Here is a 70,477-nt window from a genome sequence, read left to right as displayed (position 1 = left end):
TCGAGCGAGAGAGGCAGCGGTTAAACCAATTGGATTCTCCAATCAGTACAGATGGATAAGAATGGGTAAATGTAAATCAAAAATGAAAAATAAAATCGAGAAATTAAGGAAAGGAGAAGAAATCTTCCGAATCGAAAGGCGTTAGCTCTCTGTCGGTCTCGCGGAATGAATAGATGATGCAATTCGTCAGCCAGTCAACCCTGGACACAGCCAAGTCACCCGAGTCAGTCAAGAAAGCTACTGCTTGAACTTTGACTGACAATGATATGTTGTCTATTCAGTTAGGTAAAATAAAAGTTGCATGGGTAGATTTTTCATCAAAGGCATTTTGAGAATAACGCATATCTAAATCCACTGTGCCATGTTATAAAAAAAAAGAGCTAGTATAAGAATTGGTAGCCATAGCGCCCACTCACTGAATAACAAAACCCAATGAAGCCATAGCCGTGGACACCAACTGATAAAGTACCCCAAATCCTGGAGAGAAAAAAGTATCAATTTTTTTCCCTTGCTCGAGCTGGTGAAGATCAGCAGGAGGCAGGGGGAGGGAAAGAGGCCGAGATACAAGAAGGTTCGATCAGATGGCCATGGTGTACAGGAGGTACTGTCCCCATGCCCTCAACTGCTTCTTGCTGCTAGTACCACTCCTCTTGTCCTGCTTGTTACACGATGAGTTGGTGGCTGCCGTGGATGTGCCGCCTTCTCTACCACTTGACGAGGCGCAGGAGGCCATCATGATGGATCTCTCAAGCGTTGTGGGTGGCGGGTGGAGCTCCAACACAAATTTCTGCACCTGGACTGGAGTTGCCTGCTCGCGCTCTGGGTCTAGTTCTTCCTTGGTGGTGACCAACATCACCCTCTCCAACTACGGGATATCCGACCCAGCCGTCTTCTCCTCCTTATGCCGTCTTGACACCTTGTTGTCCCTTGATCTCTCAAGAAATAACTTCACCAATTTGGGGGACAAATTCTCCACCACTTCTTGCCGCATGAAGGAAGGATTGCTGTCACTTAATCTGAGTAGCAACCAGTTATCTGTCAAGCTCAGTGATTTTTTAGGTCTCCCACAGTTGGAGGTTCTTGATTTGTCCTTAAATCTTTTTACTGATGGAAATTTAAGACCAGACTTGGTGGGTTCTTGTCCCAAATTGAGGAGCTGGAATCTCACTGGGAATCCTGATCTAATAGATCATACAGGAAATAAGAATCACCCTCATAAGAGAAGGGCAGATGGTGTCGTTGTAGTCATCATCTTTGGTGCCGCCGCCGGTGCTCTTGTTGGATTATGCTTCCTTCTTGTTTTTGCTACGGCCTGTTTTCCAAAGAGAACATATCGTGCAGAAACAGAAAGTGGAAGGATGCCAACTGGGGAGGATGATTCCCAAATCACTAATGGTCGATGCCTCATGACAATGAACTGCCTCCGCGCCTCTGCAATCATGTCCATGGAAGAGAAGCCGCAGGATGAGTGGCGAATCACAGCTTTCCAAGCTCTGAACTTTGATGCTGCGGACCTGCGGCGGGGGCTAACTGAATTGAACCTCGTCGGCAGCGGCGGCTCAGGGCACGTTTACCGCGTCACCTACAGCAACCGGCACGACAGCAGCACAGGGGTGGTGGCCGTGAAGGTGATACGGAGCGATGGATCGTCGCCGGACGAGAGGCTGGAGCTCGAGTTCGAGTCCGAAGCTAGCATCCTGTGCAACGTCCGGCACAGCAACATCGTCAGGCTGCTGTGCTGCCTCTCCGGCTCGGAGTGCAAGCTCCTCGTCTACGACTACATGGACAACGGCAGCCTGGACAGGTGGCTCCACGGCGACTACGTCCTCCGCACGGCGCACCCGGCGGCGACGGCGCGGCCCGTGCTGCGGCGCGTGCCGCTGGACTGGCCGACGAGGCTCATCGCGGCCGTCGGGGCCGCGCAGGGGCTGTGCCACATGCACCACGGCTGCTCGCCGCCCATCATCCACCGGGACGTCAAGACCAGCAACATCCTGCTGGACTCGGAGTTCCGGGCCAAGGTCGCCGACTTCGGGCTGGCCAGGATGCTGGAGAAGGCAGGGGAGCCCAACACCATGTCCTGGGTAGTCGGCTCATTCGGCTACATGGCTCCGGGTAAGGATCCCCTCTTGGTTCTTGTTCCAGTGGATTTCACTCTCATCTTGTCGGATTATGTACAGTAAAGGCTTGTTCGATTAATCCCCTTCGTAAGGCTTTGTTTGGCAATTGTGGTTTACAAACCTAGGGAGAATCAAACCACAAGGGGATTGGGTGATCCCCTCCCCTCCACCCAATCCCCACTCACCCAGATCTGCTATTGTTTTTAGAATTTGGCAACAAGGGAGTTTTGAGCTGCTAGGGTCCATTGAACGCACGCACCAAGTCGCGTGCTGTTAATGAATCACGGCGTTCTGCAGGTGATTCGTGTGGTTTTGGGGGACCGTACATGAATAACTTTGTGCATAGATGATAGGATCGTAGATAGGGAAAAGAGACATAGAGTTTAACGTGGAAAAAAACTCCCCCAATGTGGAGGAGAAAAAAAACCACGGGAAAACAGATCTATTATACGGTGTGTTGTACAGGGTAAAGGGGGTCTATTTATATAGGCAAAGAAGATAGAGATAGGGTCATATCCTCATATCCAACAAATCTCCCCTTGATGCTAAATCTATAAATCTGTTTCCCCAAACACCACTAGGGTGCTAAGCTCCACGAACACCTACCAAGTCAAGACAATGCTTGAACTTGGTATTAGATAATGGCTTTGTAAGCATGTCTGCAGGATTTTCATTTGTATGTATCTTGTTCATTTTAATCTTGCCTTCAGCAACAGTATCACGAATGAAGTGGCACTTGATATCAATATGCTTGGTCTTGAATTGATACATGTCATTCTTGGTCAGACAAATAGCACTATGACTATCACAATAAACCTTAATGACATCCTGAGGAACACCAAGTTCAGAAATAAGAGCCTCGCATCCAAATAGCTTCTTTAACCCCTTCAGTAGCTGAGACATATTCTGCTTCAGTAGTGGAAAGAACAGTAACAGACTGAAGTGAAGCCCTCCAACTCACTGCAGAACTGCATAATGAAAAAACATAACCAGATATGGAGCGTCTCTTATCAAGATCACCAGCAAAGTCAGAATCAACAAATCACTCAACAAATCCCATAACATCAATTTTCTTCACTCAATTCTTATCAAACAATAATCCAAAATGAGAAGTACCTTTCAAGTAGCGAAGAATCCACTTTACTGCATTCCAATGTTCTTTACCAGGATTGTGCATAAATCTGCTAACCACACTAACAGCATGAGCCAAATCGGGTCTTGTACAGATCATAGCATACATGAGATTCCCAACAGCATTAGAATACGGTATGTGAGCCATGTACTCTTTCTCATCTTCAGTAACAGGACATTGCCTTGATGACAATTTAAAATGTGAAGCAAATGGTGTAGCAACAGATTTGCAATTACTGAGATTATACTTTTCAAGAACTTTCTCAATATAACTTTTCTGAGATAGAAAAAGAGTACCAGCATGACGATCACGCTGAATTTCCATCCCAAGAATCTTCTTTGCTGATCCAAGATCTTTCATATCAACTTCATGACTAAGTTGAGCCTTCAATTTGTCAATCAATGACTTGTCATGAGAAGCAATCAACGTATCATCAACATAAAGCAGTAGATACATAAAAGATCCATTAGGGAACTACTTCAAATAAATACAATGATCATAATTGCTTTGAGAATAACCATGTGCAAGCATGAACGAGTCAAACCTCTTATACCACTGCCTAGGAGCTTGTTTCAAACCATAAAGAGATTTTTGCAAATGACAAACTAAATGCTCTTGACCAGGAGCAGAAAAACCCTCAGGTTGTGTCATATAAATCTCCTCATCTAAATCTCCATGAAGAAATGCAGTTTTAACATCAAGTTGCTGTAACTCCAAATCAAATAAAGCAACAATAGCAAGCATAAATCGAATAGAAGTGTGACGAACAACAGGAGAGAACACCTCATTGAAATCAATACCTTCCATTTGTTCAAAACCTTTCACAACTAAATGGGCTTTAAATCTTGCAGGTTCAACTCCAGATATACCTTCCTTCTTCTTATAAATCCACTTGCACTTTAAAGGCTTTTTACCTGCAAGAAGCTCAACCAATTTCCATGTAGAATTCTTTTGAAGACTCTCAAATTCATCATTCATAGCAACTAACCACTTGGATGAATTGTCACATGAGATAGCTTCCGAATAAGAAGAAGGTTCAAATGCAACATTAGTTTCTTGAGCAGCAATGAGAGCATAATGAGCCATACTATCAGTGTCACGGTATCGATGTGGCAAAACAATATTCCTTCTAGGTCTATCTTGAGCAATAGAGTAATTGTTGCTAACAGGAGGTATAGAAACTAAAACTGACTGTGTAATAGGAGTAACAGAATCAATATTAACAGGTACATCTACCTCAAGATTCTCATCAGTAGTTTTAGGCATAGATGTGGATGAGGAACCACTATCAGAAACACCTCCAGAGGAAGAAAATATGCTTTCATCAAAAGTAACATCACGACTGACAATCACCTTCTTAGAATCAGCACACAATAAACGATATCGTTTGACACCAGAACCATAGCCAATAAAAATGCATTTTTGAGCTCTAGGCACTAGCTTCCCATTGTTAACATGAGCATAAGTAGGACAACCAAAGATTCTAAGATTAGAATAATCAACTGGTTTACCTGTCCATACCTCTTCTGGAATCTTGAAATCAATAGCTGAATTGGGAGAGCGATTAATCAAATAGCAGGCGGCAGAAGCAGCTTCCGCCCACAAACCATGCTTATCCCATAAACCAGCATTAGAAAGCATACAACGAACATGCTCAGAATAGTGCGGTTCATCCTTTCAGCAACACCATTCTGCTGGGGAGTAACTGGAACAGTCTTGTGTCTAGCAATACCATGATCAGCACAAAGAGAATTAAACTCACTATTGCAAAATTCTAATCCATTGTCGGTTCTCAATTTCTTAATTTTTCTGCCAGTTTGATTTTCCAATAAAGCCTTCCATTGCTTGAATGCAGTAAGAGCATCATTTTTATGCTTCAGAAAATAAACCCAAACTTTGCGTGAGAAATCATCAATAAAAGTGATCATATAATCACAACCTCCAATGGAAGAATGAGGAGCCCGACCCCAAAGATCAGAATGAATATAATCAAGAATACATTTAGTGCAGTGAGTAGATAAGAGAAACTGACTCTCTTCTGTTTGCCAAATACACAATGTTCATAAAATTCTAATTTACTAATATCATTTAAATAACCTCTCTTGTGCAAGAGATGCATACCTTTTTCACTCATATGTCCCAAGCGCATATGCCAAAGCTTGGTATTTGAAGTGTTGGATGCAATAGAAACAGCTGCATTACCTGTAACTGTGAAACCTTGCAAGTAATAGAGATTATTAAAACGTTCGGCCTTTAAAACAACATGGTTGCCTTGAGAAACCTTAAGAACACCATTATCAGCAGAAAATTTGAATCCTATTGCTTCTAAGGTGCCCAAAGAAATAAGATTCCTCTTCATCTTAGGAACATAGCGAACATTAGTAAGGGTCTTGAATGTGCCATCATGAACTTTAATCTGAATAGAACCGATTCTAGAAATTTCAAGTGGAGATTCATCACCAATAATAACATCACCATTATGAACATGAGAATAATCAGAAAACCACTCTCGATGTGAGCAAATGTGAAAAGGAGCAAGCTGAATCAAGAACCCAAGACATACGCTTTTCATCATTAGAAGTGATCATAAGAGCTTCTCCACCATCACTATTTTCAACAATACTAGCCTCAGCAGATGATTTATCAGCTTCCTTTTTCTTCTATCTTTCTTCCTTATTTTTTCAACTTAGGACACTGGGAGATCACATGATTATCAGCTTTGCAATTGACTTAGACCTTGATTTAGGTTTATTAGAACTGCCCGCTTGTTGAGTTCTACCTCGAACAATAAAACCTTCACCCTTAGACTCAGAATGAGAATCAACATCAAATTTTTCCTTGGACAACAAATTTGACTTAACATTCTCAAAAGTCAGTGAAGTATGATTTCCATAAAGCATAATTTCCTTAAAATGCTTAAAAGAAGTGGGCAACGAGACTACCAACAAAATTGCCTTATCTTCATCATCTATCTTCGCATCCAGACTCTCAAGGTCGACACAAATAGAATTAAATTTATTGAGATGCGATTGAATAGATATACCTTCTGCCATACGAATAGTATAAAGACGCTCTTTGAGACGGAGCTTATTAGCAAGACTCTTGGTCATATATAGCTCCTCCTCCAATTTCTTCCACAATTCTGCTGCAGATTTTGTATTCGTTACTTCACGCAAAGGCGGACAAAGCTTTTTCATCAAGATCCTCCCATTTATCATCAGCCATATCAGCAGGTCGTGGTCGCAACGCCTTTCGCACACATAACTGAGTAAGAACAGCCTTCATCTAAATCTGCCAAATAGCAAAACTGATTTTGCCATCAAACTTCGGAATATCAATTTTAGTCGACATTAATAATCTGAAATAAAAATCCCAAGTGAAATAGAAATCCGCGTGTAATCTGATGAGTGCAACCAGCAAAAGGAATAAATCTATTTTAACTCCAAGAAACACACCAAAGCTGCTCCTTGATCCCCGTGCAGCAACACGCGCTTTCTGGACTCTTGAGGACGAACGGACAGGAGCAACACGCGTGGCGCAGCAGATCGTTGGAGAGGAGACAGGTCGATGCACACGAAGATTCGCTGGAAACAGACCGCGGCGCGATCGTCGAACGAAAAACCGGCGGCGGCGGCTTCCACAGTGATGAAGCGTCAGCCAAGATGGAGACGGATGAAGCGACGCCGAGCAGATGAACTGGCGGCCAGTGGAGATCTGTTGGGATGAATAACCGGCGGCGGCACCGGGAATAGAAAACTTTGTGTCTAACCCTAGCTCTGATACTAATTGTTAGGATCGTAGATGGGAAAAAGAGACATAGAGTTTAACGTGAAAAAAACACCCCCAATGTGGAGGAGAAAAAAACCCATGGGAAAACAGATCTATTATATGGTGTGTTGTACAGGGTACAAGGAGGCCTATTTATATAGGCAAAGAAGATAGAGATAGGGTCGTATCCTCGTATTCAACAATAGAAATATGATAATCACGGCTGCTAGAGCGGACTGTACATGAATAACAAACAGCAGTAGTAGCAATTCAGTTGATGATAACTTGGTTCCCAAACTGGACAACAATCTCTACAGAAAATAATAATAGCAGTTGTAATCTCTCCAAAGCACATGAATACAGAAAACCAAGTTCTTCATAGCACATGTTGTGCATTGAAATATGAATAAAAAAACAAGTTCCCCAAAGCATTTTGCAATACTATGATAATTAGTGCCAAATTTCTGACATCTCCAGCCAAGATAACACCATCCCCATGAGGAACAAGTGTCAAACAACTTGACTGCTCCTCCTCTGCAAAGTCCAAGATCACAACGAATTAAAAGAAATATGTCAGTGCTTTTTTAAGTAGTATCTGACTCCCATCATAAATGAAAATAGGTTACACTGTAATAGGTTACACTGTAGTTTCAGTCTGGATTTAATTATATAGCCAATGGTGAAACTATCCTTGTTAATCAAACTGTAATCAGGTACCCTACACGCTACAGAAAAGAGAATAAAAAAATGGGCAGGTACGTCAAGACTAGCAAATGAGGATCTCAGAATGTTTGAAGAGACAGGCATCACACTGCCGGGATAAGCTCCCCCGCTCGGCCCAATTCCCCGTTCCCAAACGAGGCCTAGGGGGATTGAGGAGAATTTCAACTTGTTGGAGATTTTAACTTGGATGGTAGTATTGTAGCGTGGTAAAGTTGTAAGTATTGGCAGACCTAATATTTATGGTTTTACTGTTTAATATCTGCAGAGTATGCTTACACGAGGAAGGTGAATGAGAAGGTGGATGTCTTTGGCTTCGGTGTCGTGCTGTTGGAGCTCACGACCGGCAAGAAGGCCAACGATGGTGGCGAGCACGGTTCCCTGGCAGAATGGGCAGGGTACCACTACCGATCGGGGAGCATCCTTGATGCTACAGACATCTGCATCAGATACGCAGGGTACACTGATGAGATCGAGACCGTGTTCAGGCTAGGCGTGAGATGCACGGGCAGCTCGCCGCTGTCACGGCCTACCATGAAAGACGTGCTGCACATTCTGCTCAGATGCAGCGAGCAGACGCTCCGGAAAAGCAGACTGGAGTGTAGCATGGAGTACGAGGCAGCTCCACATTCTTGCTGCCATAGCGACTAGCGAGGCAGTTATGCGAAACATTCAAGCAGAAGAGTGGCTTTTATTACATTGTCTGAACTCTCAAGAACTAATAACATTACATCGCCAATAGGACAGCAATGAAGGAACGGTTCATGCTTACACACACACACACGACGAGACTAAAATGCAACCAGATGCATTCTCTGTACAAAATGCATCCACCCTACAGTTGCAACCGAGATACTACACTGATTGCAACCGGGAGAATAGACTAATTACAACTAGATGAATTGATTGCAACTGAGCACGAACCAGTTGCAACTCAAACCGACCTAGTTGCAACTGGACGCAAACCAGTTGCAACTCAGACCGATCTGGTTGCAACTGGACGCGAACCGGTTGCAACTCAGACCAATCCGGTTGCAACCGGACACGAACCGGTTGCAACTCAAACCGACCCGGTTGCAACTGGACACAATCCAGTTACAACTAGAACTGTCACAGTTGCAACTAAGAGGATGAGTGCATTCTCTAAAAAAATGCACCTAGGTGTATTATAACAAAGCAATATATATATATAGAGGATGAGTTTTATCTACACTCGCTTGTAGCTACTCTCACTATCAGTATACCACCGTGCGTATACTATATACTTATTTATCACTTTGAATATGTTCATATACTAATTCTAAGATACTTCAAAAGAATATGTACAAAAAATTTTCAAAAGCATCCCTATTTTTTAAATATATTATGATTATACATTAGTACTAGTATATAAAAATAAGTGTATCCATATACTCCATGTATGGTCACATACTTAAAGTATATACCACCACAGATGGTCTAGTATGACCACATGCAACTCGTACATACCGTTCGTTGGATCAGATACGCCCTTGTAGTCGGTCGAAACCCACCGGCGAGCAGCGATAGGAAACACGAGGAGCCGGGAGGCTCCCGGGACTGCTGGTGGGCCCCGGTCCCTCGGTCAACGGCCCGAGATCCGGCACACGTCCTGGCGTCTGGGTTGCTAGGCGTGCCACTTGACCTTATACCTGATCAGAAAGGTGTTATATGTTAGTTTCCTGCATGCACATACACGTATAAATATTAATCCGAGCCGTGATCGGCTCATCGGGTGATTCCCTATATCGGCTATAAAGAGCCGATTGTATTCAGTACCAGATCGGATCTATAAACAAGGCAAATATATCCGATGGTAACATAAATTTTGCTCTATAACCATTAAGCTAATTCAATCTATGATGGTTAAAGCTTTCACTGTATAACCGGAACATCCTACACGTAATTGAGCCTAATAGATATGGAAGGTAATGAAACAACAACCTAAACAGAGGCCTAAAAACCAACTGAAAGCCGATTCTCAGAACAATCCCTTTTTAAGCTGTCATAAAGCGCCAAACATACTGCCGGAACATTCAACCCGTTTGAAGGGCCTAATCACGCAGATATTAAACTAAATCTTTGATAAACAAAGACTAACCATAACAGATTGGATCTACTAAAGAAAAATAGGGCAAGATGCTACCCTCACACCCGAGATCGGGCACAATGACAACTGAACGTCTACAGGTAACAAACAATGCATGATTAAAGTATGGAAAAGCCGAGGCTGCTCTATAAACGTTAAGATAACTAGTGCTACTCGCTATCAACAATGCTTCAGAACGAGAAACATAGAAAGGTGGATAAGTAGGGACGATGCTGCCCCGATCACGCGGGGCATGATCGGGGCTGCACGGCACTTACCCGAGAAACCCTAGAATAGGGATGGTGATGCGCCGAGAATTGTTGGTGAATGATTGATTGATTCCCTTATTCATAATCCAGGGTATATATTTATAGTCCGGAGACTTGCCTTCCCTAACCAATCCTAACTAAACACGACACGAATCTTGGCTATCTCTATATGAACTATTTAAACACACATGCCTATCTAGATACATGGCCAACCTTGGCCTCAAACACCCGCACAGGGGCCGATTCGTAAGCCCATTGTGATTACCTTTCGAGCCCATCTTGCTTCTCGGCCCACCTTTCTGGCCCGCCTGAGTTATGGCGATAACAGCCCTACATCATGAAATGCACACGTAGGAGTAGCTGCAAACGCGTGTAGAATGGATTTTTCATATATATATATATGTGTGTGTATATATATGTATATATATATGTATATATATATGTATATATATATATATATGCCTATTTTTTCGCTTTGCCCCGGGCCACCGAGATATCAGGGCCAGCTCTGTTAAGTAGACCATATTGTTCATCTCCAGCCACTTAACCACTGGCCAGGTAAAGATAAGGCTTCATTATGTGACAATTCTAGTTTTTTCTTTTCAGACTTTTAAGTTATGGCTGTTTTTGTATTTTCTGTTGCTACTCATTTCATTTTGTTGTGTATCTCCACAACAGGGAAAGCAACGAACACTGGTCTACACTTATGAGGAACAAATAAGTCATATTTAGTCAGAGGATTGCAGGAGCAATTTCCATATATGCCTAATGATTCATTTTTTACAAAGAATAAAGAGTCCATGGCAATTAAGAGTGGTCAAGATTCATCTGCGAATATTCATGTTTCACCGGATTTTGGTTTATTGATTGTTTGGCAGCCTCATTGAAGGCATCTTGCAAACCTGCATTTGCATTCTCTTGATGTACTTTCACTTAAGCCAACTAGACAACCGCTTGAGGCAAAATTTTACTTTGGACGTCATGACGGTTCTAGATACAAAGCATGCAACTTCACGCTTTCCAGGACACTGAATTGCTTCACAAAGAACTGGTCTCCATGGAATACTTAAACGTCCAGCACATAATTTGTGTTGTTTTACTACATGTTCAAGCAAACCCCTAAATATTTAAAATTACTTTGGTCAAACAACGAAATTACTAAATACAATCTTTGTTGTTTGGCTTCTAATCCTTCTTTACTGGAAAATTGACTCCACGATCAGCAACCATATTATGCCATGACACCTCTAGAATTATAGACATTAGATGAAGCTTCCAAAATTCAATAGAAATATTAACCCATAGATCTTAAACTCCTAAGAGACGCCTTGATTGACACTGTTACAGCTTTCTATAGCACCATTTATTTATTAAAACGTGTATGTGCCTTTTCCTGAGAGCACGTTCGTTTTTAATTGAAAGAAGCCGTTTCAGGTACTCTTCAGAATCCTTAAATAAATCATCTAGTATTTTCATCCAAATAACCATAGCAAAGCAGCAGCAGTAATGCTAGTTTGGTTCTATTTTCAGAGGTAATATGTTGAAATACAAATCGACAAACAATTGCTAATTAACTTTGTTATGCTCCCATTGCCTTTTTGTGGCCTACTTTTTTGCTTTGGCCCGGACCATCATCGAAATAACAAAGTCAGCCCTGTTATCTAGTCCACAATGTTAATCTCCGGTCATTTAACCACTACGGCTTCATTAGTTTTCTCTTTTCAGACTTTCAAGTTATGACTATTTTTTCTGTCGCCATTCATTTGTCTTTATAAAAAATCAGTGCACTTTTAAACACTTTATCTATGTTGCAAATGGTTATCTTGTCTACCGCCAGAACTGGGGAAGCAATTAAGAATCACTGGCCTAGTCTTATGAGGAAGCAAATGAAGTCAGATTCAGTTAGAGGGTTGAGAGAGTAATTTCCATATACGCCTAATGATCTATTGATGTTACAAAGAATAAAGGCTCCATGCCGTTAAGAGTGGTCAAGATTTATCCACAAGTATTCAAGTTTCATCAGATTTGCCGGTAACGGTAAGTCCCAAACCGGAACGAGGACTTGCAAAAGTGGTAGAAATGAAAATTCTCCGAAAGGAAAATTTTACGGTTCTACACATGGTAGAGTGTCTGTTTCCCATGCAGTCAATGTCTGTGAAAAGGTGGATGGGCAAATAGATAGATCTAATTCTTGGAGGTCTTGTGCCACGGCAAGTTTTACAGGGTCCCTGCCAAAAGAGGAGTTGATGAATTTTCTGGAAGTTACACCTAACAGAGGGGGCTCTCCAGCGTATAATCACCTAGCTAACGATGATCATATTGACGACATTTGCAGTAATGCTGATCAAGAGTCACAAGTGCTACACATGTCAAAAATAGCAGATCTTCATGAGAAGTCATATTGGAGAGCTTGATGATTGCTTCACCTGATTCTCCAAATCACAGAAATTCCACTGATGGAATGTGATATTACTTCACATTTCTCCAGTGGCTGCACTGCACTAGCTATAGAATAAGCAAGATTTTCTGCTCTTTGGCCTTCAAATTCATGTAACTTCTTTTCACCTAAAAAATTGGTCCTTGTACCTGTGAAATATTTTTGTTATTCGATTGCATTCTTTGTCATAATAATCGGCGCAAATGCATAAATGTTTTATTATTTATATCGTAGAGAGGATCAATGAGGTATACTCTCCTCTGTTCATCTTCTGAGAAATAAGGTTACCGTGCAGGGTTCAGAACCTGTAATTGAGTGTTTGGCTGATTTTTCAGAGATTTCACTGCGCATTAACCCTGACAGTGATCCTATGAGGACTATCTGGAATCATGCATGAATTAGGCTGGGTTAAAAAAATATTTTGACAACTAGCTAGTCATTTCAATGTTTCACCAATATATGCTGCGGGTAGTGTTGCTAAAAAAAACAGCTTGAACACCAATTGTAAATAATCAAGAAATATGACCAGTATAGGAACTACCAAGGGATTTACAGAAACAAGAACATTAACGACTAATTCATCCACCAACACGTTCTAGGAAAGTCAGAAACTAAGCAATAATGATTGGAAATAACCGTTCGAGAAAAAAAGAAGAGAAACTAAGCAATAATAATTGGAAATGTACATCATCAGTTCAGGGTAAAACTGACGGTACAGTCTATCAAGTCATTTGAAACACATTAAAATTTGAGTCCAGACTAAGACTGTTTTAGTAGAAAGAACATGCAACATGGTCATTGTGAATAACAATGCCTGTGTTTTCCGATTTCTTTCCTTTTCCTTTCATGTCCGTTATCATTTATTGAAACCCTAATGTACATTGATTTGTGTTCTAACATAAACTCAATTTGGACCTCCTTGCGTAGATTGACTAAAGTGAAACGTACACCTAGGTTATTGTCATTTCGGACTCCCCTTCTAACTTAATTATAGTGCCTATAGCAAAGATGGCTTGCACAGTTACCTCATAATAACGGAACGACCACTACATGTTGGTTTAATCATTAGAGGCCAAATTGGTCATTACCGTATAAATATTCATTCAACCCCAATCTCTATTATTTTCCCCAATGTTAGAAGATAAACAAAAACCACACACACATTTTTCAAAAAAGAGCTAATTCCTGAAAATTTAGTTCTATAGGATCTATTATTAAAATATTAGATTAAAAAGGGTTAAAATAAAAAAATTCATTTTCAACCCCTAGCAACTCCCGTGGACCGTCGGATCAGAGCAATCAGACGGCGAAGAAGACTCCATTGACGACCAGCTGACCGGCACACGGCACCCCGCCCCATCCGGTGGAGTCGATTTGGCGCCAAAGGAGTGGGCGGGAGCGGCGTCGTCTTGTCCCGCCGTTTTTCCCGGGCTCCCTCCCCCTCCCTCTCCGTCCCGTTCCCTCCACCTCGCCTCCCACCTCTGAATCTCTCATCTCTAAACAAAGCAAAGGCCCCCAGCTACCGACCACCGCCACCGCCACGGGGGAGAGAAGGGCGCACGAGAAAAATTAGAATCCCCCGTCGCCCCGGCCCGGGCCCGGCCGACGACATGCGCCGCACGTTCGCGCCCCGCTTAAATTAGGCAGGGCCGCCGCCGCCCTCCCCCATTTAGTTTTCCCGCGGGGGCCGGCCGGGTCGCTCGCCTAACTACATCCCCCCGGCCGTCGTGCGCGACATGTCCTCTCCCCGTTCCCGCCTCGCCCGCCGGTAGCTGCTGTTCCCTTTGCCTGAGCTGCCGCCGCCGCTTCCGCAGCCGTCGCCGGGGGATCGATCGGCCGTCGGCCCGGAGGAGGTACTGTGCGGTGAGGGGAGCAGAGCGGGGCGGAGCGCGAGCGCACGTTCTTGGGGCCGGCCGGCGCGCGGCGCAAGCTGGGAGGAGCAGGGGTGGCGCCTCCTGAGGCGGCGCGGCGGTGCAAGACCGCCGGGTCCCGCGCGCCCACGCCTTGCGCGCCAAGCTCGAGGCGGTGGGCTGGGTGATGGTGCGCTTCCTCCGGCGCGGCCACAGCCTTGACAAGACCGGATCGCACAGCTACGACAGCCACCACAAGGAGCACTTCCTCCGCAGGAGCGGCAGCAACACCACCGAAATGCACGAGTCCGTTGGCAATGGCGCCGGCGCCGGCGGCACGCCGCCGCTGCCCAACGGCCGCGCGGCGGCCGCGGGGGCGCGGTCCCGGCTCGGCCGCGACGGGCCGCCCTCAGGTGCGCCTTCCAGTTCTGGGATTTCTTCTGTGCTGCATCCAGTTTGATTTGATGATCTGATGATGATGCGATTCTTGCTTGGATTGCTCGGGATTTTCGTTCAGAGTTGGACCTGATGAAGGAGAAGTTCGCCAAGCTGCTGCTGGGCGAGGACATGTCCGGCACCGGCAAGGGCGTGTCGTCCGCGCTCGCGCTCTCCAACGCCGTCACCAACCTGGCGGCGTCCGTCTTCGGCGAGCACCGCAAGCTGGAGCCCATGGCGCCCGACACTAAGGAGCGCTGGAAGCGGGAGGTCGGCTGGCTGCTCTCCGTCACCGACCACGTCGTCGAGTTCGTGCCCACAAGGCAGACCGCGGAGAACGGCACAATCATGGAGGTCTTGCTCCTTTTTTTTTCTTTTGTTTTTCCAGCGACGTCGTCCCTTCGATTCATGCCTTGGAGTCTTGGACCAAACTGATCTTGGCATTGGCCGCATGCAGATCATGTCGACGGCGCAGCGGCGCGACCTCGCGATGAACATCCCCGCGCTGCGGAAGCTGGACGCCATGCTCATCGTGAGTGCTAGCCTAGCCTAGCTTCTCGATCTGCCCGTAATAATGGATCGTTCAAATTAAGTTCTTGGATCGATGAACAAATATGCGATGAATGCGATGCAGGGCTACATGGACAACTTCGTGGACCAGACCGAGTTCTGGTACGAGAAGGGCGGCGACAACAAGCGCGACGACGACAAGTGGTGGATGCCGACGGTGAAGGTGCCGTCGGAGGGGCTGTCGGACGTGACCCGCAAGTGGCTGCAGTACCAGAAGGAGTGCGTGAACCAGGTGCTCAAGGCGGCCATGGCCATCAACGCGCAGGTGCTCGTGGAGATGGAGATCCCGGAGATCTACATCGAGTCGCTCCCAAAGGCAATGCTTTGCTAGCTTCTGGATCCTTCCTTCCTTCCTTCCTGGTTTATTTGGATCAATTATTCAATCATGCTCAAGAGTCAAAACAATGGCATATCCATTAATTGTTGGGATTGACATGACCATGGATGAACAAATGTTAATGCGAATGCAGAAAGGGAAGACGAGCCTGGGCGACGCCATCTACCGGAGCATCACCGAGGAGACGTTCGACCCGCTGGAGTTCCTGGCGGGCATGGACCTGTCGACGGAGCACAAGGTGCTGGACCTCAAGAACCGCATCGAGGCCTCCACCGTGATCTGGAAGCGCAAGATGCAGACCAAGGACTCCAAGTCGTCGTGGAGCTCCATCGTGAGCTTCGAGAAGCGCGAGCAGTTCGAGGAGCGCGCCGAGACCATCCTCCACCTCCTCAAGCTCCAGTTCCCCGGCACGCCGCAGTCGCAGCTCGACATCTCCAAGATCCAGTACAACAGGGTACAAGCTCCGATCCTTGGCATTATTTGATTTGATCCATCATCCATGGATGATGAGAGTGAGACGATCTATCGACGAGGTGACTGACACCGGATGAATTAACTGTCCATGGCGGCTGCTGCTGCTGCTGCTGCTTATTTATTATTAGGACGTCGGGTACGCGCTCCTGGAGAGCTACTCGCGCGTGCTGGAGAGCCTGGCGTACAGCGTCATGTCCCGCATCGAGGACGTGCTGGCGGCGGACGCGGCGGCGCAGAACCTGACGGCGAGCGAGGCGGCGCGGCGGATGATGGAGTCGGCAGCGGAGGCGCCCGCGGCGCGGAAGCTGGACGCCAAGGAGGAGCTGGAGAAGCTCAACGAGGCGCCCGCCTCCATGACGCTGTTCGACTTCATGGGCTGGCACTTCGACCAGGACGAGCTGATGAAGCGCAGGGAGGACGGCACGCTGGACGCCGACGCCGAGGCCAAGCTCCTCAAGAAGGCGCCCAGCATGGCCCCCGCCAAGAAGTTCTCCTACGTCGACACCCTCTCCTCCGGCGGCATGAGGAGCCCCTCCTCGCGCCACTGACCGCCCGGCCGGCCGGCGAAGAAGATGATGGTGGCGGCGGATCATCCTCCGATCCGATTCTTGCACGTGTGTACATAGCTGAGGCGCAGCACGCCGTACGTAACGTACCTACTAGTGATGTTCTCCTCGACATCTTCTACTGATTCGTTTCCTGTCCTTTGCCTCTGCGTTCTAGAAGATTCTAGATGAGGGGAAGAAGAGGGTGAGTATTTTGGTCTGCGTACACATTGAGAGGAGGATTGCTGCTAGCTGCGCGTAGCTACTGATTTTGAGATTCTCAACTACTAGTATGTACTGTACTTTGTACATGGCTCTCCAGAGCGGTTCTCCAGAGGAGGAGGCGTTTGGGCTCTGGGAAACTTGCAGTCAGGAAAAACACAATGTGTTCTTCTATTTGTTTCAAGCTAATCATTCTTCTTGACTCAGTTATCCCCTTTCCGATTGGCGAATTATTATGCATATCGAAATCTATATCCCTCTTCTCTTGTTCTCTCTTGTTTTATGGACTGAAGTAAGATAGTAAAAACATCAGAATGCAAGAGGACTCAAAAAGTCAAGTGAACAGCGAGCCAGATCACCACAGCAAGTGCCTAATGACATGAATTTACTCAAATTTTCACTAATGGTGACAACCAAAAATCATGCGCAGCCTTATCACAATTAAAACCGGGGAAATGTGAAACTACGCGATCTTCAACTGTGTCAAACGTGTACAAAATGATTCAATTTGCCTGAGCATTGCCCACTCGTTCAGCACTTACAGGTGATCTCAGCAATCAGCATACATCTGTCCAAGAGGCCAAGAGACTTCAAGGTGACTTTGACTTCAGAGAATAACGTGCATACACGTATGATGCTATCTACTTTTTCTATGCATGTATATGGATGCCATGTGGGAAATATAAGAAATAGAAAAGCCCAAATAGGAACTTGAGAAGCTAACTAATCTCTCATCCTCTCCCCCACTCTAGTGAAAAAAAAAGAACAAAATCAATCATTTGTTAGCAATCGAACCCAAGCCAGGCATTTACAACACCCAAACCACAACCAATAAGTGGAACTCTATGTACATTTATTTATACAGCAGTCAGGTCTCTAAATCGTTCTCCCGCCTGTGTTGTTCTACCAAAGCAGTAGGGCTAGGAACATTGTGCTCAATATAGTCATCCGAGGCTTCATCCTCATCATCAGAAGAAAGATGGGATGAACCCATCCATTGCTTGAAACCATCGCTTATGCGCCGCTGCATCTCTGGAGTCACTTCCAATTTGGACTCCAGCATCTCTAGACCCACATTGTGGGTAGCGTAATCACCCTCGTCAAGGACAACTGCAGCTTTCCTCCTCAAGAAGAAGGCTGTGCCACCGTATAAGATTGCCAAACCCCAGGCTGTAATTTCATAGCACCAGAAAAGTGGAACAGAGCAAGTACTTCCTAGGGCCAGCAATGTTGATCCTAGAACAATTGCCATGAGACCAAATACTACCGCAAAAACTGCATTAAGTATAGCCAGGCAACGAACACCACCTGCAAAATTCCAAGATGAGATTAGTGACCTAACAACGAATTTACCAGCACATGCATGCTACTGGTTCTAGATTGGTCGTGCTGGTACCAAGTTTAGAACCAGTAGCCTACAAATCAGCAACACACAATTTCTTTTACTAATACGTGATGTTATGCAAGTTATTACATTAGGATAGAAAAGATCTTCAATACAAGTTTGGAAAACACTTGCTTAAAATAATTGATAATCGGCCATCAACACAATATCTGGGTGCTCATAACTGGTTGTGGTGTTAACAAGACAAAGTACAAGTAATTGTTTATCACTAAAAATCAATCATCAATGGATTTGTGGCTACATCTCAACATACAAAAAGTGAACTAGTGGCTAATTGTCTATGATTTCATAATACTAATTCTTTTTGTTGAAAAAAGGTTGCTTGGCTCAGGTAGCTATTTTGTATACAGGTCAGGAAACACAATTTCCAAGATAACTCATGGTGGTGGGTGGACATTTCTCCATTCTTGAGCACAAGCAGAGAAGCACACACACCTAAGGTGGGAGAATGTGAATGAAGGTGATGCATGTTGTCATAGTATATTTACCAGTGAACCAGCTACATATTAATAGAGAAAAGGGAAAATAAACATTTCCAATGGAAAGACCAAAAGATGCATCATTGTCCCTTTTGCGCATCAAATATTGCTAGTTGCAATAGTGAAACCATGAATTTAAGCATGTGCAGGGAGCTTATTTTTTGTAATGCAGTGGTTAAAACATTCAGCATGTAGTTGCTTAAGCATCTGCGCTTCAGTGCTAAGCCCGCACATATGTCTGGATTGGTCATTCCACTATGGCTATCCAAAGAACAAGACCATAATAATAAATATTCCTTGTGTGCAAATCTCTTACATCCGGCAACTGTTTTCAGTCAATGCTGCCTCCTAACCCCATCCCCCACCGACATGCACAAAACTGATATCAATCAAAATTTGTGAAACATCAAAATGTATGCATCTTTTTCATAATCTGCCTATGCAAATATAACTAAGAGGCCAATTCAAGACTTCAAGTAAAAGAGTATGAAGAGTAGATGGAGTATAAGTGAATAAAGAAAGTTCAAAAAGTATAGGGTTGAGATTGGCTTCTTAAACTGATAAAAAAATTGGATCTGGAGAAAAGTTTTTAGCTTTCCCTTTATTTTACTTAGGAAGATCAGGTCAATATGCCATGTCATGCAAGTAGCTGATTAAGTCAGGTTTGTTCATTTGGCCATACCTGAACAAAATTTTAGAGATTTAGATAATCAATTGTAAAATTTAGAAGCACACGTAACACATCTCTTTAGGTAGCAATGATGTTGTGGACGCCTTTGTGGGCCGCATCTACCTGCGCAGGAAGCGCCAACAGCAGCCGGCTCAGGGAGATTAGTTTGTTCAGGAAAGATTAGTTTGTTTAGATTTGGCTGTTCGCATCTTTTGTTGTTAGTCACTGGCATAATATAAGCCGGCTAGTTCAGGATTGTTTTGGTAGCCAGAGATTGAGTCCTTAAGGTTCAGAGCCTCTTCGGAGGGCAAACAAGATTCAATTTGGCGAACGTTATCCCTAATTCCTCCTTAATAAAGCTGTCATCGTTAGCCCATATCAAATGATGCATTTCACTTTTGTATTATTTATGGATACCAAAAGAAACGTTTGTGCCAAAAACACAATTTGAGATAGGTGCAATATCAAATGGTGTGTGGTAAATCAGGTGTCATATGTAAAGTTGGATTTGTACATTAGAAAGTTTTAGTATTTTATCTGGGCGAAACACAGTACAATCAAGACTTGCAGGAATAGGATCAAATTGACTGACTAAAATGACCAATTTGGAGAAATAAATATGGATGACACTGTAATACAGTTTACTATACATCATCATGACCATAGAGATAACCTTTTATTGTCTTTGCATAGCATAGCACATTGGATAACAAATTTCTGATAGTAACAAGTATTCTTTCAGTGCACAATTACTTATTGTGAGGTTCTGCATTACCAATATATGGTATTTATTGAGATAGTCAACAGTATCCAGACAATACAACGGTAGAGTTTGCATTCTGCAGAATGTACACTGATATGAAGTACCAGGAAATACCATCAGGGGCTACTCAAGATGGAAACGTAGGATTTGTACTAGTTAAACTTATGCACACTAATAATGGTTACATGTTGAATCAATATATTTGTTCTATCAATCTAATGTCTTGCCTGTTTTGTAAACCTAAGATATTTACCGTAAGGTGATTGTAATAAACCATTCTGAAGTGGAAGAGATAATGATCTATATAATTCTAGGGCTAGAGAATGAAATATCTCATGACAATCTAAACAACAGACTAAACAGGGGGCAGGAAAAAGCATGCTTCCAGAAACCTAACAGATTTGAATGTGTTATAGCTGGAATGAGTAAATGACCTCAGCTAGCTTCATAATTTCTTAGTGCCACCAAATAAGTCCGGATCTCATAAAGATATCTGACAAGGATGCATATACGAACTCACCTCTTCTAGAAGCACAGAAGTTATTCTCAACAACACAGATCATGGGATGCCTTCTTGGAGCAGCATATGCAACAGACATTCCTGCAAGTATGTATTGGTTTGATGTAAATTTTTTTCTATAACAGTTTGATGTTCAATTGGAGAGGGAAAAAATGAATTTAAAGGCTTTGCTGCAATGTTCAGCTGCCATGAAAAACGGATGAATAACAATGACAATAAGATAGCCTAATGCAGAGTATACATGAACCATATCAACTTAACTCATCTACAAAATAAGCAAACATAGAGCCATGAAGCTACTGCAGCATAAAGATCACTTCCCTTCAGCTAATCATAAATATCACCTCAAGAAATTAGCTGTGTAAGGAACCAATCAGGTAAAATCCAACTTTCAGGAGTAAAATCTGGCCACCTTCTTGGCATAAATGTTTGTTGCGGTTGAAGTAAAGGCTGGTTTTGTGGTTATTGCGCAATGTGGAATCTAGCTGGTTACAAGAGTCACTACCAACTCTAATATTATGTGCAAATACAAGTGGCTCCAAAATAAGTTCTCTCAAATAGCTGGTAATTTGCAACCAAAATGAGGCCTCTAATGCCGACTTAAGTTAAATGTACTACAGCATCAAAAAAATGCACATGTTCACATGGTGAAGCAGGACAAAGACACATCCTGCTCTAGATAGATACAAATGTGTCTCTTCAAATTGCAATCACAACCCGCAATTTTCAACCCAATCCCATTGTCCGATACAGTGAGACTAATAAACTCTGGTATACCACATACTGTTCTAGAAAAAAAATCACATAAATAACATGGGGAACGAGATTGTGGGCTCACCAGCTACAAGGTAGGTGAGCGAGATGCCGAAGAGGACGGCGGAGGGCACGAAGACGACCATCCAGTAGAAGTCTGCGGCCTCGGCGGTGGTCATGTAGAAGGCGCCCCCGCGGTAGCGATACGCCTCGGGCTCCTCCTCCCTGCTGCTGGCGGCGGCGGGCAGCGCCTCGAGCATGCGGCGCTCCCGGCAGAAGGGCCGCTCGGCTGGCTCGGCGGGGAACACGATCCCGAGGCTGACGCACGCCGCCGCGGCCACGGCGGCGGCGACGCAGCAGGCGGCGGCCACGACCAGCGGGCGGCGGAGGCGCGGGAGAGAGTAGTGCTCGTCGTCGCGGAGCGCCGCGTAGGCGCGCTGCGGCATCAGGAACGCCTGCAGCAGCGCGTCGCCGAGCAGCGCCATCTCCGCGGCGTCGGCGGCGCGGGAGGAGGAGAAGGGGATGGGACGAGGGTTGGGCCGCGGTGGGTGGGGGCGAGAACCCTAGACGCGGTTTTGCGGGTGGGGGAGGGGAGGAATCGGCGGCATGGGGGGAAGAATTTGGGAAGACGGTCAGGTGCGGAGGCTCGAGGCCCCTAGGCTTTCGGGGGTGGTTGGTTTGGATGCTTTGCGGGAAGGGGGAAGAAACGGGGTGCCCAAGCGCCCGTGCTCCATGGCTCTCAAGTCTCAAGTCCCAACCCGTCAACACAAAAGATTAGTAGTCAAAAAAAAGTAGTAGTTAAAAAATATTAGTCTTGCCGTGTTGGTCAATATATTCCTTTTGCATATTAGTTAATACAAATAGATTTTTAAATTAGTAAAAAAATAATGTTATAGTATATATAAAATATTTGCACAACTTTTTATGTTTCATTAGTTGGAATATGTAAGAAACCAAGCAATTGCTAAAGAAGATAATTAGACATACTCATATTAACCAGTAAAATAAATAAAAGAAAAAAGATCACATAGTAGTTAATTTTATATCGGTTCAACTAATTGCCTCTTATAAAATTACAACAATAACACAACAATCAGCATACATAGATATTGTATGATGATATGGTATTTTTTTATTGTTTGTAATTTTATAGAGGACATTAAACTTATTTATGTGGGTGAAGCGGGGAGCATTCCATACTAAAAACTGTGAATAAAGGGAGGGGAGGAGTATTGAGGGTAGGTTAGATTTCGTTAGCCTACTTGATAGGCATGGAGCTTTAGTTTGAAAAATAGAACATCAATGTTGTGAACTCTTTTGAAACATATTAGTGAAAGAATATCTAGGCTCGTGTGGGTTTTGGTGATTAAGGATAATAGTCTTAAGGAACTAACACGTATAAATGGGAATTTTTTCAGGTGATAGATTATGTGTGCAAAAGGTTGAAAGCATGAAGCCCCTCAAAAATGAGAAGAAAGATGGCATGAAGTCTCTCCGAAAATAGCTTGAACAGTTTTTATATTTGAGTTTTAGAGTATACCATACTATCAAGGGGGACACAAAATCGTTTGATGAAGGTTCTCAGTGCTTGAAATCCCATGAGAGATACACTTTAGCCCACACGAACACAATAGAGCGATATTCTTGTGACATTCGTCCTCTGCCGGAGATTTTCGGCTCCCAGCGGAAATTCCGGCCCGGGCAACAGGAATATCCGGTAGTTCATCGGAGATTTCCGGTCACTCAGCCAGAGGCGTGTTCCACCGGAAATTTCCGGTAGGTGTCAGAAATTTTCGGTCCAAGTGATGGAAATTTCTAGTGGGTCTACTGGAGATTTCTGACACGAGCTGGGCAACGGTCATATTTGACTCGTGACACTATAAATACCCCCTCACTCACCTCATTTGTGGTTGTTGCCTCCATTTGACGAACCCTATGCCTGAAACTCTCTCTTGCATTCATTCCCTCCCATTTGCTTCACTCTTGAGCATTTCAAGCTAGATTTGGAAGTGAAGCTTGTGAGACCTTGAGTGAGAGAGTGCTTGTGAGAGCCGCAACCGAGACTTGAGCACTTGAGGTCTTCATCGAATCCATTTGATGTGTTTGTTACTCTTGGAATCTTGATTCCTAGATGGCTAGGCGTCGCCCGTCGAGCATCTAAGGTTGTGGTGTGCCCTGGGATGTTTGTACATCCAACAATATAGTAAGTGACCTTAACTAGACCTTGGGGGTTAGAAGACTACGTAGCTCAAGGAGAAAGTGGTCTTCTTGGGTGCCTCAGCGGAGACGTAGGTTCCACGTGTGGAACTGAACTTTGGTAAACAAATCATTATCGACCGTGTGTTTGTTTCATTGTTCTTGATGTTCTGGTAGTTCATATTTAGCTTATCACTTGTTGCGCTTTGATCTACTCGTGTGCGAAGCTCTAACTGCAGGAAACTATTTTTCAGAGCTTTCTACATCTCAAGTAACAAATCTTACTCAGGAAATTTTTCTCCATACTTGTCAATAGGCATAGATCTTGATTCTTATCTTGCTGCCAGAAATTTGCGACAGGATTAGCGGAAATCTCCGCTCTGGTAATCCTATCAGAAATTTCCAATTTGGGCTGATTTATTTCGAGTTTCTCAAGTTATTTTACAGAAACGTCTATTCACCCTCCCTCTAGACGACATCAGGTACCTTTCAATTAGAAATTTGATATTATTGTTAGTTTTAGCCACAGTTCCATAAGAAGACTAACAAAAGTATGGAACATATTATGTCTATAAGATCTACATCACCATATACCTTTTGAGCTACGTGGGGGCAACAGCAGCAACATACACTACTAGTGGCTAGCGCCAATCTCGCTGGCATGAACATGGGACTTTGTCAATTTGTTTTTCTTTTGTTATGATATCTTACGTCAGTAGCAATTTTTATATACCGGAATCAATAGTAGAAGATGTTTATGCAAGCATAAGGTGCCAAACCTTGTTAAGGCATGTATGTTTGTCGATTGAATTGCTGGTGAGTCTTTCCTGTCATTTCATCTGATCATGTACTTGAAGGTGGAGTTCATTGAGTTGTGGATATGTGAGTACTTTCATCAGCTTCAGCTAAGATTATTTCATGTGGATAATCCACGAGGTTTTGAGCCATCTTGACAAAGTGTCTATAATCAACATGCAATGATGGTGACATGATTAAACAACATGGATGTGCCCAATCAACAACAAATATACCACTTTGAGGACGAACTTGTTTTAAGAAGTCTAATTGTAGTGATAAGAGGAACTCGATAAAGCAGTATGTCCACAAAAGAGATCATGGCACTCACCTAAACCAAGGTCATATGGAATTATTATACCCGGCAAGGTAGATTATATAGTGCCACGTCACATATTCATATGTATATCTATAGGTCATTACACCATAATGAATCAATACCAATAATGAGATAGTCTAAACGGTTCTCAAAATCCATGACGAGTATGTATATTCTAGATGTTCTTTTACCTGACCATTTAAACTAAACACCATCATTAAAAAATTGCCTGAAAACACTATAGTGAAAATTATGTAAACATTATTCGACAAAGCGCTGCTCCGCAGTTGCCTAGGCACGCCTAATCGCAGGGCATATGGTGACTGCTGGACCTAGGGCGGTAGGCGGACCCCCTAGGCGGCAGCGTTCCTCAGGGAAAAAAGGCGGCGCGGAGCAAGGCGTCGCGGAGGCAGGCGAGCAGCGGCCGTCCAAATTTTGGTGAGTGCGCGAGGGGCGGGAAAGGTTGGTGTGGCTGTGCAGGGAAGGATATATAAGGAGGAGGGGTTATGGTAAATGAAAGAGAGGGAAACAATGGAGCTCCTTACTACCGCCATCAGTGGAGCTCATCCCTGTTGTCCTGCGAGCCGCCGCTGTCAGCCTCTATCTCCCTACATCCCGCTATCTCCCCACCACCCAAGCAGCTTCCTCGCCTCCCACTGACTGTGACCTCAGGCTCCTTCCTCGTCGTGCGCGCAGCGAGCCCATGGTCCCGAGGCCCGAGCTCCTCACCGGCTGCCGCGACGCGCCGACACCCAAGGTAAAACGAACTCTGCTTTGCTCCTCCCTCCTCTGCTGTCTGCTGCTCGCCTCCTCCCTCCTCCACTAGTCCTCCATCTGTTGTCTCAGCTCTTATAGCGCTCTTATGAATTTTTATTATTTTTGGAGAGTGGACAATGCCTATGGATTGCAAATTGCTTTGTGTAAAATATACATCTGCATCAATTGTGTGGACTTTTTGCCATGGTGATGAGAATATGAAAGAACATGCTGTAAATGTGGAATCAAAGAAATTTCAGAGCACGGAAGAACCATTCATTAAAAAGCTTGCAAAAACTTTCGAAAACTTTGACTATAACCCAAGTAATTAATTGTTCATTTCAGCAAAGGTTCAAACTACTTTTTGGCTGTTTTACACTATATTAAAGGAGTAATTGAAATTCATTTCAGCATCTTGGTAGAGGCTCCATGGAAATGAAACAAAGGTTTGTCTTTAACATCAAACTCATTTGCTTGTGAAAGAAATTGGAGTAATTTCGAACTAGTGTTGTCCCTAAGCTCATCTTTCATCTACAAAATTCAGCATTTGTTTAGACAATTGCAGAATTTTTAATATAATATTCTCATAGTTAATTTGGAGATATATACTAAAATAAGAAATAGGCTTACTGCGACCCACCTCCACAAGCTGGTCTTCCTTCAATTTATTTCTAAGATGATGGGTAAGAAACAAAAAATCAAATCAATTCTATGAAAGTGGGCTTTCTTACTTTGTCTTGTCATCATGTCATGTTTTATTTATTAACTTGTGTTGTGTGTGTCTCTTTTGGGTTGTGACCTGAACTCTGAACTAGAACTTTATTTATGAATTTATCATGTGCTGACATGCTGTCTCACTTGCCTCTATGATTAAAGTTTGTTATTTGGTCGAGCTAGGAGCCGTTGTTCTTTGTTGCTAATATGGGCATATAGATGAGTATGAAATCATTCAGATGACTATCTACTTTTAGTTCCTTGTTGTAATGTAAATATGTCAATAGTGAACTTTATTTGAAAGTCGTTATATCCTCCTCTCTGTACTTACTGCAGGAATAAGAATTTAACCTAAGAATAAGGTTGTCCTAGGAAAATCAAGGTATGAAACTAAGGTATGTGTGTAGCCATTTTGGTGTTTAATTCATATATTATATAGTGCATTGCACATACGCAAAAAAAAGCCTAGAAAACATCTAGAAAATGCCTAGGCCCGCGTAGGCTCTAGGCGGAGGGTCACACCCTAAAACCGCTATTTTTAAAATTGCTTAGTAATAGTAACTCAATATTTCGAATGATACTTTTAACAAAATTGTGCGTTAGGTTATTGTTTGAATCGTGTCTAGGTATTGCAAATATTTCTTTTTCAAAAAGCTCCACCGGTGCCTGCCAAATATTTTTGATGTTGTTTCATAAAATTTCCTATTATACATCCCAGATGGTCCTATAAAAGTTATTTGAATTTTTCATAGTCATTGTAGACGGGATTTTAAAACTCTATTTCTAATATTGTTGCAACATATCGTTTTTCAAAAATCGATTGGAAATTCGCAATATAATACATATACTATTTTTTCTATTTTGTATCTTGTCAGTTAAGTTGAGTTTTGTAACGAGACTCTATGGATGTGTATATCCTGTACACCCCTATTTATAGTAAAATGCGGAAAAGTGCATCCCTATTTATAGTAAAATGTGAAAAAACTCTATACCTTTTCAAACTAGTAAAAAAAGATCCCACACCTTTATGCTATAATTGAATATTAACTATATGTACAAAGTTTGCAAACATTGTATAATTGTTATTAGAAATTGACAATGATATGTCCTTCTATAAAATTTTATTAGCAGGCTAGTGTAATTAAAAAAATATGATAAAGACAAAGCTGAAATTATTTGTATGGCATGTTAGATTATAATCTTTAGTCATTATGAAAAATACATTTGACACTGATATTGTCTATATTTGCTAATCACATATTTGATGATGTAGATCTGCATCCGTTAAAAAATTTATCCCAATTCATGTATAGTAATATTTTCACCATCCATGTTCGATTCCAAAATTCAAGATAAAAAAAGTTATAAGATTGGACATATTATTAGTGACTCCGGCAAATATGCCCGTACGTTGCTACAGTCCAAGGTCCTGTATGGGTCGCGATTGATTTTTTCTTAGGCTCCATTTGGAATCTTGGAACTGAATTCCATTCTAATAATCATAACTTAGACACAAATCTATTAAACTAATATGATTATGTACAGAATATATTGTATAGTATTATTGGTTATATAAAGGAGATACTTATATACTATATTTCTACTATAGATAAGTGAGTCAAAGAGAAGTAGCCAAATAACCTAGTTTATTAAGTAAATTTCATTTTCTTTGAAATGATTAAAAAAATTGTGCTAGGTGCATATATCATGCACACGATGATATTCAAATTGGTTGCTGAGCATGTGTACCACAAGCTAGACCTCACGATCCACCATTTTGTGCCTCTGTTCGGCGATGCGCTGGCAATTAGCCCTCGCCTTATGTTGGTCGTCGAATCGCTGGACTGTCGAGGTGGTATTAAACAGGACCAAATGACCAAAATCCACTGTAGTCTTTGTTAGTTTACTTTGACAGAAACTGCGCGAAGTCTCGAACAGAGCATTCCTCTGCCCCCCAAAACAAGCCCTGTTCCCCCTCCCGCCGGCGGCGAGCGGAGGCCGTGCCGCGAGAGGAGAGAGATGACTGTGGCGGCGGGGCTGGGGTATGCGCTCATCGCGCTGGGCCCCGCCCTCTCCCTCTTCGCCGGCGTCGTCGCCAGGAAGCCCTTCCTCGTCCTCACTCTCCTCTCCAGGTCTCTCTTCCCAAGCCTCGCCTGTTTCTTCAGCTTCTTCCGTTGCTCTTGGAACTTTGGATCAGGCCGTTCGTTGCGCGCTGGTAGAATCGAACAGTTTTTCGTCGAGATGGGACGCATTTGATTGAGGCGTTCGGGGATTCGTGAGGGGAAGGCCGGCTCCGGCTCTTTGTTTAGTCGAGCTAGGGTTTAGGAGTTCCTTGCGGATTCTGTTCTTTTTGATTGGTTGGTTGATTCGGTGCTCGCGACCTCGATCCGGATACTGCTAGTTATAGTCAGCTCACATGGCGTGTTCTGCTCAGTGTTTGGAGCCCTTGATTTACCTTCTCTGTTCGCAAAATCTGTGAATCTGGTTTGTATAGACGTGTGGATTCAGACCTGAAAACTTGAGTATCCTGCAGATGATACTCTTCATAGGTCCTAGGTTAGTTGGAGACTCAGAGCTTGCTGAGTGTCAGGGTCCTGTGTCCTAGGTTAATTATTTTGTGCCCAAGAAAATGGATTATTTTGAAAGAAAAGAAAATATAAGTCAACTCGATCCACTATGTTTGAATGAGCTGTTTACAAATCTGTCAAAGGAAACTAGAAACCATTTTGCTCTCTATCCATGTTGGCTTCAGGCCTTGATTGGCACTAGGGTGAGTCCCCTGTTTCCCAGCACGGCTACCCTATGTTCTTTAGTGTCTGAGCCTAAAATACTAAAGTCTATTCTACGTTTTCTTATAAACTTCGAAATGGAAGGATGTTCTCATGATTTAAATGTTAACTTTTGCCTTATCTTTTCATTCAGCACCTTGTTTTGGCTTATAAGTTTGATAGTCCTCTCGGGAATATGGAGGGGATTTCTTCCCATAAAATCAGGAACTTGGTGGGCATATGCAATTCTGATCATTACATCTGTTGCGTTGCAAGAAGGCACTCGTCTTGTGTTTTGGAGGCTTTACAAGTAGGTAAACCATAATAGAAGTTGATGTTCTCCTATTCATTTATGATAATTAGTGTTCTTATGTGCTGTGGTTATGTAAATAACTTTTCCAGGAAAATGGAAGAGATGCTAGATGCCTTTGCAGATAGAATTTCTAAGCCACGTCTTAGTTTGACAGACAAGATGCTAATTTCTTTAGGTAAGTTATACTGATACAAGATTAAATTATCTTTTGTTGTTCAAGGAAGACCAGATGTTTCCTTGCTCAGCAATTTGTATAAGTTAGAGCGAAATGCATGTGCGATCTTTAAATTCGTCAGAGTGTCATCTAGGTACATGAACTTGAAAATGGCTTATAAGGGTCCATAAACTTGTTAAAATGTGTCATCTAGGTCCAAAGCACCCAAAATACATCCATGATTTTGAGTTGTCATTATAAGATATCCACAGTGACATGCCACATCAGCAACCATAGGAGCAGTTTGGGGCAGGTTGAACTTGGACGACACATTGAACAAGGACTTGAATATGCATTTTCAAAGTTCATGGATCTAGATGACATTTCATGACAGATTGAAGGACTGCCCATGTGCATTTCACTCTATAAATTAATTTTCTGCTGCTGCCTTGTGTTTTTCCCAGAGTTCTAAATTCAAATGAATGTATACATATTGTAGTTGAGCTTGTATATTTGCCAAATTATGCCCTGTTCTGTTGAAGGGTCAACATTGCAATTCTTTTTTCATAGAAAGAAATGCACCCTATGTTATTTATAATCCTCCAGCATATTTTTTTTCTTCTAATTTTCTGGTGACTAATTCCAACAAGGTTACATTATTGTACAGGCTTATAAATGCTTGCCAGTGCTCTAACATTTTCTAACACAGTTTCTCTTCTTCTCCATTGTTGATTTCAAACTAGAAAGCCTTAAAAACTTAGACTTGCCTTGCATTACTAACTCAACTGAATACTTTGAATCCAATGGTGTACATTTGCTTACAATTGGTTGCAGCATTCTTTTTGGCTCTCTCTTCTATAATTCTAGGATGCCACAAACAATAATTCCTTCCACTCATTCACTTCTGTTTGAAAATGTTTGTGCAGCTGGCGGTTTAGGTCATGGAGTGGCTCATGCAGTCTTTTTCTGTCTCAGCCTTCTGACTCCAGCATTCGGTCAAGCTACATTTTATGTTGAAAGGTGCTCAAAGATGCCATTTTTCCTTGCGTCAGGCACGTGTTTTCTTCCCTACTCCGTAATATGACTTTTGACCAACGAAGGGAATATAAGAATTCCTTCTAGTAGGAAAAACACATTTGTAAAATGTTTGTTCCGGCTTTGATATTCAATTTTATGTTACACTGTCAGCATATTGCTTAGTTGCATTTGATTTGAATTGCAATGTCCTGAGTTTGTTTTGCATTAAATTCACTTTTATCTCTATGTGCTATTTTTCAGCCCTTATTGCACTTGGATTCTTGGTCATTCATACATTCTCAATGATTATTGCTTTTAATGCATACGATGAAAGAAAGAAAAGTGACCAAATCTTCGTCCCAGTTGTTCATATGACTGCTGCTGTAATGGTAAGAACTAGGTCTTGTTTAGTTTCTGTTGTGCTGATTGTCACTTTTTTTTGGAGATCATGTACTTTGTTAGTTTGTCACTTAATAAACGTGAATAATGCATGAACAAGTTTACCTTTGTTATTATTTTCATACATTTGTGTATAGCATTTATTTTTTCTACTAACCTCAACATAGGAAGCAGTAACCATGAATCCAGTAGCAGGATTTAATATTGTTCTACTTATGTTGGGTCCTTCCAATTTACCTTTTCTTTATAAAAAAACTTGCATCGATAGAGTTATGCTCCATAAAATCAACATGAAGTTTTGAATTGATGAAAGTTGAATGCGAAATACCAAAGGGTTACTAGTAATTAAAGTAATATGAAACAAAAGTGGAATCTTTGGTTCCTTTATGACAATGTGTAAACTTGAATTGAATTTTCTGCCCTGAAACCTTAGTAAAGTGCGCAATAGTACTATTTTGGTTTAAACTTAGTAGTTTTATCATTTACACATAGGCCAAGTCAAATTTATGCTCTGTATGATTTCGCTGCTTTTGTCCGTGACAATGCACTGCTGAACTTGTCCCTGACGTTATTGTACCATGTGCTCTTTGCAGACACTTGTTAACCTCGTCCCCGGGGGCTGCCTCATTGGTACTCCTCTGTTGTTGGTCACGGCTGTGCTGACCTTGCAGTACTGCTGGAGAGTGGCGTGCCGGAGGTTAACTGAGCACCAGCATCGGCAGCTGAACAGCAACTAGCTCTCGCCAGTGTTCCTCACATCATGTAATTTCCCCATGTGTGTGTGTCTTAATCTTCTCATGCGTAGAACAGAAGAAAAAACTCAGGCTGAGTGGTGTCGCATAGTTGGACAAGATCACAAGAGGGTTTACCAGAGTTGCGCTCAGTTAAAGATCTTAGGGGCTGTTTGGTTGGGATTAAACTTTAGTTCCATCATATTGAATGTTTGGATACCAATTAGAAGTATTAAATATAGGCTAATTACAAAACTTATTGTATAAATGGAGGCTAATTCGCGAGATGAATCCATTGAGTCTAATTAATCCATTATTTGATAATGTTGTGCTACAGTAAACACGTGCTAATGATGGATTAGTTAAGTTTAATTGATTCATCTTGTGAATTAGTCTCCATTTATAGTTGATATGATCCGGATTAAAAATTAATCCCTGAATCAAACGACCCCTTGGCATCGGTTTGTACTACACTCCAGATAGCATCCTGAACTCCGGATGTTTCAGAGCCGGTGAAAATGCTGTACTATTGATAAGTTGTCTGACATTTGACCATCACTATTTTTTTTTGAGAATCACAGTTTTTCATTAATTCAAGATAGGAGTACAATCTTTGGCTGCTAATCCCAACAACCACTCTAGGATAGCGGGGATAGCGTCAAGCCAAAAGTGAGATCGGTCAGTAGCTGACTCCATACAAGCACAGTTGTGAGCTACTGAATTAGCATCCCTACTCACCCCAATTACCTTAAAATCGACAAAACTCCTGCCTAAAACTGTGATATCAACACAAAGACCGCCAATGGAAGATCTCATGCCGTCGCTTGCCTCAAGTGTCAACTTCAAACCCCTGCACTAGACTTCAAGGATTACCTTCTCCTAGCCGCATTCACTTGCCAACTCTAGGCCTTCTTTCACCGCAAGTGCTTCAACCGTTAATGCATCCGGGACATTGTTGAGCCATCTTGCCGCAGCTGCCACAACCAAACCATCCTGGTCTTGGATGACCACCCCAGCGCTGCCTGTATGGTTTTCTGCATCAAAGGCGGCGTCTGCATTCACCTTCACCCATCCTTGTTCAGGCCTCTTCCAAGTATCCTTCCTTTTAGGCTCAGCAGGCTTTAGCTGTGGTTTCAGAGAAGCAAGATCCTCCAACATAGGGGAGATATAGCGTACCGCAGCTCCCGGCTCCCAAGTTTTCCTACAACGCCGCCTGGCATTCCTTGCAAACCACAACGTCCACGCACCACAGACCACCATTGCTGCCATATTCGCCGAGCAAATGTTCGTGTGCAGAACGTCCATCGCCCACGTCCTCGGATGTAAAATGGGAACACACACCCCCGAGAACCTTTTGACCTCGGACAGGAGAAGACTACATGAAACATCGTCTCCTCTGGATCTCCACACAGCTCACAGTAACTCTCCGGACTGATGTGCCTCCGTTTTAGTTCCAGTTTCGACGGCAAGAAATTTTGTAGCGCTCGTCCCCAGAATACGCGCACCTTTGGAGGCACCTTCAGTTTTTAGATCAAACCCAAGCTCGGTCATCCCCCGATCCCTTTCCTTCACTAGACTTCGCATAGCCGTAGCAGTTTATTCATTTTTCAGCAGCCTGTACGCCGAGCGTACTGAATAAATGTTGGAAAAATAAGTGTTTCAGTTTTAAATTTTGAAGATAAATCATGATCATGATAAAAATTGCGTACAGAAAATAAACAGATCTAAACATGCTCATCAAGTGATTTAAGATATAACATTGCAGTAGCAAGATCAACCCTAACCAAATCATACTAGGTATGAAAGATATAGTTAGGGACAGAAAACCGTACGTTTCTAGGATGACCGGAATAACCGGGTAAAGAAGATGACAGCGACGATCAGCACCTCCGCGTGCTTGACGATGCCGAGTCGCGCCCTACTGACGAGGAGGAAGACGAGCCGTGGCGACGAGGACGTTGAGGACGGCGATGTTGAAGTGTTCGAGCAGTCGCGCAGAGCGCTTCCTAAAAACCTTATTTGCCCTCTCCCAGTGTAGGATCGCTGAGGACGAGGTTTCGGAGACCTGCTCTTCCGATCGCCGGTGCACGCCGACGAACGGGATGAAGTAGCGTACGCGGCGGCACAACAGGCAGGTTGAGGCGTATTGTGCGTTGTAGGTTTTTCTTTATCTCTCTTCTTCTGTGGCGGCACCCACGCGTATTTATCAGGAGAACCGCTAGGGTTTTGGAGTCCAAAAACCTAGTTGGTTACGAGTCCCAAAAAATTCCGTACGTGAAATCCGTAAAAGATTCAAAGTGCCAAAAGGAAGCCGCCGGGGAACAATCGACTTTCTACAGCCTTCTCCTGAGACCAAAGAGTCGATTTATAGGAAACAATCGGCTCTTTCGCTTGAGACCGAAGAGCCGATCATGGGGAACGATCGGCTCTTTACAGCCGTAACAGAATACGAATCTGCAAAAGAAAGCCGATTTCCCGCAAGAGTCGGACCCGGATTTTGGCGGACCATTCACGCGCATGTCGCGTGCGCGCGCCCTTCGCCCGAGCCCGGCGAGGCGAGGCGAGCGAGCGCGCGCGTGTTCTTCTTTCTTCCTCTCACCCACACTTGCAAGAGCATGGAGAGCATCCAACTATTTAAGTTAAGTTCCCTCCACCTCCACTAGCAAGGTGGGACTAACTTGCTGCCATGTACCTATACACTAATAGGCATTTGAGATTTTATAGGAATTATTTGGATTTACATGGGCTAGGCCCAAATATTCCAACAATCCCCCACCAGATCTCAAAGTATCATTATAACTTTGCCTCAACCCACTATTGTTTGATATACCAGTGTTTCAATAGAGACTGTTAAGTTAAACTTCCATCTAGAACAGCAAGTTACACTCATTCACAACTTGAACAATGGACTAAGCCTTGAATTGCAAGTTTTGTGCAAATGAGTTTCACTTACGGTCAAACTGATACTTGACCTCCAGTAGGCTACTTCGCGGTTCGAGCATATAGGTCGTACTTTCTGGTCTCTTCATGAGCTTAATAGAGCAGTCGAATCTCACAGACTGCGACCGTTCAACAGTCGGGCTCACATAGGTGTATTCTTTCAAGAACGTTCTGCATGATAACATCTTTGCTAATTAAAGCCAATAGAATACATTAAGGCCAATACCAACCTGTCATGTAGTAATCGAGAGTATTGCATCCTTCAAGAGTGAGTATAAAAGGTTACTCTCATGCTAACCTCTAACTTGTTCTTCCCAGATCCTAATTCACGGGATCTCCGATCATATAGGTTGGGTTACCACTAGGAAAATAGCTTATACAGGTCTCAAACCCATCTCCTTGGATGCATTGTCTATCACATTACGTGACAGCCCCTTGGTGAACGGATCAGCCATATTTTTCTCAGTGTGGACATAACCCACAGTGAGAACTCCGGAGTTTCTCATTTTTCTAACTGATTTTAACCGTCTCTTGATATGTCTCGAAGATTTCATATTATCGTTTGAACTGTCTACCTTGACAATCACCGTTTGATTGTCACAGTTCATCATTATTGCCGGCAATGGTTTCTCGACAATAGGTAAGTCCATCAAGAGCTCACGAAGCTAATCGGCTTCCACTGTAGTTGTATCTAGTGCTGTGAGTTCTGCCTCCATAGTAGACCTCGTCAGGATCGTCTGTTTGCATGATCTCCATGAAACAGCAGCACCGCCAAGAGTGAAAACGTATCTACTAGTGGCATACAGCTCATCTAGATCCGATATCCAATTAGCATAACTGTATCCTTCCAGTACTGCAGGAAAACCGGAATAGTGAATCTCGTACTCCATAGTACCCACCAAATAGTGCATTACGTGCTCAAGCGCACGCCAATGATCATCTCCCGGATTACTAGTAAACCGGCTTAACTTGCTAACAACAAAAGAGATGTCAGGGCTCGTTGCACTCGCAAGATATATGAGTGAGCCAATCATCTGTGAATATCTCAATTGGTCTCTGCCAGTTCTTTTATTCTTTCGAAGGATCAAGCTCGGATCATAGGGAGTTGGACTAGATTTACTATCCTTATTGCAAAACCGATTAAACATTTTCTCCATATAATGGGATTGCGAAAGAATAATCACATTCCCTCCCTTGATCAGCTTGATGTTGAGAATAACATCAGCCTCACCAAAATCTTTCATATTAAAGTTTTGATACAAGAATATTTTGACCTCGTTGATTACATCAAGACTAGTGCTAAAGATCAGTATGTCATCGATATACAAACAGAATATAACTCCTTGGACCCCACCATAGCGGTAATACACACATCGATCAGACTCATTGACACTAAAGCCTGCTAATATGAGTGTCGAGTTGAATTTCTCATACCATTGCTTAGGTGCTTGCTTCAGGCCATACAAAGATTTATACAACTTGCACACCTTGTCCTCATGACCCTCTACTACAAAACCATGATGCTATGTCATGTAGATTTCCTCTTCCAGCTCTCCGTTGAGGAAAGCTGTCTTGACATCCATCTGATGGATGAGAAGACCATGCGAGGCAGCCAGGGAGAGTAGAACACGAATAATGGTCAATCTCGCAACAGGTGAGTAAGTATCAAAGAAATCTTCATCTTCTTTCTGAGTGTAACCCTTAGCCACAAGACGAGCCTTATACTTGTTAATAGTACCATCAGGCTTAAGCTTCTTTTTGAACACCCACTTGCAACCCACAGGTTTGCAGCCATACGGTCTTTCGACCAGCTCCTAAGTTCCATTGGAGAGAATGGAGTCCATCTCGCTACGGACAGCTTCTTTCCAATCATCCGCATCAGGAGATGAAAATGTCTCAGTGATTGTTTTGGGAGAATCATCTATAAGATAAACAGTGAAATCATTACCAAAAGTCTTTGCAATCTTTTGCCTCTTGCTCCTCCTAGGAGCATCACTGTGAATCTTCTCATAATTTGATTCAAGTGTGTGTTCATCATGCTCAGAAAATTCAACAGATTCAGGAGTTCTATTCACTGTTTCATTCAGAGGTAATGAAGATATAACATGCGAGTCTTTCATAGGAAAAATATTATCAAAGAAAGGAGCATCACGAGACTCAAGCAGTGAATTTACATGCATATCAGGCACTTCAGATTTAACTACTAGAAATTTATAAGCAATGCTATGATGTGCATAATCCAAAAAGATACAATCCACAGTTTTAGATCCTAACTTGCGCTTCTTATTGATTGGCACATTCACCTTGGCCAAACAACCCCACGTGCGCAAGTAAGAGAGTGAAGGTCTCCTCTCAATCCACTCCTCGTAAGGAGTCTTTTCCTTATTCTTCATGGGAACTCTATTCAGGATATGATATGCAGTCAATACTGCCTCCCCCCACCATACCTTAGATAATCCAACGGTGTCTAACATGGCGTTAACCAAGTCAGACAACGTGCGATTCTTCCTTTCGGCAACCCCGTTTGACTCGGGTGAATAGGGAGATGTCCTCTCATGAATAATGCCGTGTTCCACATAGAATAAGTTAAAATCATTAGAGAAATATTCACCTCCACGATCGGACCTAAGTCGTTTGACTTTTTTCTCAAGTTGGGTTTCTACTTCAGCCTTATAGATTTTAAAGCAGTTAAGAGCCTCATCTTTCGTTTTCAACAAGTACACATGGCAAAATCTAGTTGCATCGTCAATCAAGGTCATGAAATATCTTTTTCCACCTTCTGTTAACACGCCATTCATCTCACAGATATCTGAATGAACAAGTTCTAGAGGTGCCAACTGTCTCTCCTCTGTCACCTTGTGAGGTTTTTGAGGTTTCTTAGATTGCACGCAACTATGGCACTTAGAACCTTTGACTATAGAAAAATTCTAAATTAAACTCATGGTGGAAAGTTGAAACATAGGGCTAAAATTCAGATGACATAAACGCGAGTGCCCAACAGATGCATCGCTCTCATTTATACCATCAGAAATTAAGTTCACGGACTTATTATAGTAATCTGAAACTGAAAAACAGAACAAGCCTCCGCACTCATAGCCTTTAGCGATAAATTATCCACACTTAGACACGACAAATTTATTGGACTCAATCACTACTTTAAAACCATCCCTACACAAAAGGGATCCACTAACTAGATTCTTGCCGATAGTAGGGACATGCTGCGCGTTCTTCAGCTGCACGATCTTTCCTAAAGTAAGTTTCAGATCGACCGTGCCAACACCACGAACAGTAGCATGCGACCCATTACCCATCATCACGGTAGAATCCCGAGCGGTCTGGTAAGAAGAAAATAAGGTAGCATCAGAACACACATGAATATTTGCACCAATATCAAGCTACCAACTAGAAGATTGAAATACTGAAAAAACCGAAGGTATAGAATTATACCCACTGGTTTCCACTCCAGCCATGGTGACCGTGTTCACAGTCTTCTGCTCAGGTGAAGGCTTCCTTCCTTTGCGGTGTGGGAACTTTTTTACCCAACAATCAGTAGATCCACACATAAAATAGTCTTGACCTTCCTTGAACTTCTTCTTCTTGAAAATAGTGGTAGGCTGTGGCTTGGTCTTTTTTCCCTTGCCCTTGCCTTTGCCATGAGACTTTTGCACCATGTTGACGCTAGTCTGGCCCTCAGCAGCCTTAGATCGCCCATCCTTGGCCCGAGCTTTTTCCTCAACATCAAGTGATGCTATCAGATCAGACACTGATATCTCCATCCTCTTGTGTTTGAGAGTAGTGGCGAAATCCCTCCATGAAGGAGGCAACTTGGCAATGATGCCACCAGCCACAAACTTGTCGGGTAAGTTGATCTTGAGGTGCTCAAGCTCCTTAGCCATGCACTGTATCTCATGAGCCTGTACGACTACAGATTTTCCATCGGTCATCTTGCAAAAGGAAGCCGCTGGGGAACAATCGGCTTTCTACAGCTTTCTCCCGAGACCGGAGAGCCGATTCATAGGAAACAATCGGCTCTTTCGCCCGAGACTGAAGAGCCGATCATGGGGAACGATCGGCTCTTTACAGCCGCAACAGAATACGAATATGCAAAAGAAAACCAATTTCCCGCAAGAGTCGGTCCTAGATTTTGGCGGACCATTCACGCGCACATCGCGTGCGCGCGCCCGTCGCCCGAGCCCGGCGAGGCGAGTGAGCATGCACGTGTTATTCTTTCTTCCTCTCACCCACACTTGCAAGAGCATGGAGAGCATACAACTATTTAAGTTAGGTTCCCTCCACCTCCACTAGCAAGGTGGGACTAACTTGTTGCCATGCACCTATACACTAATGGGCATTTAAGATTTTATAGAAATTATTTAGATTTACATGGGCTAGGCCCAAATATTGCAACAACAAACACCATTCTTCTCAAACGCCCAAGCTACCGCATCTTCTACTGAGTTTGCTGACGGCTTGATGTTTAGAGTTTCTTCTTCCTCCAGTGCATGAAAGAGTTCCGCTCAACTCCTCATTCCACATACGGGTTCCATGAACAAAGAGGTCACACACCAATTCCGCATCAGCACTCGGCCACCGGGCTAAAAGGCTTGACAGATGGCAGTCCAGGGATGCAGTGATCCCGCCAAATGTTGAACTCTTCTGGCCCGACCCTCTTAATCTTAATCAGACCTTTCTTCGGAACTTCACGTCCATAAAGATCGATCTCCATGTCTCCGAACTCCGAACTCAGCCTTTTCCTGGTAGCTGAGAGGAAATTGCCATTGGGGTAATATTTCCCTCGCATCACCTTTGCACATAGCGAATCCTGTTTCAATAGTAATCTCCAACCTTGTTTTCCCAATATTGCCTGATTGAACAAAGTGAAATCTCTGAAGCCCATTCCCCCTTTGGCACTTTGACCGTGTCAGCTTCTTCCCCCTTTGCCAATGGATCTTGTGGTTGTCTAGAGAGCTACCCCACCAATAATTTGAGACAACCGACGTCAGTTTGCGGCACACAGCCAAGGAGAGCTTGAAACAAGACATTGGATATGTTGGCACCGATTGAGCATTAGCCTTGAGCAAAACTTCCCATGCCACACAGCTCAATGTTTTCTCTGCCCAGCCTCCAATGAAACCATGTACCCGGGCCGGAACATAATTAAAGGTATCGGAGTTGCCTCGTCCAGCAGCAGTTGGCAGCCCCAGATACCTTTCGCCGAGTGCCTTCTTTGGAATCTGAAGGCTCGAATGCACAGCTCCCTTGGCTTCTTGTAGACAATTTGGAGAGAAAAAAGATCGCTGACTTGCTCTTGTTCACCAATTGTCCAGAACCTTTGTTGTACGCCTCCAGAATCGAAGCAACCCGATCAGCTCCTCTTTTAGATGCCTGAGTAAAAATCATGCAATCATCAGCGAATAAAAGATGGGAAATCCATGGAGCATTCCTGCTTATAAGTATGAAAGGCCCCACTTTCTTCAGCATATAGAAGAGATCTTCTGAACATAATAAGAACAAATACGGCGAAATTGGGTCGCTCTACCTAATGCCCCTGGTTGGCTTGAAAGTGTCTGAAAACACCCATAATTAGAGAGCAAATCTTATACAGAACATTACACAAGAAAATTGACCGGTACCATAACAGTCCTGCGAATTGCTCACCTTTAGTATAAGAATAAGGAGGATTTTATTCATCTCACCTGGAAGATCCCCTCCATTCACAAAACCCAGCACTGCGCTGATAACACAGGACTTGACCGGCTGCTAATGAGTTTGAAAAAACCCAGCATTGAAACCATCGACCCCCGGAGCCTTGTTTGGACCATCACTATTTTGATCATCAACGTGACACCCTGAATACGGCTTTATGAAGCTACTGCATTTCTTCGTAGGTTTTGGAGAACAATTCCAACGAAGCCTCTGACACCGGGCCCGGGGAAGTCAGTTGACGACAAGTGACCCGTGGGGCCCACCAGGACAAGACAAAGCAGAAAGCCGACGGAGTTCCCGTGCAGTTACTGACGTGCAGTTCTGCCACTAACTTGTGGGACCACCTCTCCGCTGGCCCACGCGTCAGTGGAAGAGCTGCCCTTGATCCTCGTCTGCCTAGGACAGCGGAGCCGTCTTCTCTCTCTCGGACAGCGCACGAGCACGAGAGGAAACGCCCGCCTCCTCAGTCCTCACCAGTTCGTCCCCGGCCCGGTTTCGCTCCATCCCACTTCTCAGAATCCGATGGCCAACATCCCCGCCACTCCGGCGGCCGCGGTAGCGACCGGAAACCGCGTCTCGCCCTCGCCTCGCTCTTCCCCTTGCCTGCCGCGGAGGACGGCCATGCTGCCGTCGATTGGGGCCGCCGCAGGCCCCCCTTCGTGGTCGTCGAGGGGAGCGGCGGCGGTGGCCAGGGCCGCCACGGGCTCCGACAAGGCCGGTGAGTGTGCCCTGCGATGAGCCCGGCTCGAGGGCTGTAGAGATACTGAGATAGCGTACTTGCACGTTTTTTTTGTTCTGCCCAGGTTTGTTTCTACTTTCAAATACTGTAGCAATTTGCATCAGTTTTCAGAAGTGTGTCGCGGTGATTCGGTCGAGACCCTGTAGATTTCGCGTGCAGATTTGATTTCATTTCGTCTCGTGTATGAGAACTTTTGTTACAGAATTCCCACTCATCTCTGAAGTCGTAGGGAGACTTGTCGTTGCTGAATTTACGCAAATCCTCTTTGCCGAGGTCTCAAGACTCGAGCGAGCCGTGTCTTTCCTCGGGATATGTGTAATTGTAAACATTTCCGGATGGAGTCTGAATAATTCCAAGTGCGCAGAGGCATTTAGTTGTGTTCTTTAGGTGGAGAGTGGGTGAGTTCATGCTGACAGGGGACTTCAGTTGTTGGTTTGTTGGTGGCTTGATTTGATGATGATCCTGTGAGTGATGGTGACTGGAGGCCGGCTCCTTCTGTCAAGTGTGGGAATTTGAAGATAATAGAATTGCTACCAACTCGTCGTGACTCCCTGTCCTTTTCTTGTTGATTGGGTGGGCTGCAAATGGTTGGATAATTTGAAAAATGGTGAAATGCATACACAAGATTGTATTTTGAAGAGTGTATCTGTGGCTGTGACCCAACTTTTCATAACTTTAAATTATTTTAGATACTTCTGGAAGGATAACAGCTTTGGTTCTTTAGTGTTGATCTGAGTTATTTTCTAGATGAAAAAAGAACAGCAAAATCCTGATAAAATTGTCCTCAGAATTTTTTTTATATGCTCTAGATTGTTGTGTTTCTCTCATATGATAGCTTTTTCAGTACATTATACAAGGGAAAATGAAGGAGGGTGCGGGGGGAACAGACATGTATTACGAAATTAAATGTATTTAACTACTAAAAATGACACTGGTGTACCATGCAAACCTCAGAATTATATGCTTCCTGGAACTAAAGATCATCTTTGCCATGCAGCAGCGGCAAGGACTATTATCAATCCAAACAATGTCCCTGTCTTGTCTTTCTCTGAGGTGGGCTTTCCTGTCTTTTATATTGTTCGGTGGCACTGGTTTAATTGACATCTCTAGATAACATTTATAAGACACAGTGGTTAGTTGCTTCTTTTCTTTCGAGAGATTCTTATTTTTCATGATTATGCTCTCTTCTTGATTAATTCCTATTTGACCTATGCACAATTGTGCATCATGTATCCATAATTAGCATGCTGATAAAAACCGCGTTCCTTTTGTGTGGTCTTTTTAGAACCATTTGTTACAGCCACAGTATGTTCAGATCAGTTGGATTGTTTTGAGCATTTGTTTCTTATATGACTAATAGTTGGAAAGTGGTAACTCTGCACCTAAACACTGTAAATGTTGAATCAATTCCTTTAAAACATCTATCAGTTGTACCTTCAGCCATGCTGGAATAGTTTCATTATATCTGTAGAAGCTGGGCATGGTTCTGCATGATACTTCATTACATATTTACATGATTGGTTAAAATAGGTTTTTCTCCTTCATTATACTGTCAAAACTCAAACATGATATACTGCATGTCTTTAAATCCATAACTTTTCCCCTCAAGGTTGCTGAAAGGCTTGATACATTCCAAGCGTCTGGTGCTAGGAATCAAAATTACATGGCCATGTACTCTAGTATTTTTGGTGGAATTACAAAAGATCCTTCTGCAATGGTGATACCAATCGATGATCACATGGTTCATAGAGGTCACGGGGTTTTTGATACTGCGGCTATTATGGATGGGTAAGCTCTTCTATAATGTAAATATGAACTACACAATAATTTTATTGTGTGCATGTGATCCACAAAACTTAGAGAGCAAATAAGAAAGCAGCATCCTTTTTTGTTTTATTTCTTTGAAATTTTGATTGAGACATCAGTATGATCTTATTTTCTGAACTGACATATTACTGGCAGTCACCTCTACGAGTTAGAACAGCACCTTGACCGCTTCCTGAGGTCTGCATTGATGGCCAAAATACCATTACCTTTTGATCGCTCAACAATTAGAAGCATACTTATTCAAACTGTGAGTGCATCAAACTGCACTCAAGGATCACTCAGATACTGGTTGTCTGTTGGACCTGGAGACTTCCAGTTATCTTCATCTGGCTGTGCCAACCCAGCCCTCTATGCTGTTGTTATTGAAAGTCCATCCTTACAAGTACCAGCAGGCTGCAAAGTGGTGACGTCATCTATACCGATAAAGTCTCCACAGTTTGCAGTCATGAAAAGCGTGAACTACCTGCCGAATGCACTCACGAAGGTGGAAGGCGAAGAAAATGGTGCATTTACTAGTATTTGGTTGGATGATGAGGGCTTCGTTGCAGAGGGTTCCAATATGAATGTTGGCTTTGTGACGGCCGACAAGGAGCTTCTCATGCCCCGTTTTGACAAGATACTCAGTGGGTGCACAGCAAAGCGGGTTTTGACCCTGGCTGAGCAGCTAGTAGCTGATGGAAGGCTTAGCGGGATAATATCAAGGAATGTGAGTGTTCAGGAAGGGAAGTCAGCTGATGAAATGATGCTTATTGGGAGTGGCATTCTTGTCAAACCTGTTGTTCAATGGGATGATCAGATAATTGGCTCTGGTAAGGAACAGTTCTACATGCTTATTACATACCGCATTTCAAAAGTAACAATGGTGAACAGGAAGTCTAATAAAACTTAACTATGCTCTACTGTGTATGAAGTTGAAATTAGATAGGTCTGGAGTGTGAAAATACACTTTGCCACCCAGAGATTGGTAGACTGTTCAGGTTCATCAGCCACTTTTAGTTTTGTTGGAGAAGTCAGTTGCCTAGATGTAAGGAAATTTCCAAATTAATCAGATAAAAACAAACATCTATCCATATACTCTAATGTAGGGCATTCTAGTACTTTTGGACAAGTATTAAAGGAAATCATTTAATTTTCCTAGGCTTTTAGCTGCATACTTACCTTTTCTATTTCTTCCTCCCTTGCTTAATTTTAGGAACAACTTTAATTATGGCTGGTAAACTAAAAGCTCTCGCAGGGTACATGCGTCTTTTGTTCTCTTCCTTAATATGTCTTAAAATTGCTAGAATGCCTTATATTACAGGACGGAGGGAGTATATAGGAACCGGATTATAATGGCTCAGATAAAAAGATCGCCCACATACATATTTCAATAGATGATAAATTGATGTGGTTGACAGTTTTGTGTATAACAGTAGCAACATAGGTATCATATTTGGTAACAAAGGTTAAAAAGCTTTTAACCATGTCACTGGCTTACTGTGACTCCACAGAGCAAAATACAAATTGTTTTTTTTTTCTACTCCCTCCGTATCAAAATATTTGTCGCCATTGACTTTTTTATAACTTTGACCATTCGTCTTATTCAAAAAAATTATATAAATACCATCTACTTTGTTTGTGATATGCTTTAATATTATAGGTATTTTAAGCATGACTTAACTTTTTGTATGTTTGCAATAAATTTTTGAATAAGACGAATTGTCAAAATTGTAAGAAAAAGTCAATGGCGACAAATATTTTGATACGGAGGGAGTATTTTTTAGTTGGAGTATATATCAAATGCTCAAATACTAATTATTTTTGTTGTTTATTCACAGGACAAGAAGGTCCAATAGCTCAAGCACTTTATGGCCTCATTCTTGAGGACATGAGATCTGGTCCGCCATCTGTTCGTATCCACATCCCTTACTAAAACTTTTTGTAATTTCACTTATGTTTATATAAGGTTACGCATGAACAATGATTTATCGGTTATTAGAGTTCCAAGCTCATTCATATAAAATGTAGAAATTGGATTCTACAATTAAGGTTTTCCTTAGTCCTTATTATAGTTTTTCGCTGGATATTGCTTGGTCCTTGTCATGGTTGTACAAAAATATCGCCGAAAGATGAAACAATAGTCCTACACTCCAAGAAGGATGGTGTCTGAGGCTGTCTAGTCGGTGTTTAGTTTGCAATATTGGTTAGGAGTTAGTTTAGATTACAATTACAATTGTGGAGTCCGTTTGTAACAGGTCAAGCTGTATATGCCGATATCAACTTTGTCATTCTGAAATCGAGTAAATAAAAATTAGTCTTTGTTCTCATCCCTGTTCTCTACGCATCATCCCTATTCCCTGGATGTTCCGTTGACCCGGCGATAAACCTTGTATCACTGGCAAGCAACCGGCAAAGGAGTAGGAAAGGCCAACGATAGATCATCCCTGTTGCTAATGATTCGACAAAGCACTACAAGAAGTCCTATGCACAATAAATTTTCGGTGATGTTTTCGAAACAACGTCATAAACAGATAAGATCTATGATAATTTATAAATTTTCATCATAGATTTGCAAATAGCCCATATGGGCTCTAATTTGGATAAGTTCTTGTAACAAACCTGTAAAAACATCATAGAATGAAAATAGAAATCGTCATGAATTTGATATCACGCTCAAACCACAATGATGATAAAGAAAAATACTTTATAGTTAACAAACTAAAAAAAATATGATTTAGTGACGAGAAAAAGATATCCGTCACTAAGACCATTCACAAATCGTCATAAATTGTTGCAATGATATATTAGTGACGAATGCTATTATTTTTCCATGACAACTAGCAAGTGTCACATCTATTAGCTCGTCAATAAATTCGGCAAAAATATGGCCAAAAGAGGAGTCGATCACTGAACCAACTAACCACTAAGTTGGCCAAGGGGGACTCCAACCCGCCATAAGGAAGACAATTAACCACCTTACAAATGAGCTGTGCTATCATTCGTTAATATGTTTGGTATTTTTCTTTTAAACAAGATGTGCTCATGTTTTATTTCGAACTCGTTTTGATCCAGCGACAAATTTGGCCCAAGCAGTCCAGCCAGCTTCACGGTCGCGCGGGAAGCCCAACAGCTGGTCAAGCGGGAAGCCCAGCAGCCCAGCAGCGAGCTAGGCCAGCCCAGCCCAGCAGCCCAACATATTTGTACAAATGATGCCACGTGAAGTGAGATGGAGACCACATGCATATGTACACTTCAGTTTTCTCTTTTTAATCCGGGTTCAAGTTTGTAATTGGTATTCTCCCTCGTAAGAACACCAAATTCAATGATTCTTATTCTAGAAATTTTTCTAAAATCACGATCTTTCATTTAATGCTATTTTTTAAATGTTAATTGATATTTCTTAGATCTTTTTCATGTGGCATATTTTCTTCAATCTAAATAGAGAATAGAAAAACATGTAACAATTGCTAATGTGAGTTAATATTTTATAGCATTATGTTTAACATAAGGTTGTGTCCAAATTTGAAGTGCATACGAGTCTGAAAATATCATGAGGTATTTAAATTCTAAAGTTTGATATGAGTTATATGTAACTAAGTGAGAGATGTATCAATTTATAAACAATGTATGGTCTCACTTTATTAAAATTATTTAAAGTTTTTATGGCAAGCTTATAGAATAAAAATATATTATCATGTCAATTCTTAGAATTTATGACAAAATTTAGATATTATTGTAATTATTATGTGGTAATTTGAAGGTAAAAGTTTGAATTTTCCCTAGCAGACAATTTAACTTTTCATATATTTTTTGTATATGAGCTAAAATAGAACATATGAGATTAAATATAAATTTTGTGTAATTTTTTTAATTTTATTGAACCTACACATAGTTCAACAAGGAATTACTTTCGATAAGCACGTAGAAATTTATTTAAATCATAGAAAATACCAAATTTGTTCAGAAATTTATGGAACTCTTATAATGTCTGTTATATGGAAAAAAATGTTTTGGTGTATTTAAGTAATTTACTTTGCAAGTTACTTCACAATGGTACCTGATTTTCTTATTTGTGGAATAGAAAAGCAACTTTTTGCACAACAACTGCCAATGTAAATCCACTAAAGCTAATAAGAGGGTAAAGGTAGATCTGTATCCAAATTTCAAGTGCATATGAGTAACAAAAGACTTTAAGGTGTGTAAACTTCAAAGTTTGACATAAGTCGTATGAAACAATATGAGAGATCTCTCCATTTTATGAACAAAGTATGCTTCAATTTTCATAAAATCTTATAAAACTTTTATGTAAAGTTTATACATCCATAAAATGATTCTATGACAATTTACATAATTTTTGCAGAAGTTTTAGATATTATTATTATTATTATTATTATTATTATTATTATTTTGTAACAAGGTTGCAAGTAGAAATTTGAATTATCCCTAGCAAATATTTAAAATTTTCATTATATCATCAGGAATCTAAGTGAGAAGAACAATGAGAGATATAATGACAGTAGTCTTTCCATTTCAATGCCATCATTGCTAGTTTGGATCTTACGACTACTTTCTCGGTATTAACTCCATCTACTACTTATCCATCTAGATAGCATTTGGTTGGAGAGCGGAGTAGGATGGAATGAATCCATCTCTCACTTTAGATTGGAATTATTCCATATCTGCATTTAGTTAGAGGGATGGAACGGTTCTACTTTTGTATTTGATTTTAGTGATGGAGATACAATGGTTTGGATATTTTTATGTTTTATTTCAGTGATGGAGATACAATGGTTTGGATTCCATCAAACACCGTTACATGCGGGTCTCATTTGTTGCTGAAATAGAGCAGACCACATCCCTTCTTCCTCATCCCGTGGTGCAGCCGCGACGTCCCGGCCGTCTCGCCCACGCCACAGCCACCACACCGCTCCAGCTGCCTTGCCCACGCCGCCACCACTCCGCTTGCTCCGCTCGCAATGCCCGCCCGATCGCTCCGCAAGTGCCACCACCGCTAGGCCGCCCCGCTGCCCGCGTGCAACAGCTTGCCCCGGCCGCCGTGCTCACTAATTTAATCGCATGAGCCGCGGCCCTGCTGGGTTGGCTGCCTATGCCGCGGCTCCGCACGCCGAATTGGCCACATTCATTGTCGGCTAGCCTGTTGATTCCGCTGCATGCACTTGTAGTCCGGCTTGGCGCAGCTCGCCGGCTTGGCGCTTGCTACCGCTTTTGCCGAGCGTGAGAGCGAGAAGCACGAACGAGAGAGGGAGGGGCGCGTGACGGAAGATAGACACATTCCACCAGGATGAACTTGTCCGGTTGTTTTCCTGGAACCAAGTCATCCTGAATCTTTAAGGAATATTCTTCTTTGGGGGGATGAATCCATCCTCACTCTCCAACCCAACGCTACAAAAATTGGAATGGAATGGTTTAGAACCCTCTAACCAAACACTACCCTAATCTTCTGCCGTACGTCATGACGAGTAAAGGTGTATCTATGTCATCTACGTGCAAGCAATAATTTTTAGGCGGATAATGTTGGGGCTCTTTGTCAATCTCGCGTAGCGGTGACTAGTTTGATAGTACTTACTAATTTAGATAAAAAGATAACTACAAGTGGCTACATAATTCTGGCACATTAATTAGATAAAAAGATAACTACAACTGGCTATAAAATTCTAGCACATCTGGTCGCAAACAACGTGCAAAAAAGATATTCCATCCGAACCCTTTTGTAAGGCGTATTTTATTTTTTAAATTGACTAATATGTAAGACCAATCTCAATAGGAATATCTATGAGTGTTATTAGCATTAAATATTATACCACATCAGCAAATTTGCTAACATGATAGTCATTTATGAGGAGAGAGAAGGGAGAATTTCATGGAATGAGAAAGGAGTGTCATCACCATGATACTCCTCCGGCACAGTTACCAAGTTTTCAGTTTTGGTAACTGTGTGATGACACTCCCCACTGAGACTGGCCTAAGAGCAACTCCAAGAGCCTAGGTAAATCCATTTGGCTAGGTAAATTTGGAAACACTTCAAAAAAAAAACCCATCCAACAGCCTCTCTTTCTTCCTCTCCTATGTATCGGGCTTGGCATCTTCTCCCCTCCGCTAGCCTTTTTTTTGCTGAGCACCCTCCGCTCGCCATCCCCCTCCTCCCCCGCGCACGCTCCTATTGCCGCGCCATTTTCCGGTCCCACGCGCCATCGTGCCCTCGCGCCCTCGCATTCCCTCTTGCTCGCGAGCCGTCGCGCCCTGCTTCCCCTGCCCCTGCCACTCCCGATAGCCCTTGCGCCGGCGCCGCCCCCTTGCGCCTCTCCCACTCCCTTGCACCAGCGCCGATTGTCTCGCCATGTACAGGCCACCGCGCCCTGCTGCAGTCGCATCATTGCCAACTCCCGCCCTCTCGCGCCGGTGCTGCTCCCGCACCCTACCGCCCTCGCGCTGGCACCGCTCATCCCAATGGTGGCTGGGGAATCCGGCTTGTGGACTGGATCCGCTGGGACTCTTCCCATTCTCCCCTTTTCTTAGTTTGCGCTAGGTATGGGGGATCCGGAGTCACATCGCCATGAGGGAGAGTTGGCTCAATTCGGTGTCGGATCGATGCGCCGTTTGGTGATTACTCCAACAACCTTCGATGGGCGGCTGCCTGATGATCTGCTCAGTGCTGAGCAATTCAACGTGGATGATGGCTGCAATGGTGAGGGACTTGCACAATTGAATTGTTTATTGCGTGAGTATCTGAACTTTTTTTCAAATGAATTGTTGATTGCCTGATTACATGATTTTGCCCTTTACAATATTTGCTGAATTGATGAATTGTTGAATGCTTGAGTACATGATTTTGGCCTTTAAAATACTTGCTGAATTGATGAATTGTTGAATATTCAGTACATGATTTTGCCCTTTACAATATTTGCTGAATTGATGAATTGTTGAATGCCTGAGTACATGATTTTGCCCTTTAGAATACTTGCTGAATTTATGAATTGTTGAATGTTCACTACATGATTTTGCTTTTTACAATATTTGCTGAATTGATGAATTGTTGAATGCTGAGTATATGGTTTTTTCCTTTAGAGTACTTGCTGAATTGTTGAACTTTTTGGTGACAGGTGCTATGGATTCAGGGTATTACACTGACCTTCTAGTGAATGATGACGAAAATTCTCAAGATCATGCACCTCCTAGTGATCCAACCATCCATCATGCTCCTGCAGCAGCAACGAGTTCTCAGGGAAGAAGCAAAAATTTCAGAGATGAGGAGGACATATTTCTTGTGTTAGCTTGGCTAAATGTGGGTATGGATCCTATTCTAGAAGTTGATCAATCACACGGCACATATTGGAGAAGAATACATGAATATTTTCATGGAAACAAGAAGTATGAGTCAAATCGTACATAAGGTTCTTTAATAAACCGTTGGTTCGGTATACAATATGATGTCAATGTGTTTTGTGGATGTCTGTTCAGAATTGAGGCTAGGAACCACAGTGGTTGGTTAGTTGATGATAAGGTAATTACTTCATTTACTTCAAACAAAATTGTTTGTCAGTTCTTCATTTTCATGTTTATTTTGGTTTCAAATGTGCAGATCACAAATGCATGTACATTGTTCAAGGCCGAAGACAAGAAGTAGAGGAAGTTTGCCTACTTGCATTGCTGGAAAATCCTGAAGGATAAGCATGTACACTGTTCAGTGTTGTTTCTTCATGAAACTAGAGTTGCTTTTTTCAATATTTTATTACCATCTCGATGCATGCACTGGCCTGTACATGCATATTTCAGGGTACTGTTCTGTTATTTCTTTCAATAAATACTTCTCAAGGTATTGTATGTGCACACCAAAATAAATATTGCATAAATATCAGTATAATATTCTCGAATAATTATTAAATGGAGTACATAAAAAATACCGAAGAGACATTAATCAATCATATTGTATAAAATCTGAATGGTTTTGCCACAAGTGCTTGATCAGATCTGCCTTAAGCTGAGTATGGGTTTCCTTGTTCTTGATGTTTTTTAATTCTGAATGAAAGCATCCAGTTCAGGTGCAGCATTATGGGAAGCTGTCACCCTTTCTCCCATGTCTTTGTAGTTGCAGACATATTATCCCATATTATCCAAGTTATAATCATATTGTCCCCCATACTAATCTCACTCATTTTCAATAATCATGTTATTCATTATGATGCAAGCCATTATAATATCATGGAGCGTGTCTTCATCCCACATACGAGCCGGCCCAGGAACAATAGCAAAGCGAGATTGTAGAACCCCAAATGCCCTTTCAACATCCTTTCGACATGCTTCGTGTGCCTTGGCAAAATATTTTTTCCTTATTACCTTGTGGCTCTGGAATAGTCTTAACAAAAATTGCCCATGACAGATATATGCCATCTGCTAGATAATAACCCATTGAATAATCATGTCCATTGATGTTGTACTTAACTTGTGGACCTTCCGCCTCAGCAAGGCTTGCAAATGTAGGAGACCTTTGAAGCACATTTATGTCATTATATGAACCAGGCATGCCAAAGAATGCATGCCATATCCATAGATCTTTAGATGGAACTGCTTCCATTATAACTGTAGGCTCTTTTTTATGTCCCTGTACATCCTATGCCATGCAGCAAGATAATTTTTCCAGCTCCACTGCATACAATCTATGAACCCAAGCATACTAGGAAATCCTCTGCTCGCTCCAATTGCAAGTAACCTAGCTTCATTAGACAATCTCATGTACTCCAGTCCCAAACACCTCAACAACAGCTACTACAAACTTTCTTAAAGCTTCTAGAGCGGTACTCTCACCAATACGAATATACTCATCCGAAGCATCACTGGTGCTCCATAAGGTAACGTACGAAAAGCTGCAACGATCTTCTGCAGACAAGATAGTCCTAGCACACCAGCTGCATTCCTCTTTTGCACAAAATAGTCGTCATATTCATCAACAGCGTTCATTATGCAAAGAAATACAGGTCGCCTCATCCGAACCTATACCACGATGCAATTAAAAGATTAGCAATACTATAATAGATGTCACATAAAAATTAGATAAAAATAATTGCAAACTTGCGAACCTGTGTTTAAAAGTCTTTACTCGGAATGTGGGATTATCTGAGAAATAGTCTTTGTAAAGAAGATCATGCCAGAACAGTCTTTCACGATCCACTACATCATGTCCCTTGACATAACCAATTTGACTCGGATGATTAACCGAATCCTCAATGATCATGTGCGCGGCATCAAAAAATAGATCATTCTCATCATCTGAAGAGGAGGGATCAATCAATTCCTTCATTACAATCTGATTGAATTCATCTTCTAACTCCATACTTCTAGGTCATGGTTACCGTCACGCCAGAATCCGCACGTGCGCTGCGCCCAGGCGTCGACCCTCCAGGTGTGACGTTGCGGCGGCATCCAGGCTGCAGTCACCAGGTCAAGCTCGTGGCAGCATCCAGGTGACGGCGCCTCGGCGTTGGACGGAGCGACGAAAAAAATGATCACCACGAAAAAAATCCTACGTTGACCTTATTTGAATATGGAGTCAAGTTTTGAAGAGTCTGCTGGTTTACCGCCCTTTAGGAAGTTCTTTTATATTTTTTGAGTCCTCCTAAAACTTTAAATATAGCTAGGATTATATCTAGGCTCTTGGAGTTGCTCTAAGGGTTGGTGTAATGGTGACGATGCATTTTAATGACGGTCATTCAAGTTGCACGGGCCTAGCTATTGGCTCTATCGTCCTTCCACCTTGATGACGGCTCTGCACGGGATTTGATAGAATAGCGCTGGATTAAATTGTTCTTTTATACGAAATACAAGCTCACACGCCTTACAAAAGACTTACAAAAGGATCCGGAGGGAGTAGATATGTACTGTAGGTATCTTACAAAATTATACAAGAGCTAGCTGTTTCATTTATCAACCTAAATCCTTAAAATAACTTGACACTCAAGAAAACTTGAAACTATACCTGATCATGGGCCGCCCGACCTGATAAACCCGACTCGACCTGCCGAAAAAAACCCAACCCGACCTGACCCGATCGATACGTGGCCGGGCTCAGGCCAAATTTTTCGACCCGACGCAAAACTCGGACCGGGTACGAGCCGAATTTTTTTACCCAAAACCCGACCCAACTCGAAATTTGTACACAAAAAATAAAAATCGGGTTTAACCCGACCGAACCACGTATCGGGTCAGGCTCGGGCCAAAAATTCCAGCTTGATGGTCAGATTGGGCCGGGATCGGGCCGACAAGAAAAAAACCGGGTTTTTTGACCCGATCCGAACCGATCCGACCCGCTAAATGATCAGGTCTGCTTGAAACCAAACATTTCATTGAGAAACCGGTTGGGCGTGGATTTGCAACTAACAGCACCCCCACCGCGCATGCTGCTTTAATTAGTTACATCAAGTCGGCCTTTTATCCATTCAAGAGAAGTCGTCCACGCCACATTTTTTGGAGAAGACAGGAGATGCCGCGCCAAACCCATCCCCGCCCCCGCCCACCCCCCCCCACCCCAAATTTTGCGCGTGCTGGTTACCTAGTAGTTTTCAAAATCAAAATCCATCCCGTCCTTCAGTTCAATATAACGCTAACTAGATCGGCCATCGGAGCCAGATAACTCACCCAAAACTAACCCACCCTCCATCGCCGTCTGCAGGCGAGGCACCGTTATGATGAAAGGAGTCCAGCTCCGGCGAGCCACCACGCTCAAACCACGGAGTGATGAGGAGGCCACGGTGAAAGCCACCCCATTCCTCCCGATGCTGGTCGTCGTGTGGGACATCCTCGTCCGCCTACCGGCGAAGGCGCTCCTCCGCTGCCGCGCGGTCTGCCGCTCCTGGCGCGACCTCACCTCCGGTGACGATTTCCTTCTCGCCCACCACCAGCACCAGCCGTCGCTCCCGCTCCTCTCCTTCGGCGGCGAGATCGACGCCTGCCGAAGAAACGTCGACGCCGCCCTCGACGCCTTCGACTTCCGGCGACGCCCCGCCGAGCGCCGGCCTGTGCTCCGCTTCAGCGACTACAACCGCCGCGGTCCCTCTCTAATGGTACCTTCTACATCTGCAACCCGGCCACGCGCCAGTGGACCACACACTACGAGTGGCGGAGCTACATTCAAACCTGCTGTGACATCGGTAAAAAAAATTGATGACATCGGCAGCCCAACACCAACAGCCAGACGTCTTGCCCTGTTGTAAGTACGTAACCCATAAACTCAATATGCAATGGGCCAACGGCCCATCACAGGGCAGTAGGGCACAACCACACAGGCCTCTTGTTTATTGCTTTGAAGTCCAACGCAGAGACGCTTCGTTTTCCAATTTCCTATCGGTGTCTTCTCGGTTCTCGCCCGCACGGCGACGACGCCGCACCGTGGTAACCGGCAACTCCTCCGCTCCTGCCTCCTGCAGCCTCGGCCGTAGGCTCTGAGGCTCTGAGCCTCTGAGATCAGGTACTGATTACCCCAACACCTCAATTCTCCAAATCTCCAGTGCAATCTCAGTTCAATTTCTGAAGTCTGAATGTTTATTGTTTCAATCTGTTAGCTACTAGTATTTTGACGTCAGATACAAGTGGACAGCAAGAGCCTTGTTAGCTTCTTCAATCTATTCATTTTTGTAGCAAAAGCAAAATGCCAGGTAAGGGATTAATTATTTTGATAACTCATTATAGTGGTTGTTGTACAATCAGATTTTCTGCACGCTCTCTCCTCTTGTGTTAATTATCCTCACTAATTAATAGGTAACCAATGCGCGCTGGAACGATTCTTGAAAAGAAAAGCATCTCCAGCTGGTGATGGAGAGGATCGTGATGCAGTGGTTCCTAGAACAGATGGCAATGCATCAAACATCAATCCTACTGCACATCGTACTTCTCGAATCTCAGGAATGGAGGTAAATTGGGACGAGCTTCCTTATGATCCTGCAGATAGAAGGAGAATATCAGATTACATTGGACAAAAGTTACAAGATGATGTAAGGCGAAAGTATTTGACTAGAGGTCCTTGTAAACCGCCACCTGGTTTCAGATTTCCACAAACTATCATAGCAGGTGTTCCACGTCGATGTCAACATGAATGGTTCACTACATATGATTGGCTAGAGTATAGCGAGAAGGTGGATAAGTGTTTTTGTTTGTATTGCTACTTATTCAGAGATTCCAATGAGGGCCAAGGTGGGAATGATGCATTTGCAATAGATGGTTGGAAAGGATATAACAACACCAATAGGCTTCGAGATCATGTCGGCAGCAAATGCGATAGCTTTCATAACACTGCTGTAAAAAGATGTGATAATTTGTTAAAGCCTGACCAGTCAATTGGTGCTCATTTGAACAAGCAAAGCAATGCCACTAAAGAGAATTATCTCATTCGATTGTCTACATCTATCAAAGCTGTTTGATACTTGCTACATCAAGGTTTAGCTTCCCGTGGCCACGATGAATCAGAAGAGTCTACAAATAAGGGGAATTTTCGAGAGTTGCTACAACTTTTGGCAGAAGAAAATGACAAGGTCAATAAGGCTGTTCAAAGTGCTCCTAGTAACTGTAAGATGGTGGCTCCAGAAATTCAAAAGGATATTGCTAATTGTTTTGCTGAGGTAAGATAAGTTGGGTTTGCTACTTTGTTTTACAAATGATGTTAAAGATGAACTCACAATATTGGTCTCTTTTTGCAGATCATAGTGAATTCTATCATTGAAGAAATTGGCGGGGATGTGTTTTGTCTATTAGTAGATGAATCAGCTGATGTTTCAGGCAAGGAACAGATGGCAGTGGTTGTGCGGTATGTTGACAAGCTTGGGGTCATAAAGGAGAGACTGATTGGCATTGTTCATGTGAAAGAGACGTCAGCTTCATGTCTGAAATCAAACATTGATAATCTGTTTGCTAAGTATGGATTGAGCTTAAAACAAGTGAGAGGACAAGGTTATGATGGAGCTAGCAACATGAGAGGTGAGTTCAATGGTTAAGAGCTTTAATCTTGAGAGAGAATAGCTCAGCGTACTACATCGATTGCTTTGCTCATCAGCTGCAATTAGTCCTTGTTGCAGTAGCTAAAAAGAATGATGATGCCAGTGATTTCTTTGACATGATATCCCTATTACTTTCTGTGGTGGGAGCTTCTTGCAAACGTAAGGATATGATTCGAGAAAAGCAGCAGGAGAGAATTAGAAAAGCTGTAGGTAGTGGAAAAATGAGCAGTGGAACTGGATTAAATCAAGAACAGTCCCTTCAAAGAGCCGGAGACACACGATGGGGTTCTCATTATAAAACCCTTAAGAGTCTGAGCAATTTGTTCCCTGAAGTTATTGATGTGCTCCAGTATGTTGAAAAAGAAGGCCCAAATGATGCGAAGAGACGTCAAGCTCATGGTCTCATAGACTATCTTAAGGATTTTGACTTTGTCTTCCACTTGCATTTGATGTTGCTTATTTTAGGACATGCAAATCCTTTATCATTGTCATTGCAAAGGAAAGATGAAGATATCTTAGAGGCTATGGTAGAAGTGAAGTTAACCAAGTAGAAATTTCAACAAATTAGAGATGATGGTTGGGAATCTTTATTGTAGAACGTATACTCTTTTTGTGAAGAACATGGAATACCTAAGTTGGATATGGACGAGGACTATATAGATCGACATAAGCCAAGGAAAAATACTAACCGCACAAATTATCAGCACTATAGATATGACTGTCTGAACCTAGTTATTGACTTGCAACTTGCAGAGTTCAATGATCGTTTTGATGAGGTGAACTCTAAACTTCTTACCCAGATCGCTTCTTTTAATCCCAAGAACTCTTTTGATGCTTACAAATTTGAAAGTTTGATGGAGTTGGCTCAGTCATACCCAGAAGATTTTGATTCAACACAACTAAAAGATCTTCCTCGTGAGCTTCCTATTTACATCGATAACATGAGAGCTGGTGAAAGATTTGCCAATTTGAATAGTATTTCTGAGCTTGGTAGGATGATGGTGCAGACAAATAAACATCTTTCCTTTTCTTTTATATCGTCTACTGAAGCTCGTACTTGTTCTTCCTATCGCTACTGCATCGGTGGAGAGGTGCTTTTCGGCAATGAAAATTGTGAAGACGGTACTGCATAATCGAATCGGTGATGAATTTATGAATGATTGTATGGTTGCTTCGTGGAACAAGGATTTGCATCGTTTATATCTACTGTGACACCGACTCGCATCTGTTTCACTGGGCAGCAACGGCAAATTGCTGCAGAAATTCCAGTGGGATCGTGTGTTTCTAATGGTCACCAGACATTGGATCAAAGAAAGCCTTTGCAGACATTCATTCTTCCACAATCCAAATCATGGTTTCGTGAAACAACCGCATTTCTTTCGTGGGCTCTAGCGCAGGTTGATGCTTCTTGAACCTTGATGATGTTGATGCCTATAGCTTAACGCCTTACCTCCCTTTGAGTGACTAGGCTATTTAGATACTTACTTCTGTTTAGTAAGCTTGAACCCAGTATTTTGTCTGCTCACCTATGACAATGTATTGTATGTAAACCACTTTGCCATGACAATGACAGTAAAACTTATGTTCATAACTTCTGTTTTTTCCCCAGTATTTTGTTTTGTTTTTCTTCTCCTGCATACCTATGCCAATAATAAAAAACTTTCCAGAACAAGTATACCGTGGCACAAACTTTAGCAGAACACGGTACTCTACTAAGCTTGGAGGTAGGCTGCCTTGTATGCCCATACTGATAATGTTCACTAGCAAAGATCAAGGGAATTTGAGAGTTAAGAATAACAGGGAAGTAGGCAGGACCAGATTTTGGTAAAATCACCGACGTGTAATATTTCCTATGCCTTTTTTACATGGACAATCAACGAGAAATGACAGTGAAGCAAGCTATCAGTTGTGATAAACGATTAGCCTTTGTTATACTTGAGAGATCTGCGATAAGATGCAAGTACTTGTGGGAACAAATAGTCATGTTCTCCTATTGTCTTTTTTCTAAAAACATCTTATAGCTTTATCCTTTGTACTGGAGTAGCTGGTGCTCACGATTAGGCCCAATTTTTTTGTAAATTGTGAACTTAACTTTCTGTGAGTGCATTAAAGCATTGCTGGCAAATGTTTAGTTAGTCAATGCACAAAAACTTTTCAGGTAGTTAATAATGTATAAAAAACTAAATGTGGAAAGGCAGTGTCCGGGCCCCATGGCATTGCAGAGGCCAAAGTTTAGACTTTTTGTGGATGGTAAGGAAAGAAGATTTGTTCACAAAGGATGCTTAACCTGAAAAGAACTGGAAAGTTGGAAAACTGAAATGTAGTTTTTGCAAACAAACATATAACATCGATCTTGTGTCTAGTGATAAGCTATATGTGAGTGTTACTGGCACGTGTATTCAGGCAATTTCAGAGGGTTACTTGCACATATAACATCATGCTTTCAGGTTACTACGGAAAAGAAACTGCATGCTATCTGCCCTGTAGTGGCATTTGCATTATGGATGACAGCACTGCTTCTCTAATCATGATGTTACGAAGTGACAGAATGTTCCCCGGTCTACTATTCGGAAGCTGAAGCATGACCAGAGGGAGGAAATGGTTGCAAGATAGCAGAAGCTGCTAGCTGCATTATATACTTGCTGTGGACTGTGGTACGTGGGCTTGCAGTGTGTCAACTATGGTGTTTTATTTATATGTGCACTGATGCTGATGGTGAAACTTTGCAAACATTTGCAATACTGTGGTTAGTCAGATGCTCAGATTCTGCTAGTTATGTACAATCTGTCTGAATGTGCTTCTTTAGCTACTGGGTTATCAGTGAACTGAACACTTTTTACAGGGATGTGCACTGGTGACAATTGAAAGACCAAGGTATGGGGAGTCACTTGCAGTGGGCAGACTCGTATGTTTTTACCATCTAGAAACATCATGCTATGAGCCTCTTATAGCCGAAAGCTGGACATTTTGGAAAGCATGACAATGCTTGTCATCACCATGAAGGTACCAAGGAACTAGGGAGTGGCCGAGTTGCTCTGCGAAATTTTGTTATTTTCTCAAGGTGGGAAGCTTTGTGAATGGTTGATGTAGTGCATGTGATGAGGAAAAACGACAAGGTAATCTCTGGAATTGGAACTCATGATCCTGCTACCTCACTTCTTTCAGTTTCCACAGTGACAGCAAGGGCAAGTTAGTGCAAAAGTTCAGATGGAACAGTGAGTGTCCAAGGCAAAAGGCATATTGGATATTGGCTCAAAGAAAGTCTTGTCAGGCATGAGTTCTTCCAGGGACGATATGGTGATGATGTGGTTCAGCCACCTTTCATTGAAGGGTTCTTCTAGTATCCGTCGGTCATTCTTGATGGAATAGTGTGCTTAAGGGTTCGGTTTATTGGAGTTGGGATTATGCATGTTAGCGAGTGCGCCCACCAGTCTTGCTACACAGTAACACAGCTCTCTGCACTCGGTCCTCCCTGGCTGGCTGGAAAATCGACTTTTTTTTAATACAAATTGCTGAATCATTCAGGTCGGCATGTTCTCCTGCTTATGTCCTGTGTGTCTGCATTTGGTTTAGATGGATGGTTCTCTTGGCTCCAGCTGGGTGAAATGAGAGCAAAACAATGATGAAACTATGTGTGCTACAAACTATGTGACAGACAGAGGCCTGGTCTAAGTTGAAGTACCATATTGAATTTCCAGTGTAAGAAATGATCAATTGCGCAAAGAGTTGCAGTTTTGATGGGACGGTCATGTCTGAGAATGAAGCTGTGCTTAATGGTAGCTCCATTTCTTTGCGTCTGTTTCACGGTGACAGCAAGGTCAGTTACTGCAGAAGTCCTGATGGGATCAAGAGTTTCCAAAGGCTACAGGACATTGGTTCAAAGGAGTCCTGGTCTGGCATGCGATGTTCCAGAGGCAACACAGACATGTTTCTTTCGAGGTTTCTAGCGTAGGTTGCTCCTTGTTGGTTATCTTGATGCTTTTGATTAACTAGGCTGTGCAAAATATGTTTATGAAGATTGAATCCAGTACCCTGTTTGTTCGTCTATGACTCTTACGCATTGCATGTCTAAACGACTTTGCCATGCTAATGGCAGCAATATTGTACCCATATGCTCAATGCGCCTCATTGCGTTCTTTTTATCTGAATATCTTGTTTTGTGCTCATGCATAATATCAACAATATGAAACTTTGTTGAACATTTTTTTCAGGGTATGAACTGTTGGAATATTTGGGCCTAGCCCATGTAAATTCAAATAATTCCTATAAAATCTCAAAGACCCATTAGTGCATAGGTGCATGGTAACAAGTTAGTCCCACCTTGCTAGTGGAGGTGGAGAGAACCTAACTTAAATAGTTGGATGCTCTCCATGCTCTTGCAAGTGTGGGTGAGAGGAAGAAGAAAGAACACGCGCGCTCTCGCTCGCCTTGCCTCGCCGGGCTCGGGCTTCGGGCGAAGGGCGCGCGACGTGCGCGTGAATGGTCCGCCAAAATCCGGGTCCAACTCTTGCGGGAAATCGGCTTTCTTTTGCAGATTTGTTTTCTGTAACAGCTGTAAAGAGCGGCTTTCTTTTGCGGATTTGTTTTCTGTAACAGCTGATAAAGAGCCGATTGTTCCCTATGATCGGCTCTCCGGTTTCAAGCTAAAGAGCCGATTGTTCCCCATGATCGGCTCTCCGGTCTCGGGCGGATTCTACATGATCGGCTCTCCGGTCTCGGGCGAAGGGCGCGCGACGTGCGCGTGAAAGGTCCCGAAATCGGCTGAAAGCCGATTGTTCCCTGGCGGCTTCCTTTTGCCACTTTGAATCTGTTACGGATTTCACGCGCGGAATTTTTGGAACTCGTAACCGACTAGGTTTATGGGACGCCAAAAACTCTAGCGGTTCTCCTTATAAATACGCCCGGGTGCCGGCACAGAAAATATACAGAAGATATCCTAAGAACGCACAACGCGCCTCACGCCTCAGCCTGCCTGCTGCGCCGCCGCGTACGCTACTTCATCCCGTTCGTCGGCGTGCACCGGCAATCGGGAGAGCAGGTCTCCGGAACCTCGTCCTCAACGATCCTGCACTGGGAGAGGGCGAATAAGGTTTTTGGGAAGCGCTTTGCACGACTGCTCGAACGCTTCCACATCGCCGTCCTCTACGTCCTCGTCACCACGGCTCGTCTACCTCCTCGTCAGTGGGGCGCGACTCGGCGTCGTCAAGCGTGCGGAGGTGCTGATCGTCGCCGTCGTCTTCTTTGCCTGGTTATTCCGGTCGGATAAGAAACGTACGGTTTTCTGTCCCTAACTATGCCTTTCATACCTAGTATTATCTAGATGCAATATTTTATCTTAAATTACATTATGAACATGTTTAGATCTATTCATTTTCTGTACGCAATTTTCATCATGGTCATGATTTATCTTCGGATTAATTTAAAACTGAAACTCCTATTTTTTCTATCAATCCAAAAACCTTATTATAGGAATTTCAGTTTCATGGCTGGATTTGTTGATGCTTTGAGGCCCGAGAAGTTTTCTACGAGAGTGATTCTGTGGCTCTCTACCATGAACGTGCTGTGGGTGTCTAAGGGCAAACCTGAGCGGACTCTTACCCCTGAACAGGAGAAGGCCTTTACCGAGGCCAACACACTTTTTGTGGACGCTGTGATCGGTACACTTGTAGATCGCCTACAGGATGTGTACCTTCATCACACAGACGCTAAAAAGTTGTGGGACGCTCTGGAGGCTGACTATGGCGGCACAGATGCTGACGCTGAGCTGTACATCTTGGAGCAGTACCATAACTACAAGATGACCGATGGGAAATCTGTAGTCGAGCAGGCTCATGAGATACAATGCATGGCTAAGGAGCTTGAGCACCTCAAGATCAACCTACCCGACAAGTTTGTGGCTGGTGGCATCATTGCTAAGTTGCCTCCTTCATGGAGGGACTTTGCCACCACTCTCAAACATAAGAGGATGGAGATATCAGTGTCTGATCTGATAGCATCCCTTGATGTTGAGGAAAAAGCTCAGGCCAAGGATGGGCGATCTAAGGCTGCTGAGGGCCAGACTAGTGCCAACATGGTGCAAAAGTTTCATGGCAAAGGCAAGGGCAAGGGAAAAAAGACCAAGCCGCAGCCTACCACTACTTTCAAGAAGAAGAAGTTTAAGGAAGATCAAGGCTGTTTTGTGTGTGGATCTACTGATCATTGGGCAAAGAAGTGCCCACACCGCAAAGGTAGGAAGCCTTCACCTGAGCAGAAGACTGTGAACATGGTCACCATGGCTGGAGTGGAAACCAGTGGGTATAATTCTTTACCTTTAGTTTTTTCAGTATTTCAATCTACTAGTTGGTGGCTTGATACTGGTGCAAATGTTCATGTGTGTTCTGATGCTACCTTATTTTCTTCTTACCAGACCGCTCGGGATTCTACCGTGATGATGGGAAATGGGTCGCATACTACTGTTCGTGGTGTTGGCACGGTCGATCTGAAACTTACTTCAGTAAAGATCGTGCAGCTGAAGAATATGCAGCATGTCCCTACTATTGGCAAGAATCTAGTTAGTGTATCCCTTTTGTGTTGGGATGGTTTTAAAGTAGTGATTGAGTCCAATAAATTTGTCGTGTCTAAGTGTGGATAATTTATCGCTAAAGGCTATGAGTGCGGAGGCTTGTTCTGTTTTTCAGTTTCAGATTACTATAATAAGTCCGTGAACTTAATTTCTGATGGTATAAATGAGAGCGATGCATCTGTTGGGCACTCGCGTTTATGTCATCTGAATTTTAGCCCTATGTTTCAACTTTCCACCATGAGTTTAATTTAGAATTTTTCTATAGTCAAAGGTTCTAAGTGCCATAGTTGCGTGCAATCTAAGAAACCTCAAAAACCTCACAAGGTGACAGAGGAGAGACAGTTGGCACCTCTAGAACTTGTTCATTCAGATATCTGTGAGATGAATGGCGTGTTAACAGAAGGTGGAAAAAGATATTTCATGACCTTGATTGACGATGCAACTAGATTTTGCCATGTGTACTTGTTGAAAACGAAAGATGAGGCTCTTAACTGCTTTAAAATCTATAAGGCTGAAGTAGAAACCCAACTTGAGAAAAAGATCAAATGACTTAGGTCCGATCGAGGAGGTGAATATTTCTCTAACGATTTTGACTTATTCTGTACGGAACACGGCATTATTCATGAGAGGACGCCTCCCTATTCACCTCAATCAAACGAGGTTGCCGAAAGGAAGAATCGCACGTTGTCTGACTTGGTTAACGCCATGTTAGACACTGTTATCTAAGGCATGGTGGGGGGAGGCAGTATTGACTGCATATCATGTTCTGAATAAAGTTCCCATGAAGAATAAGGAAAAGATTCCTTACGAGGAGTGGATTGGGAGAAAACCTTCACTCTCTTACTTGCGCATATGGGGTTGTTTGGCCAAGGTGAATGTGCCAATCAACAAGAAGTGCAAGTTGGGACCTAAAACTGTGGATTTTATCTTTTTGGGTTATGCACATCATAGCATTGCTTATAGATTTCTAGTAGTTAAAACTGAGGTGCCTGATATGCATGTAAATTCACTGCTTGAGTCTCGTGATGCTACTTTCTTTGAGAATATTTTTTCTATGAAAGACTCGCATGTTATAATCTTCATTACTTCTGAATGAAACAGTGAATATAACTCCTGAATCAGTTGAATTTTCTGAGCATGATGAACACACACTTAAATCAAATCATGAGAAGATTCACAGTGATGCTCCTAGGAGGAGCAAGAGGCAAAAGACTGCAAAGTCTTTTGGTGATGATTTTACTGTTTATCTCATAGATGATTCTTCCAAAACAATCACTGAGGCATTCTCATCTCCTGATGCGGATGATTGGAAAGAAGCTGCCCGTAGTGAGATGGACTCCATTATCTCCAATGGAACTTGGGAGCTGGTCGAAAGACCGTATGGTTGCAAACCTGTGGGTTGCAAGTGGGTGTTCAAGAAGAAGCTTAAGCCTGATGGTACTATTGATAACTACAAGGCTCTTCTTGTGGCTAAGGGTTACACCCAGAAAGAAGATGAAGATTTCTTTGATACTTACTCACCTGTTGCGAGATTGACCACTATTCGTGCTCTACTCTCCCTGGCTGTCTCGCATGGTTTTCTCATCCATCAGATGGATTTCAAGACAGCTTTCCTCAACGGAGAGCTAGAAGAGGAAATCTACATGACACAGCCTGATGGTTTTGTAGTAGAGGGTCATGAGGACAAGGTGTGCAAGTTGTATAAATCTTTGTATGGCCTGAAGCAAGCACCTAAGCAATGGCATGAGAAATTCAACTCGACACTCATATCAGCAGGCTTTAGTGTCAATGAGTCTGATCGATGTGTGTATTACCGCTATGGTGGGGGCCAAGGAGTTATATTGTGTTTGTATATCGATGACATACTGATCTTTGCCACTAATCTTGATGTAATCAACGAGGTCAAGATATTCTTGTGTCAAAGCTTTGATATGAAAGATCTTGGTGAGGCTGATGTTATTCTCAACATCAAGCTGATCAAGGGAGAGAATGGGATTACTCTTTCGCAATCCCATTATGTGGAGAAAATGTTGAAGCAGTTTGGCTATAAGGATAGCAAATCTAGTCCAACTCCCTAAGATCGGAGCTTGATCCTTTGAAAGAACAAAATAATTGGCAGAGACCAATTGAGATATTCACAGATAATTGGTTCACTCATGTATCTTGCGAGTGCAACGAGGCCTGATATCTCTTTTGCAATTAGCAAGTTGAGCCGGTTCACTAATAATCCTGGAGATAATCATTGGCGTGCGCTTGAGCGCGTAATGCACTATTTGGTGGGTACTATGGAATACGGGATTCACTATTCCAATTTTCCTGCAGTACTGGAAGGATACAGTGATGCTAATTGGATATTGGATCTAGATGAGCTGTATGCCACTAGTGGATACATTTTCACTCTTGGCGGTGCTGCTGTTTCATGGAGATCATGCAAACAGACGATCCTGACGAGGTCTACTATGGAGGCAGAACTCACAGCACTAGATACAGCTACAGTGGAAGCCGATTGGCTTCGTGAGCTCTTGATGGACTTGTCTATTGTCGAGAAACCATTGCTGGCAATAATGATGAACTGTGACAATCAAACGGTGATTGCCAAAGTAGACAGTTCAAAGGACAATATGAAGTCTTCAAGACATATCAAAGAGACGGTTAAAATCAGTCAGAAAAATGAGAAACTCCGGAGTTATCACTGTGGGTTATGTCCACACTGAGAAAAATCTGGCTGATCCGTTCACCAAGGGGCTGTCATGTAATGTGATAGACAATGCATCCAAGGAGATGGGTTTGAGACCTGTATAAGCTATTCCCTAGTGGTAACCCAACCTATGTGATCGGAGATCCCGTGAATTAGAATCTGGGAAGAACAAGCTAGAGGTTAGCATGAGAGTAACCTTTTATACTCACTCGAGAAAGATGCAATACTCTCGATTACTGCATGGCAGGTTCGCATTGGCCTTAATGTATTCTGTTGGCTTTAATTAGCAAAGACGTTATCCTGCAGAACGTTCTTGAAAGAATACACCTATGTGAGCCCGACTGTTGGACGGTCGCAGTCTGTGAGATTCGGTTGATCTCTATTAAGCTCATGAAGAGACCAGGGAGTACGACCTATATGCTCCAACCGCGAAGTAGCCTATTGGAGGTCAAGTATCAGTTTGACTGTAAGTGAAACTCATTTGCACAAAACTTGCAATTCAAAGCTTAGTCCATTGTTCAAGTTGTAAATGAGTGTAACTTGCTGTTCTAGATGGAAGTTCAACTTAACAGTTTCCATTGAAATATTAGTATATCAAACAACAGTGGATTGAGGCAAAATCATAATGATACTTTGAGATCTGGTGGGGGATTGTTGGAATATTTGGGCCTAGCCCATGTAAATCCAAATAATTCCTATAAAATCTCAAAGACCCATTAGTGCATAGGTGCATGGTAACAAGTTAGTCCCACCTTGCTAGTGGAGGTGGAGGGAACCTAACTTAAATAGTTGGATGCTCTCCATGCTCTTGCAAGTGTGGGTGAGAGGAAGAAGGAAGAACACGCGCGCGCTCGCTCGCCTCGCCTCGCCTCGCCTCACCGGGCTCGGGCTCAGGCTTCGGGCGAAGGGCGCGCGACGTGCGCGTGAATGGTCCGCCAAAATCCAGGTCCAACTCTTGCGGGAAATCGGCTTTCTTTTGCAGATTTTTTTTCTGTAACAGCTGTAAAGAGCCGATTGTTCGATCGGCTCTCCAGTTTCGGGCTAAAGAGCCGATTGTTCCCGATGATCGGCTCTCCGGTCTCGGGCGGATTCCCCATGATCGGCTCTCCGGTCTTGGGCGAAGGGCGCGCGACGTGCGCGTGAAAGGTCCCGAAATCGGCTGAAAGCCGATTGTTCCCTGGCGGCTTCCTTTTGCCACTTTGAATCTGTTACGGATTTCACGCGCGGAATTTTTGGAACTTGTAACCGACTAGGTTTATGGGACAGCAAAAACTCTAGCGGTTCTCCTTATAAATACGCCCGGGTGCCGGCACAGAAAATATACAGAAGATATCCTAAGAACGCACAACGCGCCTCACGCCTCAGCCTGCCTGCTGCGCCGCCGCGTACGCTACTTCATCCCGTTCGTCGGCGTGCACCGGCAATCGGGAGAGCAGGTCTCCGGAACCTCGTCCTCAGCGATCCTGCACTGGGAGAGGGCGAATAAGGTTTTTGGGAAGTGCTCTGTGCAACTGCTCGAACGCTTCCACATCTCCATCCTCTACGTCCTCGTCACCACAGCTCGTCTACCTCCTCGTTAGTGGGGCGTGACTTGGCATCGTCAAGTGCGCTGAGGTGCTGATCGTCGCTGTCGTCTTCTTTGCCTGGTTATTCCGGTCGGACAAGAAACGTACGGTTTTTTGTCCCTAACTATACCTTTCATACCTAGTATGATCTAGTTAGGGTTGATCTTCCTGCTGCAATATTTTATCTTAAATTACATTATGAGCATATTTAGATCTATTCGTTTCCTGTACGCAATTTTCGTCATGGTCATGATTTATCTTCGGATTAATTTAAAACTAAAACTCCTATTTTTTTCTATCATGAACTACTGCATTATATAGTACTCTGTTAAACTTGGATGGCGGCTGCCTTGTATGCCCATACTTATAATGTTCACCTGCAAAGATCAAGGACATCCGGGGGTTAACAATTGAGGTAAGGCCACTGACCTAAGATTTGGTACATAGCTAATGACAGGACTAGAGTGTACAAGAATAACTGAGGTGTGTTTTGAGAGACATGCACTACGCCAAAACAGCAAATAGGAGCAAGCAATCTGAGACAAGCCTCTAAGGGCACGTCTCAGATTACAGAAAGAGAGTCGCGCTAAAAATGCAGGCGCGGCGCTGCGTGGGGTGGAGACAAATGCGAGACGCGCCGTGGGAGGGCACGTCTCCGATCATTTTGAGATCTGAGATGCGCCTTAACGTGGCTCGTCTCGCATTTATTCCTACCTCAATGCGCCGTGGGCGGGCTTGAACGTAATGCGAGACAAGCCTTAGTAAGGCGCGTCTCGCATAGTAATGCGAGACGCGCCTTAGTAAGGCTCGTCTCGCATTGATCCCAAAAAGGGGGTGGGGCGCGGTGGGGCGCGTCTGTAGCGTACAATACAATTACATATTACACGTACATGGAATCAATCCCTTGAAACCGAATGAACATTCCATTACATTGTCTCAAATACGAATAATGTCACAATACATTACAATGTCTAGGCTAAATCCAACAATTATTATTACATCGACATCAATTATTACATAGATATTAAATCAGGCATTGGAGCTGGCTTAGGAGCGCTAGCAGCTTCGCGAGCTGAATCAACGTCCTGCCCCCTGTTTGCGTTGTTGTTCCCCGAGACACAGCAGTTTACGGTGACTGCACAGTCGCTGCAGGGGAGGCAGCCGCCGAAGCAGCTAAACAGCTTCGACCAGCTCGGAAATTTCATCCTGGACCAGCTCGTGTTTCGTGGGTTTCGTGAGACAATAGAAATCGATAGAGTACTACCACTAAAGCAAACAAAGAGAAGCTTCCTCCGTGGGTTTGCTGATGCCGATTCAGGCAGAATGCGACGATTACATCAAATACCTGCAACAATGGGGGATGTTGGTGGTGAAGGGCGTTGTGGTCCCCGTGTCACAGATCTGCAGCTGGTGGTGGAGAAGCCCGGGGATGTTGGTGGTGAAGGGAGCTGTGGTCCCCGTGTCGCAGATCTGCGGCTGGTGGTGGAGAAGCCCGCTGGAGGAGGCGCCGCAGATCTGCCGGTGGCGACCGCCGTGATCTCCGAAGCGGTGCACTCCGGGAGCGCGGCGGTCTCGGAGGATGCACCGAGGAGGGTGATGCCGAGCGCCGCGGTCTCCGGCACGCTGGGGAGGGGGATTTTGGTGGTGGCGAGCTCCTCGGTCTCCGGGACGCTGGGGAGGGGGATTTCAGCCGTGCTCATCTCGTTCAGCGGTACATCTCGCGACTATTTTCTGTCGTTAAATAGCCGGGACGCGTCTCGCTTTACAAATGGGGGACGAGCCACTGGATGGCTCGTCTCAGATCATGCGGATGGGAGACGCGCCACTGGATGGCTCGTCTCAGATCATGCGGATGGGAGACGCGCTACTGGATGGAGCGTCTCAGATTGCGTCGTGCATTTGGTCCCGCCTCAGACAAGACCCGCCTTGGGGTCTGGAGGTCCAAACAAGCTGTCCGAACTTGCAGTCTGATAGTTTGGTGGTGCGGCTGGGTGGATCTGGGGAAAGTGGTGCTGGCGGATGTGCGGCTGGGTGGATCTGCCGCGGCGGGCGGTGGAGATCTCGTGGGGAGCGTGTCGCGGCGGGCGGCTGGAGCACGATCGAGCCTCTTCTTGCTGTCGTGTGTCGCGGGGGCAGTGGCAAGGTACCTCCGACATGATATCGATTCTTTTGGTTCACCATGTAATAATTAAGTTCTAAGTTCAAACTTTTATGGCTAGAATAGGGCATTTTTTCTAGCACATGATATCATGTCATTTGCCATCTAACAATATTTGAACTTAAACACTAGTTGTGCATGGCCTCAAACTATGAGAATCCTAACGTTTTGATTTCATATTCTATATAGATGTCGTATCGGCGTTGGATGTATGGTCCACGCCTTTGCAAGGAGTTTATGGATGGTGTTGAAGCCTTCATTAAGAACGCGAAGAAAGATATGGTGGACAATGGTATACAGTATCTCTATTGCCCATGCAAAAATTGCAAAAATGAGAAGCGATATCTTCAAGAGCACGTGTTGAAATCACACTTGATCAAACGTGGATTCATGGAGGATTATCGATGTTGGAATAAACACGGTGAAGAAGGACTTAATGAAGCAGAGAGTAGGGATTCCTATGTGGAGAGGGAGGTCCATAGCGTTGTCGAAGAAGAGGACGACGATGTGGACGAGGCGGATATACTAGGGTTGAGAAATGCCGACATCATGGAACAGGTACTAATCAAACCTGGCCCCATAATAAAGCTTACAATTAGTATAATAAGGTCGTGCTAATATGACTTTTCATGTATGGCTTGACAGGTTGATAATATAGAGGAGATGGTTTGCAATGCTGACAGACACGGCGACGATGAGTTCAAAGGATGCGAATTCGGAAAGTACAAGAGGATGATCGAAGACTCTAAGAAACCTTTCTATCTTGGTTGTGGATTGAAATACTCAAGGCTATTTGCAATGGTGAAGCTTTTCCAGTTGAAAGCAATCCACGGATGGAGTGATGGCAGTTTAAAGGAGTTGTTAGCACTCCTTAAGGACATGCTTCCACAAGGCAACACCGTCCCTGAGACCGTTTATGAGGCCAAACAGATTATCTGCCCGTTGGGATTGGAGGTGGAAAAGATCCATGCGTGCAAGAATGATTGCATTCTCTATCGTGGCTCGAATTATCAGGACCTTGAGAAGTGCCCTGTTTGTGGACTCGATCGATTCAACCGTAGAAAAGATGGTGGTGATGATGAGGACTGCAACAGAACAAAGGGCGGACCTAAAAAGGTGTTTTGGTACTTTCCAATTGTTCCACGATTGGTGCGCTGGTTTGCAAACAAAAAGGAGTCAGAATTGTTGCGATGGCACAAGGAGAAGCATAAGGTGGACGGGTTGATAAGACATCCTGCTGATGCCACACAATGGCGGAACATAGATTTGCGATATCCTAAATTTGCGGAAGATCCGAGGAATATTAGGATTGCAATGAGCATAGATGGCATGAACCCATTCATGAACAATAGCACACATAGCACCTGGTCAATTGTTCTGACGATATACAACCTTCCGCCTTGGTTGTGTAACAAACGGAAGTACATTTTGCTGTCGGGCTTGATACCGGGGCCACATCAACCTGGGAATGATATCGACACTTATTTCAGTCCTTTGGTTGTCGATCTAAAGTTGCTGTGGTGTGAAGGAGTGGAGGTCTGGGATGAGTACAAGCGTGAGTACT

At 43.3% G+C, this 70,477-nt stretch overlaps 5 protein-coding genes and 1 long non-coding RNA gene across 11 annotated transcripts; 5 read left to right on the top strand and 1 right to left on the bottom strand.

The window, feature by feature from the left end:
* The first annotated feature begins 412 nt into the window (after positions 1-412).
* On the top strand, positions 413-8,508 carry LOC112900847 (LRR receptor-like serine/threonine-protein kinase HSL2). The gene is made up of 2 exons (XM_025969640.1): positions 413-2,115; positions 8,009-8,508. Exons 1-2 carry the CDS (start codon positions 582-584, stop codon positions 8,389-8,391), a joined length of 1,917 nt encoding a protein of 638 aa, XP_025825425.1. The 5' UTR covers positions 413-581; the 3' UTR covers positions 8,392-8,508.
* A 5,477-nt stretch (positions 8,509-13,985) lies between these two features.
* Positions 13,986-17,188, top strand: LOC112899346 (rho guanine nucleotide exchange factor 8-like). Its single transcript, XM_025967779.1, has 6 exons — positions 13,986-14,816; positions 14,921-15,192; positions 15,296-15,370; positions 15,473-15,724; positions 15,879-16,199; positions 16,348-17,188. The coding sequence occupies exons 1-6, from the start codon at positions 14,591-14,593 to the stop codon at positions 16,765-16,767; spliced, it is 1,566 nt and encodes a 521-aa protein (XP_025823564.1). The 5' UTR covers positions 13,986-14,590; the 3' UTR covers positions 16,768-17,188.
* Positions 17,189-17,459: 271 nt separating this feature from the next.
* On the bottom strand, positions 17,460-22,321 carry LOC112879042. Its single transcript, XM_025943365.1, has 3 exons — positions 21,662-22,321; positions 20,824-20,904; positions 17,460-18,294 (listed from the first exon to the last, which is right to left on the bottom strand). Exons 1-3 carry the CDS (start codon positions 22,059-22,061, stop codon positions 17,855-17,857), a joined length of 921 nt encoding a protein of 306 aa, XP_025799150.1. The 5' UTR covers positions 22,062-22,321; the 3' UTR covers positions 17,460-17,854.
* A 5,926-nt stretch (positions 22,322-28,247) lies between these two features.
* On the top strand, positions 28,248-32,054 carry LOC112882897 (gamma-secretase subunit APH1-like). Its single transcript, XM_025948455.1, has 6 exons — positions 28,248-28,488; positions 29,279-29,434; positions 29,527-29,612; positions 30,518-30,643; positions 30,870-30,997; positions 31,601-32,054. The coding sequence occupies exons 1-6, from the start codon at positions 28,376-28,378 to the stop codon at positions 31,742-31,744; spliced, it is 753 nt and encodes a 250-aa protein (XP_025804240.1). The 5' UTR covers positions 28,248-28,375; the 3' UTR covers positions 31,745-32,054.
* Positions 32,055-40,819: 8,765 nt separating this feature from the next.
* On the top strand, positions 40,820-45,256 carry LOC112876022 (D-amino-acid transaminase, chloroplastic). Of its 3 annotated transcripts, none has more exons than XM_025940054.1 (6): positions 40,820-41,102; positions 42,121-42,176; positions 42,733-42,911; positions 43,086-43,759; positions 44,768-44,842; positions 45,002-45,256. In XM_025940054.1, the coding sequence occupies exons 1-6, from the start codon at positions 40,907-40,909 to the stop codon at positions 45,097-45,099; spliced, it is 1,278 nt and encodes a 425-aa protein (XP_025795839.1). In that variant the 5' UTR covers positions 40,820-40,906; the 3' UTR covers positions 45,100-45,256. The 3 variants fall into 3 exon arrangements, with proteins under 3 accessions (XP_025795839.1, XP_025795847.1, XP_025795855.1); XM_025940062.1 differs by having other exon boundaries at positions 40,824-41,102; positions 42,124-42,176; XM_025940070.1 differs by having other exon boundaries at positions 40,907-41,102; positions 44,768-45,256.
* Positions 45,257-53,725: 8,469 nt separating this feature from the next.
* LOC112880441 lies at positions 53,726-57,508 on the top strand. 4 transcript variants are annotated; one of them, XR_003226326.1, is made up of 5 exons: positions 53,726-54,150; positions 54,260-54,408; positions 54,503-54,595; positions 54,699-55,555; positions 55,634-57,508. It is a non-coding gene; the product is annotated as an uncharacterized LOC112880441 (long non-coding RNA). The 4 variants fall into 4 exon arrangements; XR_003226328.1 differs by having other exon boundaries at positions 54,250-54,408; XR_003226327.1 differs by having other exon boundaries at positions 53,726-54,154.
* The last annotated feature ends 12,969 nt before the right edge of the window (positions 57,509-70,477 follow it).

Source organism: Panicum hallii, chromosome 1 (assembly GCF_002211085.1).
Source record: "Panicum hallii strain FIL2 chromosome 1, PHallii_v3.1, whole genome shotgun sequence".
In the NCBI taxonomy this organism is placed as follows: Eukaryota; Viridiplantae; Streptophyta; class Magnoliopsida; order Poales; family Poaceae; genus Panicum; species Panicum hallii.
Note: the sequence above shows the minus strand (reverse complement) of the source record. Positions and strands in the feature narration are given on the sequence as shown.

What these genes read in the sequence shown, in the direction of transcription:
- LOC112882897 (XM_025948455.1), top strand. Translation starts at nt 28,376, where the DNA reads ATGACTGTGGCGGCGGGGCTGGGGTATGCGCTCATCGCGCTGGGCCCC. An exon ending in GTGTTTTGGAGGCTTTACAA is followed by an intron (nt 29,435 to 29,526) that starts GTAGGTAAACCA and finishes TAACTTTTCCAG; the next exon opens with GAAAATGGAAGAGATGCTAG. An exon ending in ATATGACTGCTGCTGTAATG is followed by an intron (nt 30,998 to 31,600) that starts GTAAGAACTAGG and finishes TGCTCTTTGCAG; the next exon opens with ACACTTGTTAACCTCGTCCC.
- LOC112876022 (XM_025940054.1), top strand. Translation starts at nt 40,907, where the DNA reads ATGGCCAACATCCCCGCCACTCCGGCGGCCGCGGTAGCGACCGGAAAC. An exon ending in ACTGCGGCTATTATGGATGG is followed by an intron (nt 42,912 to 43,085) that starts GTAAGCTCTTCT and finishes TATTACTGGCAG; the next exon opens with TCACCTCTACGAGTTAGAAC. An exon ending in ATCTGGTCCGCCATCTGTTC is followed by an intron (nt 44,843 to 45,001) that starts GTATCCACATCC and finishes TCCTTATTATAG; the next exon opens with TTTTTCGCTGGATATTGCTT.
- LOC112879042 (XM_025943365.1), bottom strand. Translation starts at nt 22,061, where the DNA reads ATGGCGCTGCTCGGCGACGCGCTGCTGCAGGCGTTCCTGATGCCGCAG. An exon ending in GCTCACCTACCTTGTAGCTG is followed by an intron (nt 20,905 to 21,661) that starts GTGAGCCCACAA and finishes ACATACTTGCAG; the next exon opens with GAATGTCTGTTGCATATGCT. An exon ending in CTTCTGTGCTTCTAGAAGAG is followed by an intron (nt 18,295 to 20,823) that starts GTGAGTTCGTAT and finishes GGAATTTTGCAG; the next exon opens with GTGGTGTTCGTTGCCTGGCT.
- LOC112899346 (XM_025967779.1), top strand. Translation starts at nt 14,591, where the DNA reads ATGGTGCGCTTCCTCCGGCGCGGCCACAGCCTTGACAAGACCGGATCG. An exon ending in CCGCGACGGGCCGCCCTCAG is followed by an intron (nt 14,817 to 14,920) that starts GTGCGCCTTCCA and finishes ATTTTCGTTCAG; the next exon opens with AGTTGGACCTGATGAAGGAG. An exon ending in CCAAGATCCAGTACAACAGG is followed by an intron (nt 16,200 to 16,347) that starts GTACAAGCTCCG and finishes ATTTATTATTAG; the next exon opens with GACGTCGGGTACGCGCTCCT.
- LOC112900847 (XM_025969640.1), top strand. Translation starts at nt 582, where the DNA reads ATGGCCATGGTGTACAGGAGGTACTGTCCCCATGCCCTCAACTGCTTC. An exon ending in ATTCGGCTACATGGCTCCGG is followed by an intron (nt 2,116 to 8,008) that starts GTAAGGATCCCC and finishes TAATATCTGCAG; the next exon opens with AGTATGCTTACACGAGGAAG.